Consider the following 72,089-nt stretch of genomic DNA (forward strand, 5'->3'; position numbering starts at 1 on the left):
CTTTCCTTGTTTGGCTTTGGCTCCTTTTCCAGGAGCCTGCTAGGATATAATGAGCCTGAGGGGGATCCCAGTTGGTCATCCTCGCCCCTAATCTTTGATTGATACCGGTTGTGGACATTCGCCCAAGTCACGGCGGGATATTTAACCAAGTTCTGCTTTAGCTGCTTCGAAGCTACCGAGCTTCGTTCATTCAAACCTTGGGTGAAGGCCTGTACCGCCTAGTCATCGGAGACTGGTGGTAACTCCATTCACTCCATTTGAAAGCAAGATACAAACTCCTGTAACATCTCGTTTTCTCTTTGTTTGATTTTGAAGACGCCGGACTTCCTTGTAGCAACCTTGATGGCACCGGTATGCGCCTTTATAAAAAAATCTACTAGCATGGCAAATGAGTCTACCGAATTCGGGGATAGGTTGTGATACCACATCATGGCCCCTTTTGAAAGTATTTCTTCGAATTTCTTCAACAGGATGGATTCAATTTCGTCGTCCTTCAGGTTGTTTCCCTTTATGGCACAAGTGTAAGTAGTGACGTGCTCGTTGGGATCCGAGGTTCCATTGTACTTCGGGATATCAGGCATTTTGAATTTCTTCGGGATGGGCTTCAGAGCCGCACTTGACAGGAATGGCTTTTGTACGAATTTCTTTGAATCAACACCCTTCAGGATCGGGGTGCAACCGGGATCTGATCGACTCTTGAATTGTAGGTCTCCACCTTTTTATCATTAGCTTCTATCTTCTTTTCACCCAATTTAATCCTCTTTGTGAGGTCCTCGAGCATCTTCATAATAGCGGGGTTGATTGCTGACCCGTTGTCGCTCGATCTTTTCGGTATCCGTTCGGCTTGAAAGGCCGTTTCCGGTGCTGCTACGCTTGGAGTTTTTTGGTGGCTTTGCAGTTGAGAAATCTCTAGTTGTTGTGCCTGTAGCATCTCAAAAATGACGTGAATGCTAACCTCTTGTTCCTCCCGAGCCGGGGTTTTCTAAGCTTCTTGTTGGTTTTCTTGGTGTATACTCTTGTTAGTGTGAGAGCTTATGTCGACATGTTGGGCATTGCATGAGACCACATCCACTCTAGTGCATCCTCAAGGTTTCGCAGCGGTACACCGACGCCTGGAACAGCTACACCATTCTCTCTATGGTCTTCATGACCGTTGTTTTCATATGCATTCACTGAATTAGACATTTTGACATGAAATCAAATATTCTTGGGCAAGAAAAGGTGTAAAATATAACTTGTGTTTTCAGTAAACCAGCACGAAAACAATCACTATTATTTTTAACCCCATGCGCCAAACTATTTACCTTGAAAATGGTAATTATAATTAGATTTGATTTTGTGGTTCTAAAAATATGTGATTTATTTTTATGCTAATTGCTAAGCAATACATGCTAAGTGTGAGTTAAGAAAGTAAAGTAAGAGTAAGAGGCAATGTGGTTATTCAAACCGAACAGCTGCAAGTCGGGGTCTTGGACCGGCCTAAGCAGGGCCTCGAGGTCGAGCTAGACGGGCGTGATTGAGGATGATCGATGGAGGAATAACAGTCCTAAGGGCCTTGATGATAGCTCGTTATGATCAATGATGAGTAATAAATGAAGAACAATCAATGAAACACAATAAATGTAAGCAATGTAATAAATATAAGCAATAAAATCAAGGGGGAATATGTTTAAGTTAGAGAGCAGAGAATGTTCTTGTTGCTGTATTGAATATCATGTGTGCAAAAAATGATAAGGATCCCCTTTATATAGGAGGGTGAATCCCAACATAGTACACATGCATTTATTACAAAGATACATAGCTGGTACACCTATTTAATGTCACGGTACAGACTTATACTATGTTTGCAGGCGTTGTCAGCTTTGAGCACGCACCTTGGGAACTTCACGCTTATCCAAGATAGTCATCGATTTACGTTGCCCCGAGGTTGGGCATTAGGAAACCTCGGGGTCGAACCTCGAGCTGTGCCTCGGGCCTTCTGAAGATGAGCCGTGAAATGTCATAACGATCATAAAATCGGACTCTCCGATTTTAGCCATATACAACCTAGAGACCCAAATGTTAATGTTGGAGCTTTTACTAGGGTGCCATAAAATCCCTTGCATGTAGATTTTCCAACCTTTCATTAAGGCCGCCCAAATAAACGAAGAGCTTGAGGAGGTTTTTTATGGGTGTATTTACTAGAAATTAGTTGAGCCCAGGGATTGTTGGAAAAATTGATAAGTCTCCAAGTCAGGCTAGTGAGCATTACCAGATTTTTTTTGAAAGTTGAACGAATTCCTAGACCTCTTTCAGATTTTTCATGAGTGACAGTCTTCCAATTTACTAAATGAATTTTCTTCCTAGTATTTGTGGTACCCCAAATAAAAAATCTTTGGATTTTGTCTATTTGACTCAAGATCTTTGAAGGGATCATGATATATTGCATTAGATGTGATGGTATGGAGTTAAGAGTGAAAGTTGTCAAGGTAGATCTACCGGCTATATTGAGAAAATTGGATTTCCAATGAGAAAGTTTGTTACGCATTTTGTCTATGATGAATTGGAAATCTTTAGGCTTTGGTTTAAGAGTTAAAATGGGGAAGCTAAGGCATTTACCAAAATCGAAACTTAATTCCATATTATATAAATTGGCAAAATAGGAAATAATGCTCTGAGGGCATTTTTTTGAGAAGACAAGCCTCGATTTTAAATAGTTTATAACTAGGCCGGATTCTACCATAAAAAGATTAAGACAACTCTTAATGCAATTACTCGTCTTTTGATTGGATTTTTCAATTAAAGTTAAATCATTCGCAAAAAAAAAAGATGGGAGAAACTAGGACCTCTAGGACTAATTTTAACGGGGTCCCATAACAAGGTGTCAACTTGATTATCTATAATATAAAAATATATGGAGACATTGGATCACCTTGGTGAATTCCTCTACTAGGGCTAACAAATTTTTTCTTGGTTCCATTTACAAGAATTCCGATTTGGCTCGTACTAATGCACTGCATTATGAGTTTAGAAATTTTTGGAGGAAAGTTGAAGAAAATGAGGGTTCTATGGATAAAATCCCATTCAAGTTTGTCAAAGGTCTTTTCAAGGTCTATTTTCAATAACATGTAATATTTTGAACTATATGAAGTACGCATATTGTTAATAAGCTCTTGAATAACAATAGCATAATCACTAGCTCTCATATTCTTAATAAAGCTGGTTTGAGTAGGACTAATAAGGATAGGGAGAAACTGTTTTAACCTGTTGGCAATGATTTTGGTGATTACTTTATAGGCAGTGTTACAAAGACCAATAGGTCTAAAGTTTTTAAGATGATTAACATTATTAATTTTAGGGATGAGGCAGAGGTAGGTGTCATTTATGCCCATGGGAAGAGATTGAGATTCAAAGACTTTATGACAATACTTAATAATTGAATCCCCAACTATGTTCACATACCTTTGGTAGAAAAAAAGGTGGATTCTGTCCGAACCAGGGGCCTTGAAGAGTTTAAATGAGAAAACTGCATTAGTGATCTCTTCTAAGGCTAGAGGTCTATCCATGCTATCTAAATTAATAGAAGGATGACTAGGGGCTTGATTCTTAAACATGGCTTTCTTACTAACCTCCTTAGAAGTTGTATAAGAATTTTCAAAGAAATTAAAGGTATGTTCAAGAATAGAATTTGCATCAATCATCCAGTCTCTTTTATCATCTTTGAAGTACATTATCGAGTTATGATGTTTTCTATTAGATGCCATAATATGGAAAAATCTTGTATTAGAGTCCCTTTAGTTACACCAAGATATTCGAGAACGAAGTTTTTAAAAATATACTTCCATTTTAAGAATAGCATTATAATCTCGTTGGAGGTTTAAATCACAGTTCATTAAGAACAAACTAGTATGATAGTTAGGAGAGTTTTGAATACCATGCAAACGAGCCAGAATTCTTTTTTACTTTTTAAATATATCTCCAAAAATATCATTTTTCCAGGGAATGACCTTTTCGTTAATACCTTATGAGCTTTGTTTAGATCATCAGTTTGCCAACTAGCACTAACTATATTAACGAAATCTGGGTACTTACACCAAATTGTTTCTAGTCTAAAAGGCTTTCCGTTATGACAAGAGTTTTTAGGGGACAATTAAAGTAACAAAGGGTTATGATCTGAGTGAGTCTTTGAACGGTGAATAACTACAGTCTTAGGAAAAATATTAATTCATTTATCATTAACAAATATCCTATCAAGCCTTTCCATGATTAGCTTATTGGATTTCATACGGTGATTGGACCAAGTATACTAGCATCCTTTAAAACCTAGGTCTAAGAGGTTGCACTTATTAATGCTATTCCATAAACGAAAACTACGTCTACGATTAATAGAATTACCTCCGAGCTTATCATTTGCACTAAAAGTATTGTTAAAATCTCCCCATAAAAGCCAAAGACCATGATAGGTATCATGAATACTTTCTATATTATTCCAAAGGGAATGCCTATTAGCAATATTTGTGCTAGCATATATTGAAGAGAAAAGCCAAGAAGTTTTAAACGGACGTACCTCAATGTTGGCATGAATTTCTTGATTCCTTCTAACAAAGTTATTCACATTGACTAAATTAGAGTTCCAAAGTATTACCATTCCTCCAGATTGTCTCTCTGTTGGGACTTCAATCATTTGTGATGAAGAGAAGTCACTTAGATAGGAAATGTGATTTTCCATTCTAGTTTCCAGTAGGGTCACCACACGGATTATGAGTGCCAATCATTTTCCTAAAGTTCCTCCTAAAAGCATCATTGTTCCCCCCATGCTCCAGATAATAAAATTTGTTGGGTGATACATCATATCAACTTGATTGTAGTTGAGATTGTTGCCATTTTCCCTCACTCTGAGATGGGGAGATTGGATTTGTCACGACCCAATTTCCCTTCCGTTGGGTATCGTGATGACACCTAGTCTTAGGGACTAGGTAAGCCTAACATTTACTGAATATCAATAAGATTAAAGAAACTCTAACAGTCTCGATATAGAAATCTTTGTAGAATTTACAATTTTCCAAAATTGGTAGTACAAGTCATAAGCTCTATAGAGTTTACTACAACTTCTAAATACAATTGTTTGGAAATAAGTAAAATAGTGTGAATACAAAAATAGGAAGGTAACTCCGAAGCCTATGAACGCAGCAACAGGTTTACCTTGAGTCTCCACAGCAATAATCCGCACAACTACTAACGAGCAAAATATCTGGATCTGTACAAAAATGTACAGAAGTGTAGTATAAGCATACCACAGCGGTGTCTAGTAAGCATCAAGACTAACCTCGGTGGAGTAGTGACGAGGAACAGTCAGGACACCTACTGGTATAATAAATTGAACAAGTATAAGTATAGGAACAACAATGCATGATTTCTACATGAAAACTACGCAATATGACTAACAATACAGTAATTACAATAAGAAAGGAAAACGACAAGTATCAGCAGAATACAGAAATAATGACATGTGAGTGGAAACACAACCTAAATCTGAAACCACAGATACAGCAAGGACAAATAATAACTCAGCAACTACGACAACTTTCACATTTGATTTTTAGTCAACAACCTTCACGAAGTACTGAACCTCGGATAAATTACAACTTACGGGTCTCAATACCCGAACCCTAACACTTGACATCCTATGACCGCATCTCAACTCATAACCGCACTGACAACTCGCGTGCCAAATAAAGCCATTGTCACATGGAAGGCAAGTAAACAAGGGTGTGCATCTATACTCAACAATATCAAGAAAACCTCTTATCCGATAAGGGTGCTCAGCTACGTGTATGCTTGTGCAAGTGTCCTAACATAGTTCATACCAGCTAGTAATCATAAGGAAAAGAACGAACAATACGTATAATGTTTGCAGAACAGGGGGATCTCCTAGAATACCGTTCCGTAGTCTCAAAATAAATATGCAGGGGGATCTCCCGAAATATCATTCCGTAGTCCCAAAGTAAATATGCAGAACAGGGGGATCTCCCGGAATACCGTTCCATAGTCCCAAAGTAAATATGCAAGGGGATCTCCCGGAATACCATTCCGTAGTCCCAAAGTAAATATGCAGAACAGGGAGATCTCCCGAAATACCGTTCCGTAGTCCCAAAGTAAATATGCAGGGGGGTCTTCCGAAATACCGTTTTGTAGTCCCAAAGTAAATATGCAACGCAACCAACAAAGATGACAGTTATAGCACGGCAAAAACCTCGTACATCACCACAACAAACACAATAGCAACAATGACAAAACACAAAGCACGACGAGTAAAAAAACTCAAGAACTTTAAATCACAAAGAAATGGTAGAACCCGTTCATGTGGAATAACCACAGTGAAGAATGCTAGGCGTAAAGAGAAATATCTTAACAAGGGAAAACAAAAATGTAGCAACGATCCCACAATAAAAATTCAACAACAAGGAAGCTAACACGAGTAAATAATTCCAAATAATGCTACGTTAACTGAAATATAGGATAACTAACTTCTTTTAAGGTTGAGCAATTACGAAGGTTATTCAACAATTCAATTAAGGATAAGTGGCGGTAAGATAATCGCAACATCAATTAAGACTGAACAATTATAGGATGAGATAATAATAATTTCAGATAAAGATAGACAACTATGAAAAGATAGCATGACAATAGTAGAGGTAAAAAACTCCAGATAAGTCAAATAAGAGTCAAATAGGCAATAAGAGTAAATCATAAAGCAATTAATTCCAATTAAGCATGTAGAGGTGAAACTAGTAAATAGAAAACTCAGTCGTATCGAGAAAAACTTCATACTCACTGAATATAAGGACTTAAGAACCCTAAAGGCCAGTTTTCCACAAATAAGTCTGAGCACGCACTCGTCACCTCGCGTACACGAACTACAATAACCATAGAAGACTCAAATCCTAAGGGAAAATCCCCCACACGAGGTTTGGCAAGATACTTACCTCAAAGAAGACAGACCGATACTCTAAAATGAACTTCTCAGGTGAAAAGACCTCCGGATGGCTCAAATCTAACCAAAATAACTTCAAAGCACAAATAAAACTCATAAGAAAATATTCCGGATCATAAAATCTCAATCTTTAACAAAATCTAAAAATCGTTCTAAAAGTCGACCCTCGGGCCCGCACCTCGGAACCCAACAAAATTTTCAAAACCCGATCACCCATTCCGATACGAGTTCAACCATATAAAAATTATCAATTCCGATACCATTTCGTCCCTCAAATCATGATTTTTCATTTTGAAAAGTTTCTTCAAAAACCACCATTTCCTCAACTCAAAACACAAATTAAATGATAAACAAAGATAAAATCATGGAATATATTAAATTCTAGGTGAAGAACACTTACCTAATCATTTTGCTTGAAAACCCCACAAAGAATCACTAAAAACCGAGCTCTACAAGTCAAGATATGATAAAAATGGTCTAACCCTCGATTTGGGAATATATTCTGCCTACCCAGGTCTTTGTACATCATGATCGCATAAGAAATGATGCGATCGCGTAGAAGGAAAATGGATATTGTCCAAAATGTGCTACGCGATCGCGGAAGGGCTTATGCGATCGCGTAGTGAAGGAATTATCTGCTGCCCAAAGCCACACTTCGCGATTGTGAAGCAGAAGATGCAATCACGTTTAAGGAATAATTTTTTGCCCAAATGAATGAATTATGCGAACGCGGAAAGAGAAGATGTGAACGCGAAGAAGGAGTAAACAGACTTTCGCGATCGCGAATGAGGTGATGCGAACACTATGAGCAATTAATACCTCCTCCCAAATTACTCTTCGCGAACGCGGAGGAGCAGACGCAAACGCGAAGAAGAAAACCAGATGACATGTAAAAGCAATTCAAAATAGGAGAAAAATGGCCCTAGCCCATCCGGAACACCCGAGGCCCTCGTGACACTATCTAAACACACAAACAAGTTCTATAACCTAATACGGACTCGCTCGGGGTCTGAAATCACATCAAATAATGCCGAAATTGCAAATCGTGCCAAGAATCAAACTATGAACTTCCAAATCTTCCAACTTAAACTCATGCCGAAACTAATCAAGCCAGCCCGGAATGATGCTAAATTTTGTAGACAAGTCCCAAATGACAAGACGGAGCTGTTCCAACTATAGGAATCACATTCTGACCCCGATATCACAAAAGTCAACTATGGGTCAAACTTCTTCATTTTCTAAACATCAACTTTTTCCAACTTTCGCCGAAATGCTCCGAAATACCCTACGGAATTCAAAATCCGAATCCGGACGCACGCCAAAGTCCAAAATCACCATATGAAGCTGCTAGTGTCATCCAAAACTCATTCCAGAGCCCTTTACACAAAAGTCAAATTCCCGTCAAATCCTCACCGCTTAAGCTTCCAAAACTAGATTCCTTTTTCCAATTCGACTCTAAATCATCCGATGACTGAATTCAACCATGCACGCAAGTCGATACACATAATATGAAGCTTTTCAAGACCTAATGCCACTAAACAGAACTTAAATTCTCAAAATGACCGGCCAGGTTGTTACATCCTCCCCCTCTTAAATAAACGTTCGTCCTCGAACTTGCCAAGATTCGCCTTGATGTCCTCAAATCACTGAATGCACACTTCTAACATACACCCGCGGGTGACCCACATCACCCCAATCTACGTAAGCCTGACGACACCATCTCAACTGTAATTTAGCCTTTCTACCAACATCGATAATCCTTATAGCCAAAACTCTCACCTACCATCAATTTCCAAAAGACCTGATTCGAAATCCATATTCGGTATCAGTCTCAACTGGCTGCAACATCTCATGCTTACACCAACAAGGCACAACCACACAACATAAAATGCTACATATAGGCCCATAATAACACTTCTGATCACAATAGTTGCTCGTAAACAAAACCAGCACCGACAATTAGCCTCATATCCGATAGAACTTTGTTTCAAACCTCCATAACACTAACAATGATGCAAGAAACACGAAGACCTCATAATTAGATACCCGAATCACCAAGCCAGAACTAACACCACCGGACACACACCCCACAAGCTAAAACTTAAGGAGCACAGAATGAAAATGACTTAATATGTAAAGAGAAACACATAAGGGAACTATCAAACAAGCCCGACAGGCACAACTGTCTATCAGTACTAATAGACAAAACAATATAACAAGGAAAGAATTAAAGCATATGAACAAATCACAAGGACCTCATCTTGATATAACTTCCACCGCGGTACACAACCCGATTCGAACATATCAAATCACATGAAATCACGAGGGTCCCACCCTCAACTCTGAATCACAAGTAGGATATACATCATACCAGCTGGAAACTTTTACTAGATCAATTTCGTCAACAAAATTACAACACGTACTGGCTCCCACAATAGTGGAGCATAAAAAATCACAGCTCGTAACCAAAAATACTTAGAAGTAACATCAAGCTTACCGTAATGGACAACAGGAATTTACTACTAGTTTCATAACTCTCAATAATGAATAGAAACAGACGATAGACACATGCTATCACACATAGAACCTCCTAGCAGGGCAACACATAAACAGAGTGCAAATCATGAAACGCACCCACAAGTGGAGCAACAAATAGCGGAACTCGCCATGATAAGCAAACTATAATGAAATACGGATGGTGCTCCTCTATAACAAACCGAAAGCATACCTGAATGACATCATCTGACATAGTGGCCTCAAGCCTACTATATGAAACACATCAAGGGGCCAGGCCTCACCCTCTTGGGCGCCCTCTACTCACCTAAATACCCCGCTGTGACACATCTGTCCGAAGTTTGGGACAATTTCTCACTATGCGGCTAGTATCTCCACACTCAAATTAACCCATTTGCTGATGTGGTTGTGGGAAATGTGTGGTATAGGTACTGTGAACTTTTGGAAGGCTATTTACCTATTTTGGAATAGTTTGAATTGGTTTGGGGGTCTATTGATAGATTTAATGAGAATGTGTATTGTACACTAGATTGGATTTGCTTACTCGGTGCAACAGTTACTATGGATGTGTCATCAGTTAGAATTGACCTTGTTTATTCCCTGATCTATTCCATGTCTTACTCTCTTAGGCATACTGAGTTGTCACACTACTTGATTATTCACGCACATGTTACAGCCTTGTTCAGGCCTTATGGTGATATATGAGCGATATGGCTCTTGAAATATTGATTTGGTTATTGCACCTTACTCCTGCTTACCCTTTTCAGTAGAACATTATGCTATCTGTCTTTCCATGGTTATGTTTATTCACTTTACATGCTTGTTGTTGATACACATGAGGTAGGTGATTATGATAATTTTGGCTCAATGGTACAATGTTGTATCGGGTTGCACACCGCAACGGTGTTATGTTTGAATACGATTCATGGTGCTTATTTTGTGTGCTTTATTTTCCCTTTATGGGATGGGTTCATAATGTTATACTTTTGTTGTTATATAAAGTAAACTTGTTGGATAGTTCTCTTATTTGGTTATATTTTTATTATTGGTTAATATTGAAGTTGTTGCTTATTTGGCAAATAGATCACATCGTAAGGTTCTATGTGGCATTTGGTGTGGTCTATCCCTCGAGCAGGCTGTACTGGATGAGACAAGGTTATTGGACCCGAAATTATTGCAATTAGATTTGGATATAGTATGTTTGGAAGAAGATTGCCATTAGTTAGCTCAGAATTTGGCAATGGTTCTCGTCGGGCAAAAGAAGTCCATGACTTATTATTTTGATGGGAGGTTATGAGTTTCTACACGTTCCTCTCATCAGTAGCAGTGTTGCAAACATCTCGAACGAGGTTTATTTGATATGAGGTATACTGTTTGTATTAGATTTGGTACTGAGAAGTTATTGCAAGCAGGATATATTGCTATGGGTGTCATGACACAAACCAATACCCGAAGCGTCACAATAGATAGCATCACCATCGATTCCTTCTGGGAGTTATAGAACCGGTGCTAAAGTTAATTTGTCCTTCAATGTTTGGAAACTCCACTATCAAGCATCAGTCCACTGAAACTTAGCTCCCTTTTGAGTCAACTTTGTCAGTGGTGCTGAAAGAGAAGAAAAACGTTCCACAAATCTTCTGTAATAACCTGTAAAACAGAGGAAGCTACAAACCTTCGTTAGTGTAATGGGTCTAGGCCAAGTGTTCACCGCCTCAATATTTTGGGTATCAACCCGGATACCCTCACCTAAAATAATATCCCAAGGAAAGCTATAGAATTCAACCAGAATTCATATTTAGAGAGTTTTGCATACAAATGATTTGCATGATCAACCTCTGAATGGGAATAAACCAATATATCATCGATAAATACAATCACGAACAGATCTAAAAAGGGTCGGAACACACGGTTCATCAAGTTCATGAATACTACTGGGGCATTAGTCAAACCAAACGACATAACATGAAACTCAAAGTGCTCGTATTTTGTCCTGAATGATGTCTTCGGAATGTCTTTCTCTTTAACCCTTACCTGATGGCACCCAGACCTCAAGTCTATCTTCGAGAAACACTTGGCACCCTACAACTAATCAAATAAATCATCAATCCTTGGGAGCGGGTACTTATTCTTGATCGTCGCCTTATTCAACTACTTGTAATCAATACACATCCACAAGGAAGCATCTTTCTTCCTCACAAATAATACAGGTGCTCCCCATGGTGATGTACTAGGTCTGATGAAGCCTTTTTCAAGCAAATCCCTTAGTTGTCTTTTCAACTCTCTCAGCTCTACAGGTCCCTTTTGTAAGGAGGAATAGATATCGGCTGAGTATCTGGTAATATGTCAATAGCAAACTCAATCTCTTGCTCTGGCGGAAGGCTCGGAAACTCATCAGGAAAAACATTGGGAAACTCATTAACCACAGGAATAGACTTAAGGGTTGGTGACTCTAGCTTCACATCCTGTACTCGAACTAAGTGATAAATATATCCCTTTCTGATCATCTTCCTTGCCTTGATATAGGAAATAAACCTACCTCTCGGCGATGTAGTATTACCTTTCTACTCTAGAACTGGCTCCCTTGGAAACTGGAACCGAACCATCTTTGATCTACAATCAATGTTATCATAACAAGAATCTAACCACTCCATACCTATTATAACATCAAATTATACCATATCCAACTCAATCAGGTCTGCTACAGTAGAACGACTATGAACTACTACTATACGGTCTCTATATACCCGTCTAGCTATCACTGGATCTCCAACAGGTATGGACACCTCAAAAGGTTTAATCAATCCAGGTTCTATCCCAAACTTACTAGCAACCAATGAAGTGGCATACAATAAGCTGGATCAATCAATATATATACATCGTATGAGGAGACTAATAATATACCTGTAACCACATCAGGAGACGAGTCCTGATCCTATCGACCTGCTAGTGCATAAATGTAGTTCTAAGGACTGCTCGAGCTAGATGCTCTATCTCTTCCTCTACAACGACCAATTAGTATATGTAAATCTCGCCCAGGGGCGCGTACTAATGATGATGAACCAACTATAGATCTCGTTGGCTGAACTATACCTGTACCACCTCTCGTTGGACAATCTCTCATAACATGGTCTGGATAACCACAAATATAACAAACACCCAACCCCACAAGGCACTGCCCGACATGCTTCTTACCACACTGAGCACATCGTGGCAAGGGCGGCCTCATATGACTCGACTCACCCCTATATTGAGAACTAGAGGCCCTGGAATTCTAACTAGGCCCTGAATATGTGGAACGATCAAATCTCCTACCGGCAAACTAAGTCGATCATTTCCAAGATCTAATTCCAATTTTTTCTTATGTAGTGGAAACGTCTTACAATTTGAAATTTTACGCTTAACACCAAACTGGCAATTTTCACTAAGAGTGAGTGTACCATAAGACCAATCATTTTGTTTGGTTCATTCTTATCTCAAGTACTGTTGTCTCTAACCACCTCGAAACTTACCAGAAGGTCCTGAAGATCTCGCTCTCTTACTCTAGCCTCTATCATGCTCACAATCGGCCCTCTGCTTCTGCTTATGCTCCTCTACACCATGAGCATATGCCTAGATACGAGAAATATCCATCCCTAGGAAATCGACATACAGTCATTAAGTAAGTGCGGCTCTAACCCCATCACGAACTAATGACCCCAACCTCTATCTTAGTTACAATAGTTGGAGCATACCTAGCCAAAGAATAAAACGGAAGGTTGTACTCCTGAACACTCATATTACCTTGCCGAAGGGTCAAATACCTATTAACTCTGGCCCGTCTAAGCTCTGGTAGCAAATAATGATGAAGAAAAGCCTCTATAAACTCTTGCCATACTATTGGAGGGGCATCCTCACCTCTAGATAACTCCCAAGACTCGTACCAATTAACTGCAACATCGCGAAGTCTATAGGAAGCTAGCTCAACTGACTCAGTCTCAGTGGTCTTCATTACCCTTAAAGTCCTCTACATCCTGTCAATAAATACCTGAGGGTCCTTGTTTGAATTTGCTCCAGTGAATACCGAAGGGTCTTGCCAAATTAATGAAATCACGAACCCTCGCACTGATGGACCTATCTGTATGACCAATACCTACCTCTTGGCGTCGAGTATGTGCGGCTACTAATCGAGTCAATAACTGAATAACATCTCTCATCTCCTGACCTAGTGCTCTGGTTGAGGAGTTGGGTGTATAGGGGAAGGCGTTGGAGCTTGTGCCCCTCGGAGCTTCTCTGAAGAGGGTGGGGTATATAAAGCCTGAGATGAAATCTCACTATAAGACTCTTTCCGAGCCCCGGTAACTTGTGGCACTCGACTAGCAGTCTCATCAGCCACATACTTGCCCTTTTGGTAGCTTTCTCAGGCATCGGTGAAAACATAACTTATCATTAGGAAAATAAATCCTTAAATCGCACGATCTAAGATAATAAGGGAGGATAACATCATATATGTCATGCAGCCTTTTGTTTATAAATGTGGTGCACAACACACTCATAAATAAGACTCTACTAGACACGGTCTATAGATAACCCTAGGACAGAATTACTCTGATACTATTTTTGTCACGATCCAAACCGATGGGCCATGACAAGTGCCTGAGCATACCTATCGATCACCCTTAAGCATACATCTAAAGTAAAACATGAAATAAGTGTTGGTCATGCATAATATCTGGCAATAGACTACCGAATCATGTGAATAACATACGCGAGAAAACATGCCAAAAAGACATAATATATATATATATATATATATATATATATATTTATATTTATATTTATACGAAATATGGTAGGGTGAGCCGACAAGGCCACATACTATCCAACTACACATGACTGTCTACAGACCTCTAATAGAGTGTACAACTATATAAAGGACGAGATTGGGCCCCGTCATACCCATATATGTATACAAAAATATCGTACCAAAACCCAAAAGTAGCTCTGGATCAAATGGAGCACACCAACTCTCACTGATCAAGGATCCTAAGAAGGGGGATCGTCAACTTGTCTACCTGCACCTGCGGTCATGAAAACGTAGGGCCCAGGAAATAGGGGCATCAGTACGAATAATGTACCGAATATGTAAAGCATGAAAATCAGTACATAAAAGATATAAAAGAAACTTGGGTCAAAGGATTCCACCTATAAGTCTAAATAGCTTTGTGAATCCTGAAACATTTATAATGTCATGTATGTGCAGATAAATGCATAGGTATATGCGTACATAACATCATCAAGCCTCTGAAAGCATCCCATCATATCATCTCGGCCTTTGTGAGCAAAATCATCAACATATACCAACTGATCAGGTGGTAGTGTGTATATAACGCCATAACCTTTTCCCACACCCTATATACATATAATATACACATATATAACGTCATCTGGTCATGAGTCAATGTACATGTATAAATGAATGCAATGCATAATGGAGTAAGTCAATAAGATCTCTCGGAACGTCATAAGATCATTATGCCTTCGATTAATATCATGAAATAAACTTTATCAACTTACGTATTTTCTGAGACGCATGAACATATGACATAATAATAGGATACATGGGGAATCAAGAACATAGGAACCTCTAGTACTTCTAAGAATAGTGTCATTTATGAAAGTTGTGCGTTTGCTCGTTTCATTTGTATCGTATGGATCATGCCAAAAAGAAAGAATGGATAGACTTAACATACCTTTGGTTCTTGGATAGCGATAGCTCACGAGATCCCGTACGCTCTAAGAATGATAATCTACATTGTATAAATGGTTTGGATCACAATTGAATCAATAAACTAAGAATTGGATTCACTACGACATTTTATCAAAAACTTAGGGTGCATAAGCTTCATATCATTCTACAATGGAAATTCAACACTACTAGCTCTTCTCTTCTACTCACAACAGAACCACCATCACAAACAATTATACTTCACAATTTCAGCTATAGGATAACTTAAGAAACCACTCAAAACTGTTCAACAACTACAACACTTCATCAATAACCAAACTATGATCCAAATGACCTCAAATACATGGAGAAGATATGATATTACCTTGAATAACAAGCATAACAACATAAATCCTCCTCAAATACACTACAAGAACCTTTATTTCAACATCAATAAGAATTTAAAGTGGATTTCTTCAAGTTGAAGATAAACTTATCTAGAAGGATTATTGAATTCTTACGTTAATTATTGGAAGAAAAGGGATAAGATGAACTGGAGATAAGCCTTCCCAATACTTTTACACACAAAACTTCCAAACCAAGAGGAAAATTGCAATACAATTGCCTTAGAGAGAGCTGTCTGTAAGGTGCAATTGTAAATGACTTCTAGTTGATTGAGATTGGGTTTATATGAATTATATAGTGTGCAGCAGATCCTAAATGACCTCATTCAATTTAAATATTGGATATGTATCAATTTGTTATGACTATGGGCCTTGGACGGTGGAAGAGGCAACATTTGTCTTTACTTGGCAATAAATATTTTACAAAGAATACATATATACACATAAGCACCTCAATGTTTCTCTGCTAAATATAGGACCTATATTCTGCTAATCATGTGTATTATGCATATTTACATGCTAGCATATGTTATTTTAACATCACAACCAATTCTCATTTTACTACGGGGTATAATATCGACGTAATATTACAGGGTATAACAATGGGTATATGAGTTATGGGATACATCATGTGATTACGTCCTGAAAGTACATTTATGGCTTGATTCAGCATGTGCGAATTGATGCATCGTTACAAGAATCAGATTTTAGAGGGAGTTCCGGATATTAAAATTTGATTCTAAGGCTTATAGGCTAAGTTTGAAGGAAAAATCTTTAGTTAGGGATGTGTTAATATATGTATATGAATTGAGGTGCTAGGGGAACACTCACGTGTGTGTGTATGAGAAGTTTGTATCGTTATTTGACGGCTTTGGAATGACCCTTGGCACGTTCGATGACGAACATATTTTATGTAGGGGTACCGATCTGACCGATTGTTTTGAGCTTTACCATTCCATTTGGTGGTTTGAGACCTTGAGTAGCTTCATATGATGCATTACGACTTGCGAGCATGGTTGATTTTGACTTCCGAGAGGTTCAGGATTGGTTTGGAAGATTAATTCTTATTATGGAAGCTTTCAATTTTAAGAGTTGACCAATATTTGACTTTTAAGTAAACGACATCAGAATCGAGATTGATGGTCTTAATAAGTTCGTATGGTGATTTTGAATTTGGGCGTGTGTTTGATTTTGGAATCAGAGGTTCCTAGAAAGTTTTGGATCTATTTGCTGAAAGTTGACAATTTGAAGAATTAGAGAGTTCATATATTTACCGGAAGTTGACCTCGGTATTATCGAACTTCGATTGTAGTTTTGAGACCATTTATAGTTCCTAATGGTCGATATGAACACTTGTGTGTAAAATTTAATTGTAATTCGGAATATCTCAGTGTGATACAGATACATTCGACAAAGTTAGAATGTTTGAAAGTTAAGAGATGGTTGATCTTTGATTCTTTGTTTTATTGTTATTGTTGGTATTTTGAGCCTTGAGACAAGTTTGTAGGAGATATATGGACTTTTTGGAATGATAGGACTGGGTCCCGGGTGGCTCGGATAAGTTTCCGGGTGGTTTTGGACCATTTCGGGTGAGCTTAGCACTGTTGGTTTGTTGGTGTATTATAGTGCTTTGTGATCGTGGAGGTGAACTCGCTATCACATGAAAATGATTCTTAGTTGGTGGGGTTTGTGCATCGCTTTCGCGTATTTGAGGTCGTGATCGTGTATCATGGTGGAGCTGGGCATCACAAATACAGCTGGAAGAACACGTTCGCGAAGAGTGTTGTGGAGCTGGGGGTTTTTGTATTTTGCGAACGCCGGAGGTGCACCGCATTCACGTAAGGTGCTGGGTGGTCTGGAAGTGGGCTCGCATTCGTGGGCAGTTGCACTGTTGGCTTTCATGATCGCGTGGGTACTATTGCGATCGCGTAGAAGGACTTGTTAGGCAGCATCATTTTGTTCTTCGAGATATCTTAAATGTTATAGCATTCAATTTTGGATGCTGCAACATCGCCCAAAAAATATTTCCCTATGAAAACAGTCATGAGCCCTACAACTTTCAATTTTCGATGCTGCAACATTAGCTAAATTTTCATCATGAAAAACAATCTTGAATGCTACAGCATTCAATTTTTGGGTGTTGTTGCATTACTTTAACATGTTTTATCTTCTCTCTTATGTGATCGCCTGCCTCAACAACTCATTTTCAAACAATGTTGTAAATTTCATATCATGTTCAAATATCCTCATATTGATTTGCAGTATTTCTTGACACGCAAAATAATATTTTTAAATATTATTAGAGCTCTTTAAAGTGTTAAACTTAATTTAATATTTTTCAAGGCGCTACAAGTCCTTGAGAATCTCGTGCAACTAAAATGTGAAAAAATTTCTATTTAATTTAGATGATCAACGAAATAATGTTTGAAAAGCTAAATTTGATTTTAAGATTGGTGAAATACTCCACAAACGAAAGACATAAAAAATATCATTTTTCCTCAAAGCTAGGATAGAGTAGTGTAGTTAACAAATACAAAGTTTTGTTTTTCTATTATTCCGGTTGGCAGAGGTGTGACTATGATTTAACTTTACACCCTAACTAACACAGATGTTCATGTGGCCAAAAATAATTACCCAAAAATGTTCATTTTTTTAAAAATAATTACTCTCTGTATGTATTTAGGAAAATATATTTACAAAATATAATAGGTATATACATTGTATACCTCTTCAAAGTATAAAATTCACATGTTATATACCTTAATTGTATATAAAAATATAAAAAAAATTAAATTGTATATTTTGAAGGTATACAACGGTAGTTAAATTTCGTTTTTAATCTTTTAAGTGGAATTTTTTTAAAATGAATTAGGGCGGATAAATATTTTGCTCCGACCAAATAATCTTGTAAGTCCCTTTTATATTTATACTTATGAAATATTTGAAATCATTTAAAGATTAATTAAATCTATCAACTATTCATTTTTTTAATTTTAATGTATTATTTTAGTTCTATTGATCTGACTTGTTTCACTACCTCACATGTAATACAAATTAATACAACAACAACATACCCATTATTATTGCACGACATGAGATCTGAGGAGAATAGTGTGTATGCAGACCTTAGAAGTTGTTTCTAATAGTACCTCGGTTCAGGAATATAATACAAATCAATAAATGTATTAAACTCCTCATCTACCTGATTTGTTTTTCTTCTTATTTTTTTTTTTCCCTTGACAAGGTTAAAAAATAGTTATGGAATTTGTAAAATTTACCCCAAAATTCTTGAAATGGGGGCCAAACTGGAATTGTAACAAAATGAAGGGAGGATTGTTTAGAACAGACATGTCGAACTAGAAGCAGAACAAAGACGATCTCAGAAAACCCTAGTAAAGCAAAACCTCCATTGCCAAGACAGCAAATTGCTTCTGATAGCAAAAATGGGGGAATCAGAGGTCAAAGCAGAGACAACACTGAAAGATCAGGGCAATGAATTCTTCAAAGCTGGGAACTATCTCAAAGCTGCAGCTTTGTACACTCAAGCCATCAAGAAAGACCCATCAAACGCCACTCTTTACAGGTTCATTTTCACTATTATTCAGTTGTATTTTTTCTGTTAAAGTTGTGGCCGTTCTTGTGGTTTTTTTACAGTTATGTGTTAAATTTGTCATTTTGCTTGTTGGTCTTGTATTGGCTACTCAAGTTCGTGGTGCTTCACTTACAAATGTGATGCTATCATACACTTGTGAGTTTAGTATAAAATTTGTAATCTTGCTTGTGGGTTGTGTTGGCTACTCCTTTAGTGGCGATTTATTTCATCAAGAAATAATCTGTGCATTGCAATCCTTGCATTAGTAATCTCTGCATATCTTTCGCTCTTTTTCTTGTTGTATTTGTTCTTTATATACTACTATGGCTTTCTTGATTGACTGTATTTCTGATATGGAATTGTTAATGGACCTCAAAGTTATATTGATATTGGAGCTAATTAACTCCATTAAGTTAAGGGGCTACCTACTGGTTATGCAGTTATTTAAAAATAGATGAAACTTAGAGAACTGTCAAAGTAACAAGTGCATTTGTCCCCAAAAACTAGTTTTACATGTAAATACGTGAATGGAATTTGTGGTTAGCTATGTTTTTCCTTTCCTTCAATCGAGAACCTGTAAACCACTAGCCTGTAGCAATGATTGTCTGAGTTTCTATATCAGTGAATTTTTTTTTGCTTTAAGATGTTGTCGTGCATGTAAGCTGCGAGACATCCGTCTTTATTTTCCCCTCCTTGGACTCTACTTCAGAAAGTTTTGAGGTTCAATGATGCCAAGAAAGTTTTGAGGTCATACTTCAATGATGTCAACTGTGAAATTCCTTAATATTCAATAAAATATATTGATTGCACCCAAGGTTGTGGCCTAGAGCTTAATGAGGCCTTCGACAGTCTAAAAAACACTAGGTCATTTTTTCCCATCTCCCTAAACCTTTGTGGCAGATTTACTGGTACTTGTGCAAGTGGGAAATATTAGATACCCAGTGAAATAGTCAAGGTGAGTTGATCTAGACGGCATAGTTAACTATATATTTAGGTTGATTTTATGTCATCTCCGATAGACTAGATTCTATGTTAGGAATTCCAATTGGGGAAATAGCACAAGAGTGTATGCTGCATTTTTGGCTAGTAAATGATATTAAAGTGAGTATATAGTATACTTTACATCGAAGCTCCGTTAACTACAAATCCTTATATAACTATTAATTGGATTCTGGAACAATAAAACAAGAGAGAAAATCATTTGGAGAAGGAACTCTAGTAAAATACAATCAATCAACTGCACCTCAATCTTATTGACCCGCTATCGGCTTTATAGATTGTTGGTAAACTTTCCCCTTTATTTGGGGCAATTTACTCGAGGGATGAGAGGGAGCGGGACATGGATACGCATCCGGATATAACTATTAATGGGGAAACTCGTAGAATAGCACCAACGAGAGAGAGAGAGAAGTTATTTGGAAAAGAACTCCGATAGATATCTTTCAAAGTTTCAATTAACTGTACCTCAATCTTACTAACTTGAGTCGGTTTTGGTTGTGTCCAAATTTTTCCTTTATTCAATCCGAATATTTCCTTTATTCGTGCCCATTTGATTGCAATATTAAATAATTTGTCTTTTAAGACAAATTAGGGGTTCTCTAAAGGAGAACTTCTCTAAATAAAAAAGTAGAGGTTCTCTAAATGTAACACTTTTTTTGATAAGGTAACGTATATTGACGGGAAAATCTGTAGAGTTGGTGAAGATTCTCCAGAAGAGGAAGATTAATATAGCTTGTGTCCAGGAGACTAAGTGGGTGGAAACTAAGGCACGAGACGTACACATGTTTAAACTGTGGTACTCAGGAGGCGTGATGAGCAAGAACATGGTAGGTATTTTGGTCAATAGGGAACTTAGGGGAGCTAGTGGTAGAGGTTCGGAGGGTGAACGACATGCTGTTGTCTATTAACTAGCTGTTGGAGGGCTTACTTTAATCGTTATTGGTGCATATGTACCTCAAGCGGGCTTGGACGAGGTGGTTAAGAGGTACTTTTGGGAGGGTTTGGACAAGGTGATGCATGCTATTTCGCACTGTGAGAAGCTATTCCTAGGATGAGATTTCAATGGCCACGTTGGAATGACTTCCTGGGCTTATGACAATGTGCATGGCGACTTCAGTTTTGGTGATAAAAACGACGAAGGAATTTCGCTGTTGGATTTCGCTTAAACTTTTGATTTGGTGATAGCTAACTTGAGTTTTCAGAAGAAAGATGAGCACTTGGTCACCTTCATGGCCAAGACCCAATTGATTACCTATTCTTTAGGAAGAGTGATACGGGTTTATGCACGGATTGCAAGGTTATCCGGATGAGAATCTCACAATCCAACATAGGCTCTTAGTAATGGACTTAGAGATTAGGAGGAAGAGTAAGAAGAGGGTTGTGTATGGTCAACCTAAGATCAAGTTGGGAGTTTTGACTAGCTCAGGAGTTGGGGGAGAAGCTGTTGGCAATGAGGGCTTGGAGGAGTAGTGGGGACACGAGTAGTATGGGGACCACGACATCAAATTGCATTAGGCAAGCAATTAGAGAGGTGTTAGGGGTCTCAAAAGGTTACTCTGGTGGACATAAAGGGGACTGGCAATGGAATAGAGAGGTCCAATGAAAAGTGAAAAGCAACATATTTGAAGCTGGTGGAGAGCAAAGACAATGAGGAGAAGATGATGAATAGGGAGTGGTATAAGAAGGCAAAGAAGGAAGCGAAGTTAGCAGTTACAACGGCAAAGACTGCAGCGTTTGAACGTTTATATGAAGAACTTGGGATAAAGGCGGGGACAAAAAGCTGTACAGACTAGCCAAGGTGAGAGAGAGGAAGGCATGTGTCATGGACCAAGTGAAATGCATCAAAGATGTGGAAGGCAAAGAATTGGAGGAAGAGGCCCATATTTGACGAAGATGGTAGACTTTCTTCCATAGACTCTTGAACAAGGAGGGGGACAAAAGCATTGTGTGGTGACTTAGAGCACTCTGAGAGCTATCGAGATTTTGGGTATTGTAGGCGTATTGAGGTTGAGGAAGTTGAGGGGGATATGCATAAGATGAGCAGGAGAAGGGCTATTGAGCCAAACGAAATCCCATTGGAATTTTGGAAGAACGCGAACATGGCAAGCTTGAAATGGGTTATTGGGTTGTTTAATGTTATTTTTAGGACGTCGAAGTTGCCTGAAGAATGGAGGTGAAGTACGATGATCCCATTGTACACGAACAAGGGTGATATTCAAAATTGCAACAACTATAGGGGTATCAAGCTGCTAAGCCACACTGTGATAGTTTGGGAGAGAGTCGTGGAGGTGAGGGCAAGGAGGAGTGTGTTTATTTTCGTGAACCAGTTCGGATTCATGACGGGGCAATCGACTACGGAAGCTATTCACCTTGTGATGGGATTGGTGGAGCAGTATAGGGAGAGGAAGAGGGATTTACATAGTGTTCATTGACCTAGAAAAAGTCTACAACAAAGTCCTAAGGGAGGTTCTAAGGATTTGTTTGGAGGTTAAAGGTGTGCTTGTAGCATACACTAGGGTGATTAAAGACATGTATGATGGAGCTAAAACCTGGGTAAGGACAGAGAGACGAGACTCGGAACACTTCTCAATCGTGATGGGGTTGCATCAGAGATCAACTCTTAGCCCATTGTTATTTGCCTTGGCAATAATGCCGTGTCACATTCAAGGGAGGTATGATGATGCATGTTATTTGTAGATGACATAGTACTGATAGATGAGACGCGAGGCGAAGTTAACCCGGGGTTGGAGGTTTGGAGACAAACCCTAGAATCAAAAGGTTTCAAGTTGAGCTGGACCAAAATAGAATACATGTAGTATTAGTTCAATGACATGACTCATGAAACAGATGTGGATGTGAGGCTTGATACACAAGTCATCCCTAAGAGAGGATGTTTCAAGTACCTGGAGTCAGTAATCCAAGGTAACGAGGAGAATGTCACTCATCATATTGGTGTGGGTTGGGTGAAATGGAGGCTCGCGAGTAATGTTTGTTGATAAGAATGTGCTACAAAGACTTAAAGGTAAGTTCTACAAAATGATGGTTAGACCGACTATGTTGTATGGAGCAGAGTGTTGGCCAGTCAAGAAATCCCATATCCAAAAAGTACAAGTAGCGGAAATGAGGATAACGAGATGGATGTGTGAGCATACCAGGAGAGATAAGATTAAAAGTGAAGTTATTAGGGACAAGGTTGGTGTGTCCTCCGTGGTGGATAAGATGCGGGAAGTTAGCTGAGATGGTACGGGCATGTGAAGAGGAGATGCACTGATGCTCCTGTGAGGAGGTGTGAGAGGGCCATGGTGCGCCTGAGGAGAGGTAGGGTAGGCCAAAAAAGTACTCCCTCCGTTCCAATTTATGTGAACTTGTTTGACTGGGTACGGAGTTTAAGGAAAAAAAAAGACTTTTTGAATTTGTGGTCTTAAACTAATCAGAACATTTGTATGGTTATAATTCTTTTGAAATTTTTGGTGGTAAACATGTCATAGTATTTGTGTCGTTATAAAAGCTTCTCATTAAGGGTAGAATTGAAAGTTTAAGCTAAATTGTTTCCAAATTTAGAAAGTGGCCATTCTTTTTGGAACGGACCAAAAAGGAAATAGGTTCACATAAACTTGAACGGAGGGAGTATTGGAGAAAGGTGATTAGGTAGGACATGGCGCGACTTCAGCTTATCGAGGACATGACCATTGATAGGAGGGCGTGGAGGTCGAGAATTAGGGTAGAAGGTTAGAGGTAGTCAAGCGTATCTCTTTCCTATAACAATAGTATTAGTATTATTTTCGTATTTTCTTGATTCTTAGATTTCTATTACTACGTGTTGTTTCTTTCGCTTTGGTTATTTTATCTTCTTATCTTGCTATTATTACTATTGCTTGTTGTTGCTGCTTCTTTTTCTTCCGTCCTTGAGTTAAAAGTCTACCAAAAATATCCTCTCTACCTTTACAAGGCAGGAGTAAGGCATGCATACATACTACCGCCCCACTTGTGAGATTGCACTTGATTGTTGTTGTTGAATGCATATTGAGATGAGCCAGCAAAATGCTGGAAAAGAAATACAAACAAAAGCTAAAAAACTTACGAAGAATGTAATGCAAAAATAAAATCAAGCATGGCTTTAGGCTCTTGCACATTTTCCATATCCATGTTGCACCAAAAACTAAGCAAGAATATACAATTCTTTTTGAGCTCAAGTATATTGTCATTCTCGTCTTCAAAAATCTAGCATTCCTTTCCTTCCAAATTACCCAGCTTATAGCTGCAGGAATAGTGTTCCACATGGAGAGGGAGGACTTAGCAATTCCTCCCTCTCTGCCAAGCCATCTTAAAATCCAGAAGAGAGCTGGGCATGCACCAGTTCAAGCCCATGATGAAAAAAGCTAGGATCCAATGTTGGCTAGAAGCTCTGCAATGTAATAACAAGTGGTTCGTGTTCTCCGCATCTTCGTTACAGAGAATGCATCTATTGTGTACTGAAGTGCTTCCATAAGCTTGAGACCAATAGGGGATGTTGGGATCTAGTTTCCCATGGATTAGTCATACCATATTTGGAACTGATAGCAATTTTCCAGAGAGCCCCTTCTTCAGCATTAGCCTCCATAACCATTTACACAACAAGATTCTATTGTGTGCCTTCAAATCTCTGACACCAAGCCCCCCCCCCCCCTGCTTTTTTGCTAAGGATGACGTGCTCCATTTGACCAGGTGAAAAGCCTTACTTTCTTTGTTCCCTTTTGTCCAGTTTCTTAGAGATAGAGACAGGCAGGGGACAAAGGGCCATAGTGTAAGTGGGCTGTGGGTAGAGCATCAAGAACACTGTAAATCAGAACGAGTCTACCACTTATTCCTACATTGACATACAAGTGTAACCAGTCTAAAAGAATTCCTAGCAAACACTATATGTAGTGTTAAGTGTAAAACAGCTAAGCCTTAATTTCGACTAGCTTATCTCACCAGTATGGTTTTTCTTTCTATTTTGTTACATTCTTAGCTAAGTTAATAGCTAACTTCTCAGGGCTTATGAAAGATTTTAGGTCCATTGAGGAACTTCCTTCCAGGTGAATTTTAGGATTACCTCTTCTTGTTTAGCTCCTTCATATATCATGATGAAGGTTCTCTAATAGATTATAAAAACCAAGTCCTAATTCCTTATGTAAAAAAGCTAAGTCCTAATTAGGGTGGAAGTTTATATAGAGAATGCTAGATTAGTCACCAGCAATTCTTAATCTTCTGCTAGGTTATTGTGTTTCAGATTCTTTTCCGTCTTCCCTCTACGTATTCTTACCTTACTAAGTAAGAATTTTGTATGAGCATAATATTTTCCCCATCAAACATTTATACCTCTACTAACATTTAATTAATAAAGTGCTAAAGGTGGAAGGGTTGTAATTGCTATCAAGGGATTGTTTGATTCACTTGCTAGTTGTGCGACGATTTTAATGCTCGGATCGTTATGAGGTGATTGATAATGAAGGGATTAGTTGTTTTATGATGAAGAATAATGACGGGATTGTCATACAAGAATTGTTTATGTTAATACATGTATGCTTATTTCACATTTTATCCCGCACAAAATATGACATAGATTATGGTATAACTTAATGCAAGTATTATAATTAATACCGTCAACCAAACACTACATAAAACTATGTAGATATTAGTTTTTCTTATACGACAAATCAAACACTGCATACATTATGCGAGGATTATTTTTTCTAATCCCCTGTAATCAAACATGGTATAATTTTATGTTGTAATTATTTTTCCAATGACTCCAACCAAACGAGCCCTAAGTGAAAATCATAATTCTATCTAAAACTTGTTCATTGGATGACTTCCTTTTAATGCGTCTTTGTGATTGTTTGTTGTGGTCAGAATTTGCTTTCTAATTCTTTCATTATGTCGACTTTGTGAAACTGACTTATGTTCCTGATATGTTTTTCACTTAATTCAACTATGTATAGCAATCGTGCTGCAGCATTTTTGCATCTGGTTAAACTTAGCAAAGCACTTGCTGATGCCGAAATGACGATCAGTCTGAAACCAGAGTGGGAAAAGGTATACTTCCAGAATTGGAAATCTTTCACGAACACCCTGTAATAAGAAAAAAAGATCATACACCACGAGCAGAAAAAAATGTGAACTTGTTATCTAGCGAAGTTTTTCTCGTAATAAAATGACTTGATTGCACTTGTAGGGTTATTTCAGGAAAGGATGTATACTAGAGGCTATGGAACGCTATGATGATGTATGTATAATATTTTTCCTCTTAATCGGAGAACTTTCATGTTCCAGTCTTTATGTTTATTATCATGATGCAGGCCTTAGCTGCTTTCCAGCTGGCATCAAAATACAATCCACAAAGTTTGGAAGTATCCAAGAAGATAAAGACACTTTCGCAGTTGGCAAAAGATATGAAGCGAGCTGAAGAACTGGAGAACATGAGATCCAATGTTGACATGGCAAAACATTTTGATACATTGAAATCTGAACTGGTTAGTGGTCTTCTGCATCTATTTCTAGAGACATATCTGTTTCAGAATGTCAATTGGAGCTCTGATGTGTTTTCCAGTCTCTTTGATTGCTGGTGCACTTTTATAAATATGGTTTTGGTCATATGGTATTTTTAGTTCATGCAAGCGTTGACATAAAATCTATTCTCCTCATGCAGGTAAGGAACTTGTTGCATCAGCAGCTGTGTGATACAACCCTAAATCGAATTTCTGGAAAATGTTTTTCTCACGAAGTTTCCGCATGAGATGTACTAAGTTTGATTCTCCTTTTGCAGTCTGAGAAATATAGAGCTGAAGACGGCAGCAAAGAGATTTTCTCTTTCCTTGTTGAAACAGTAGAGAATGCTGTTAAATCATGGCATGAAACTTCAAAAGTGGATCCTAGAGTTTATTTCCTTCTGAACAAGGAGAAGACTGACACGGAGAAGTATGCCCCAGCTGTTAATATAGACAAGGTACTTCATATTCTTACTGATTGAAAAGTTCTCCTCATGGATATTTTTCCAACAATTTCGGCCTTCCTCTGATATTTCTGAATTCAGTTTGTCAGTTGTAGGTTACATTGTCAGTTGCAGTTGGAATCGAGCTTATACTATCTAATTGTGTACTTTTATCTCATGTGCCAGGCTTTTGAGTCACCCCATATGCACAGCAGTTGTTTTCCATTTCTTCGACAGTATGCTGAAGATTCTTTCTCTCAAGCTTCATGTTTAGTGACACCGAAAAGTATCATATCTTACCCACAGGTAAATTTAATCACTGAATGCTCTCTTGAAAGAGGCAATTGCTTGTAAGAACATGGATAACCCTCTTAAAAATGGCTTTTTTCTTATGGATTCACACACTGAAAGGCATAAATTGGTTATAAGCTTATTCGAATTAACCAATATTTGATCTTTATTACAAGAAGCATCCTAGTTCTGCGTATAAGTTCTGTTAGAAGCCTTGTCAGGTAAAGAAATAATCTGTTAGTGACTGTAATTGTGTCAACTGCTTCGGGTTTGCTCTATGCTTTAATCTCAAAGATTATTGATGAATATTGGATGTTGGTTCTATGCTTCCATTCTACTACTAAAAACCTAGAGCAGAAAGCTTGAATTTCAAATACAAATGTACTGACCTTCGTAGCTTCGTCTTTAATGTGTGCTTTGTTCTATTAGCATCTTTAGTCTGGTTCAGACAAACACAGGCCAAAGGAATTTGAAAACAGAATGAAGTTGACTTGTATATCTTGGAGAGTGAGTTAAAGGTGATCCTGACAGATGATGATTTAGTTTCAAGTTAGTGTCTGATGCGAACCAGAGGCAACATTGAATTCATGTAGTATTGTTTTTATCAGCAGTTATTGCAATTGATCTCTTCTTTCATGAATCATGATTTCAATGTGTGATCTTACAGGTTTGGAAAGGTCAAGGTTCGAGGAAATGGAAGCATGGACAAAATGATGGATTTTTTGTCCAATTTGAATCACCTTTAGTACGGAAGTTGTGGTTTATCCCTAGCTCCACTGAGAAAGGAAAAATCTTATGCAGGTATGTTTCCCTTTCTCTTAGCCAAAGCTCAAGAATACATACATAAAAAGTGGATGTCTCAGTCACAAGCATGCATGCACCTCATTCTATCTTTAATAAAATACATCACAAACACGGTTATTCTTTTCATAGCATATGTAAGCACCAACTTATCAAGTGCTAAAAAGGGTAATAGCTTACAAGTCATACAGTCCTGTACATCAAGTATGTGCGAACCTCTTGAGATGTGATATTCATTGAGACAACAAAATAGCAATTCAACTGAATGTGCATTTCTGGAATTCCTTTGGCCTGTGAAGCCTGTGAACATTTCAGGATAACTCTTATCTTTCATGATTTGGGCAGCCATCCATCTGAACTTTTCCTAGTATCCTAGGAATAAGCAAAACTTGGAAAAATACGTAAAAGTTTAGCAACTTCTTTTAGTTAATGTATAAATTGATATCTATTGGAACAATGAGATCTTTTTGGATAATCATGCTAGTCAAGCAAATAGAGCTTCTTATCTATAGTTTTAAGTGTGTGCATATGTTTGTTATTCTACGGAATGTATTTTCAAGTTGAGGCATACAACCTTGAGTTAGCTCCTAAACTTGATCTTCAATCATCTTCAGGGATCCAGTGCCTTTGGATATTAGCGCACATGAACTTCTTCCTCGTATATTCAAGCAAATATAGTCGAGGCTATTGCAGTTCCATTTTTTGGGTCAGCTTTTTGGGAAATCTTACATGGGAGAAATGGGCTTATTATCGTTGAGGAGAAGCCATCACCTGATTTTAAGTTTCCTTGCAGTGGGGTCTATTCTCCTTTGACGGGGGCAATACGGGCAAGCTGTCAGAGTGCTCCGGAGTTCCAATTGGTGAGGGTTTTGTCAGCTGTCAAGATATCAATTATTTTTGAAGATTTCTTATAGTAGATTAGAATTTCCTAGTGTTGCATGCTTCGTTTATTCTGATTTCACTTTCACATTGTTTGGCTGTTTTGTGCAGCAGTGAGTTTTGGTTAATACTCTTAAAAGTAATTTTTTTCCAAACGTTTTCGAAATGAGACTCTTGTATATTTGCCTGGCTAGAAGTAATGTTGGTGTTGTTACCTTATCTTGGTTTCTCAGAATGTTCATTACTGTTATCCTGCCACTTCTGAACTTGCTCTTTCTTGGATGTATTTTCCAATGTCACAAGTTGGATATTTTGGTTCAGCTCTGTATATTTCCTTTTTCCTCTTTAACTGGAATTTTTTTAGGCTTATTATTGGTAACTATTTTTAATTCCTTTTACACAACCCTACACTATAGAATTGTATGTATAGTTCATTCTGCTTCTAGGTTCCTCTTCTGATAAATAACATTACATGGACAGTTCCAGATAGCATTTCTATGTCCTTCAGAAACTATGCATTTCTAGACTGGCAAGTTTCTCTGTCCTTCAGAAACTTATTTTTGTGGAGCTGCAAGAACTTGCGCAATTTTTCTGTTGGAGAAGAGAATAAAATAGTAGAGGTGTGAAACATTATAGCAATTTTCAATAACTTAGCACGGATATATGAATTTTACAAAATTGTAAAAGGGTAAGAAACTAGCTCTAAGATGTTTCACTTGGTGAAACTGTAAAGAGAAAAAGGAATACTAATACATTTTGATTATTTTAATTGGATCATTGATCTGATTTATGATCATACGTTATCGTCTGGGATTGTTGAAGATTCAATTCTCTTGGATTGAAACTTGCAAGTGTGAAGAATATAATTGCATGCATTAACAGCCTCCCCAACTGTTAAATAGATCCATTCCTTCCCAATTGTGTCAATGAAATTTGACTTATCCAGCTTCTTCATCACTTCCCCTCCAGGATTTGCCAATAAAAGCTACAAATTGAACAATTGAATAAAAAAAGAAAAGAAAAAGGAAAATCAACTGGGTAGTAGTGGACAAGATGTCACTGAATTCAAGCTCGTGATACTAAAGTTCGAGTTGTGGTTTATTAATCACTGAACTGTTCCCGTAGAGACAACTATAAATGGTAATATGATGTTTCACTACTAATAATTTGTCAGATATTTGTACCTTTAGACATCGCCTATCTGCATTTCTCTTCACTTCCTCAAGCATACTAATTCCACTTGTATCGATGTTTCCAACAGCTGCATTTAAGAGGATTGATGTCAGCAGTAAAACATTAACTATTAAAAAAGAAAAAAAAATCAAATTAACATTTGATATTCCCCGAAGTTTTTTTTATCTTGAATTAACACTTACCACTCATATCCAATATGACATATTGCAGCTCAATCTCAGATAAAGTCCTTTGCTTCTCTTCTTCTTCATCTATCCATCTTGAAATCCTAAGATATTTCAAGAACCCATCGATATAAAAGTGACTAACTATTGTGTTGAAGTCATCAATCACTAAATTGAGATGAAAATGTGGGTGTTGTAGTTACCTTTCCCTCAAATAACTTGCATTTGCAAAATAGATTGGGGCATCAATGTGTATGATGAGAATTCCAGGAACACTGCTTGCTGCTGAATATTGTTCAGTGTTTCTATAGGTCATGGAGTTTGGTATTTTACCTAAGACAAATGTCTTTGGCCTTGCTACAAAGAGAAGTATCCTAAGTAAAGACATTGCCACCTGAATCACACACGAAAACATAGTTATCATAAAAATTAAATAAAGCTGAGTGCGCAGAAAGATTTTTAAATCCTATTAAAAATGTATGCTACTTACCGCGACTATTAGGCCAACTTCAACGCTACCAAAGACAACTCCAATGAAGGAACTAATGCAAACGAGGAAATCGTATTTGTCAACTTTCCAAAGGTGGATAGCAGCATTATAGTCAATGATGCCTAGCATGGCTGAAATTATAATGGAGGAAAGCACAACAAGGGGTGTGTAATGGAACAATGGTGTTAGCAACAACAATGTTATCATCACTGCTGTTGCCATTACTATGTTGGACACTGCTGTCTTGCATCCTGCATTGAAATTCACTGCCGTACGTGAAAATGGTCCTGAAAAAGGAAAAAAAAAGATGTTAATATTAGAAGAAAAATTACGTAAACAGACAACTAAATTAAAGAATGTGTTCAGCACACCCCCTAGTTGTGAGCCTAATTCTTTTTTCGTGAAAATTCTCGTAATGTGTGGTGGTGAGACGAGAACTCATGATTATGTTGAATTATATGACCATCTCATTTACAAACTTAACCTACTAAAAAGCAAATTCTTATTTACTTAATTATGTTTTCAATTGTTCACTCCCATCTCTAGAAACTTGAAGGAAAAAAAATGGGATCTTTACACAAATAGCTGTTTAGTTTCAGTGTCACTTTTTCTAGCCGGTATAATTAGATTATACACTAATAACACATATATTAATATAAATTATACATATACTATACATTCGCCAACTAATTTTAATTTAAGTAATTGAGTGGACTGAGAAATGTTAGTTTTGAGTGAAAGAGTACCTGTGGTTAAGTAGCAAGAGGTGCAAGAACCAGCAATGTTCATCATCCCAAAGGCAATCATTTCTTTGTTTCCATCAATGTGATAGTTCTCCACTATGGCGAAACTCCTTCCAACTGCTATTCCTTCCTGTATTGTTTAATTTCATCGGTTAAAATAGGTAAGCAATAAATAATATACGCCAACTGTTATTCCTTCATGTGTGATATATATATATATATATATATATATATATATAACAAGCACAACTTCGCAGTCCTAAACAAGTTGGTGTGTCTGACATATACCACATTTATATAAAATTCAGAATCAAAAAAAGCACAAAGAGGAATTTAAAGAGTTTAACTTATGTACATCAATAATGTAAGAATAAATTTATGTATATAGTTAATTCTTTAACTAAAAGCTGCTAGTTGTAGTCTATGAGCTAGTCACCAATATATTGCCGTGTGTACGATAAAATGACAAAGAGACAAGAAGTATATCACTATTTTAATTAGTTTCTTCAAGCATAATTTATGAACATTTATTCCCGTCTATTTTTTTTCTTTTCTAACCTTTTTGACCCAAGTATCTTCCAGACTATAGAATGAGGTCATGAGAATCTTATATAAATCAGAAAGTCTAAGACCGAATCCGAATTAGTATGACAGATAAAAAGTAAATAAAAATAAATTAACAATTGGAGACATATTGTACTTACAGCCATGGCGATGACACCAGTGACGATTCCAGTCTTAATGGCAGTTGTAAGATACTGCGAGCTAAATGCCAGTTCAGAATACGATGGTGGATTTATCCCTTTTTTCAAGTGCCCAATCTGAGAAAATTAAATCCAACAAAAGTCCAAACATATTCACAGGTTAGCCGCATGTACGTACTGTCTTATAATTAATACAAACATCGCTAGAAAAAGTTAATCGATATCATACTAAGGGACCAACATGTGGACGTCACTGGTCACTCACCATAAATTATATTCACATCATGTATAGAAATAAAAAATAAAATTTGGCAGTGAAATATAAAGATATAAATTTAATTTCGACTGTGGAGAAATTAATTACCACTTGAACCCCATTTTTTTCAGCATGGGTGAAATAAACAAGAACACTTCCCAAGATCACAGATGTTAGAGGCGCCATACAACTTATCCAGAAGAAAGCTGGCTTCTTTTTGCTCTGGTATAGGAATTACACCACACAATAAATAAACAAGTCCATTAGTAAATTAATCTAGTGAACTTGAACTGAAGATAATGGTATGAAATAATTAATGAGGTTATTAGCAATTGAAATATGGTGAAAACAATTCTAGGAATCATTAGAAATATGTTATACACGAGTATGAGTTAATCTTAAGGTGAAGGAAGTCTACAATTGTATCACATGCTTAATGGATAGTATCATGATTAATTTACGGATATAACACAATAGTGACATATTTATTTATAAACTATAAATATGTAACAAATCTGCCGAAAGCGAGTATAAATTTAAAATTAATTAATTTACTTACAAAATATCTGGTCAACAAGAGGAAGAAGAGAAAACAACAACCTAGGACTCCACTTTCCCATCTCCACTGTAGCAAATAATTAACAAAAACGTATAAGAAAGAAAAAGAAAAGACCGTACGTAAAATATTGGAGGCTAAGTATAACTTATTATTTTGAGAAAAAAGATTTAAAAAATAAAATGAGATAGTGAAGGAACCTGGTGTAATTGGCTAAAGATGGAGCGCATGACACTGACAATATCAGTTTCATGGGTGAAATGAACAAGTCCAAGAATTCCTTTCAGCTGCTGTAAGCACACTACTGTGGCTGCTCCTCCCATGAACCCTAATATTGTTGCATGCGATAGAAAGTCCACTATGAATCCTAGCCTATATCACCATCAGATAAAATACAAATTAATTAGGTCTACTGCCGTTGCAATTTGACTCGACACTAAATCTAACGAAAAAAATGAAGACTTCTGACCTTAACAAGCCTAAGGAAGCTTGGAAAACTCCAGCAAAGAAAGTAGCAGTAAATACCAACTGAAGATAAAGCTTGGGATTATCGTGAGGATTAACGACTCGGCCAAGCATTGCAGAAATGAGAAGCGATGGAACTGCCACATTCCCTATTGCCAAATGCTTCGAACTTCCCAACATCGCATATACCATCGGTGGCACAAAGCTTGAATCTGCATTTCCAAAATATATTTATCAGATCAACCACAATGAAAACTTCTATTTAACTAAATCTGGACTAGTAACTTTATTGTGCCATGTACGTGCGCTCAGGCTATGGACTCGACGTACGTATCATTTGTAACTTACATATCAAGACACGTAATACCTTTATAATCACAATTATAGTTATGTATATTTTAAGTGTTTAACTTGTAAAATATACTGATACGATATAATTTTTTTTACCTAGACCTGCAGGAGTTATCTGCCTAATTTGCTTGACATTGCAGGTGCATAAAAGTCAAATTCATATAGTATATTTTAAAGACTAGAGTTAGTTGGAAAGAGGCTAGCCTTGTGTATGTACTAGTTCCATGTCCAAAGCTAGATGCATGATTTCGAGTATATTTCAAAGATATTTGATGGATTAATTCATGTATATATATATAAATAGTAACTTACAAAGTCCAATAACTGGAGGCAAGTTAGCCAAACCAGCATAGCTTATCCCTTGAGGAACAGCAAGACTAGCAATTGTGATTCCAGCAATAAAATCAGCTTTGAAAAGTTGAAACGTATAGCGAGGAGCCCAATCGAGGATGGGGACAAAATACTGCAAACCCAAAGCAAGTTTCTTGGTAAGTGACTGGTTCTTGAATTTCCTAAAGGGGTCATCAGGAAATAGTGCTTCTTTCACACAAGATTTGAGTGTCTTCAAGAATGGCTTTGGTGCTGGGATTTCTACCTTTTGATGTGAATATTGATCATCAAAGTGAGCATTACCCATAATTTTATTTTGTGCTAATGGAAATGAGTCTATTTATAATGTGGAGATTCTTTTAGAAAGATCGAGGTGATGATGCAATGAGAAAGTGGTTTTGGTTTCTTATGAATTGGGTCTTTGGGGATGCATGCCTATCTATATATAGAGGGCCAAGAGGAGGTGGAGTACTGCCTGTTTTCTTTTTCCAAATTTTTTTAAGTTTTATTTCTTATTTCCTTTTGCGATGGGTCCCATTGATAATCCTCACGAGTTTGGGGATCGTACTGACAATCTCAGAACACAAGACGAAGGTAGAGAGATTGATGGGACACAGAGAAATATCATGCGTTAAATTGATGTATGCGTCATCCATAATTAAAGAGCTTCGAAAATAAAAAAGCTCTTGACAAATTGTATTTTCTCTTTAAGTGACACTCCGTGACACAGATTAGAATTAGTCAAACCAGTGATAATTTTGAATATTTAGTTAAGTAAAAAAAGTTAAGTTGTTTGCTTTGATCAAACTATGGAGTACTATTAGGGTTGTACATGGACCGAGTTGGTTCGATTTTTATTAAAATTAAATCAAACCAAATATATCGATTTGGATTGGTCCGGTTTTGTCGGATTTTTCGGGGTTTTTTTGCTATGTAATATTATTTCAATCTTACTTTGATAAATTTTTTATAAGTAAATACTGTTTATTAAAAATTTTAAAAATAAAAAATATATGATCTATTAAAACATTCTTATGAGAGAATTTTCTTAGTAACACATGATAGTTATTTTTTAGCCATCTAACAATAATTTACGCTGATGTACACTTTCAAGGTTAACCGAATTTAATAATTAAACATAAAAATAAATATGAACCGATATAATGATATGTTCTATTTAATTTTAAATTATCGAAATACCATTTCAAACTCGAAAAAGATATAAGAATTTAATATATCTTGACATATAAATATGGAAGAACAAAGAGATTGACGCATTTCACTAACACTTGATAAGAAAGTGATCATACAACTCATTATTTAAAGTTAATAAATATGAAGTACTTCATATTTAACTAAATATTACTTCCCATAAGAGAATTGCAAATATTTCTAGACTTTTTTTAGAGAAAATTCTATAAAAAGTGTTAAAAATATATATAAAAATTATATATTTATATGTCGGTTTGGTTCGGGTTTTTTTTTACTTAATATCAAACCAAACCTAATTGGTTTTTTTAATCGGTTTGGTGCGATTTTCCGGTTCGGTTTGTACACCCCTAAGTACTATGTTGTGAATTTTAGGTACACCGATATTCTACCTTTTATAATTTTGAGTTAAGAAGATCGTCAATACAGACGAGAGACATCGTTGTACCACCTTCAAATAGTTTAACTTTCAATTCAATCAACGAATACTTATAGTGAGTTAGTGACTAGGGGAAGGGAAGGAAGAAATGCGAGAATCTTGGACGAGATTTCCCGTTATTTATGAAATTATTGAAACCACTAGAATGTGATTAATTTTCGCCCCTGGTATCTTATTTTTCTATTTTTTCCCTCTTCTTCCTTCTTGTGGAAGGGGTGTAGGAAGTGGCACAAAGGTAATAGCGGATGTAGAATATAAGTACTGAATATATATTTAAAAAAAGTACTTGATTTACCTGAACCTAGTGATTGCAAAAAGCTAGTGATTTGCATTTTGCCATTTTAGATTTTGAACCCCAAATTTAAAGTGTAATGAGCTTAAATATAAAAACCTAAAAATTGACCCATCAAATTAAAATTACGATCGAATCCACTCCGGCATAAACACGTGGCAACCAGTCAACAGCTTAACTACTCACACCCTTATGGTATTCCAGCTAAGCGTAAGGTCACCCTGTCTCTTTACGTGAGGCAGTTAGAGCTCAAGGTTTTGTTGCCTACCTTCCATTTAAATATGTACGTGGATAAATCTAATTGGTCAGTAGAGATCCACTGCATGTAGTGGACTAAGGTGGAAGAGACTCAGGCATAAGTGACAACCGTGGAGGAAAATTTGGAATTATATCAACTTTTTGTCGAATATTCGGTATTCTCTTGTGCAAGTATCTGATTAAACTTAGTTTATTAAGATAATTTGAACTTTTAACCGGCAAAAATGTCATTACCTTTTAATAATGAATTATCGGTGTTTGATTATTATTTATACCAACTAGCACCTAACATGCATACTGATATTTTGGTCAAATTATTGAGTTATTACATGATTCACTTCTTATTTGATTTGATTTTTCACTACCGTTAATAGAAAAATTCTTTACAAATAACTCAAGCTGCAATGTTTAGAGATGGACATTATTAATTTTGGACCATCTTAGTTAGTATATATTATATTATTAAAGAGAGATCTCTAGCATCTTATTTCGAGCTAGAAACTTGTTTTGATACGACTTAAAATCTTACCATACATATTGGATTATACTAATTACTTTTTCCTTCAAAACATCCTCTGCTCGGAACCACTTGTCCAGCTAATTGTGATCCGATTTTTCTAAGTGTCATCTTATTTTTTATGACAATGTACTCAATAAGGAATACTCTACGATCAGAGTATAGAAACGAAAATTCTGGGCAGAAGATATGGATAGAATTGACTGAATGGTTGAGTGAAGGTAATTCCCCTTATTTGCTCACATAAAAAAGATGATCTTCAATTATTTATACATAAAATCAAAATCTCATTGGCAATAAATTTGACGGGGATCACTTTTACTTAATAAATCAGGGATCTCAAACATATCTAATCCTCAAATCTTGTAAAAATCCGAGTCCTTTCTTGAATTGATCATGTTACAAATAGAAGCAAGTTTTAATTAATTATTTAATCAGAGTCGATATTCTGTAAAGATTCGGTCGTATGAAAAGAAAAAAATATACTAGAATTGTACTCCTATGATTTATAAATGAAGCATGTATATATAGAAAAACCTGAATGCAATCTCAGCTGCTCGAGAAAGCATCAGCTACCAATGTGTCTTTCATGTGCCAAACCAACTGATAAAGATGAAGAATCAAGTAGTAGCAACAAGTTGATCATGATGTATTATATATACTAACAATGTTTTGCTTTCAGTACTTTCAGAAAATAAATAAATAAATAAATTAAGGAGTAGGTAATTAAGAGTAAGTTTCACTCAAATTTTCCTCTTTTGCGTCTTTTCTTACTGGTTAATGCTTAATAATACATACTAAATAAAATTAAAGACGGTGATAATCAAGGTTATCCCTAAAATCAAATCTTGAAGAAATATAACGATGCACTCGAGTCATTTTCGATTGGGTATTATGTCTAAGTGCAGCAACTAGTTCAGGACTACTCAACCATTGGTTTCTTCCAGGAATTAGGTTAAAAGTATTCTTAGATAAATTCCTACTTGTATGATGCCTTCAAGGATATGAAACTATCTGTAATTTGCGATCTGGGACTATTTATTAATTTTTTAGTATATAGATTTTTTAATACAATCAAAGTTAAATTTACCTAGAACAACATGTAACTCTTCACAGTAAACCCGCTGTCAATATGCTATAGCCGATTAAACTGAACTAATAGCGAAAAAATTTCTTTAACACCATTAATGTATATAACTTAAATTCTTTAGTTTTATGATTTACACCTACTTTTTCTTTTTCTTTTCTATTTTTTGCTTTTCCTGTTTTCTCTTCATTATTATATTATCTTTGCCAAACTTGTTGGAAAAATTTGCGCAGAATCAAAATATATGTTCAAATAGTTGTAGATTTTCAATTTATTTTGCATAAAGTTTCGGCTGAATTTTTTTTAAAAAAAAAAATCTAGAAAACTTAACCGAACAAGTTTTTATATATAATATTTTTTAGTATTAAAAGACAACTTTACACAACAATCTGGTAGTAAATTAAAAAAAGATAAAAGAATATGAAAAGAGAAACCTCAAGAGCTTATCGACGTAATAATTTGATTTTTACCATTTCTTTGTAGAACGTTTTAAAAATATAAAATGACAAGTTGGCTCGTGATATTTAAGGTTGTTACTATATTTTGTGTTAACCAACTAAGATTATGTTATCCCCAGATAAATGGACTTGACATAGATAAGAATCAAAATAACTATTAAATATTTTGAACAGTTTCAGTACATTTTTATTGAATAAATTATTGTTAGTGGAATGTATTGATGATTTAGGCTGTAGAGCAATATGGATGTCTGGCACCCCAGCTACAGAATAAGTCCTTACTATATATATCCAAACAAAAACTTCATCCTTTGCTACAATATAAGTGTAAGAGCTGATATAGATCTGTTTACCTCTGAAAAATGTGTGACAATTAAATATGATTTGTGATTTATTCCAATACTAGTGAATATACAAGTAATATTAGGTTTAGGTAAGAAAAATTGATGAACCAAACCAATGTTGCTAGAGCAATAAGGAGCTCGAGCTCAATTTTCTTGAGGGCCTCGAGGTGAGCTAAGAGCAATGAAGTATGAATAATGAAGTAAAAACAAGCTGAAGAATAACTGTTGAGCACGGTAAAAAAGAAAAGTAGAGTAGAATATTCTATTGCAGTGAATAATGTGTCTTTTACAAATGATTGGGGTCCCCTTTATATAGGAGGAGAAAACCCCGATATAGTACATTCCTAATTGTGGTAAAGAATTCTATTGGTACAGGTGTATAACAACCCAGTACGGACCTGTACCATTTCATACAAATTTTATCCTTTAATTTATGCCCTGATCCACGTGTCTTTGAGAAATTCCTGCTCTTTCTTGAGTGTCTTCGAGATTGTACTGCCCTCGATGTAGGTCGTGCCAGGCCTTCGATCTGCTCCCTCGAGGTATGTGTCCTTCAGCGGGGTCCGACCCCCACTTCGAGTTACCCAGACTCGGACTCATAGCCCAATTTAAGACTTCGAAATCGGGCTCCTTGATTTTGACCATATACAGATAGTCCCGCGTTTCTTAGAGTGAAATGATATGAAACGATTTGGATTCCCGAAGTCCTTTGTGATGACGTCATGCCCGTGATGTAGGTGCTTGAAGTGATCGAAAATGTCATGTCAGCATGCTTCCCCAAACCATCAAATACGTTTCAGCTTTTGTCGGCCACTTGCACCGCCTGTCCCGTCGTCGGCTTCCTATAAATAAGAGGCTACTTTGCTGAACAAAAACTACACTTATTCCTTCTTCATCTACTTTTAGTCCTTTCCCTTCTTTAGATCTTCCTCTAATCACTTATTTCTATGGTTCAAACCTGTGACCACAAGGTCATATGGCAGCAACTTTACCAATTACGCCAAGACTTCCTTTTTCAAAGCTTTTGCTCGAGACAACGAGAGAAGGGCGCCGAATCCTTCCCGTATTAGAAGATATGCGAACTTTACACTGCTTATCATCTCTATTAACTTCAACCTGGCGTGACGCTTCATTCCTTTTGCTTTTCATGGAATCAGATGGCACTATCATCTACTAATTTTTGCATCCCACACCGGAACAAAGTTCCGAGGATGAACACTCTTGGATTGTTGCTCGTGCATCTTGCAACCCCTTTTGGGTTTTTCCCTTTGCTTGTTCTTTCTTAATGTATTGTGGCCCAAAACTTCAACGGAATGCTCAATCTAGGCTACTGGAGGTATAATTACATTTATCGAGGGCCTTCTGCCCTATAAAAATGTTTCCAAGGATCAGAAAAGGTGCCCCAGAGAAGAGGATTTTCGAAGACGATGCTCTCGAGGACGTGGTCTTAAAAGTGGATTAGGTTATTTAGGTTTTGTTTTTTGCTTCTTTGTTCCTGTGTAAGTATCCTCCGTGGGTGCCATAGTTATACGTTGTAATCATTTCTCGGAAGTATAAATGGATCCTTTTGTATCTCTTTCGGCCCATGTTGAATTTTATTTTATCTTTATTCGTAAAAGACTCGATTTTATGATTTCAATGACTGGCCCAAATACCGAGCTTAGGACATAACAAACCCTTAGGTTTTTAATTGATCAATATAATATCCCTCGAGGTTCTAGTTAATCCTCAAGCTGAGCTTAAATGTGAACTCGGAACATCGTGATTCCCGAGCCCGAGTTTGGTGAGAGCAAGATCTCGAAATGAAGTTAATCCTTAGATCTTTTTACAGTCCCCGAGTGAAAAATTTCTCCAACTCGGGTAGCCCTTGGGCTTTGCAGTCGAGCGGGCATTTGCTCAAACTTGTAATAAGGATAGCCCTTAGGTCGTTTCACAGTTCTGGAGTGAGAAATTCCTCAAACTCGGATAGCCCTTGGGCTTAGTAATCGAGTGAATACTTTGCTCGAACTCAACTTATAAGCCGCCCTTTATGATTTTTGACGAATTAATCCTTGATGCCTTGGTTCTGATGCTAATATCGTAACATCAGCAGTTGAAACGACTGAAAGGTTGATTTTTGTACGATTCCCAAGATCATTAATTTGAGGCGGCTGACGGTCGGCCTTCTGGCTTCCCAACCACGCTAAAATGACCTCTATAAATAGACAATTTTCACAACCTTACAAACTTTATTCTCATATTGTTCTCAAAATCTCATCAATCTTTTTCAATTTCCTTGGACTCTCCCTTCTCTTCACTATCAATATTCTTCATTTTCTTGGATCTTCCGTATTGCAATGACTAAAACCTCTAAACCGGTTTCCCAAAAAGAAAAATCTTCTTCATCTTCTCGATCGACCAAGAGTAAACCGGTAGTGCCCTCTCGTATTAAGGAGTGCATCCCCCGCTATGTGAAATAACATCCGATTTCAAAATCGAGAAACCTGTATTGACACCAGGCCGATGCGAGTCCATGTCTCGATATGTTTGTTTGGTGAACAAGGCCGAGCTCAGGAAAGTAAAGGAGGATTGCAAGTGGGACTATAAAGAAATAGTGATTCCTTCCTCCGATGAGGACATCACTACATATAAAGCAGGGTACTTGAGCGTATATACCGATCAATTTACGTTGGGTCCTGCAATTCCAGCTCAGGGTCCCATAGATCTAGTTATTCTTGACTTTTTCCAACAATACCGAGTGACACTTGTCCAGATTTACCCCTCCTTCTGGCGAATCGTTTACTTAATCAGGTTCTTTTCGAGCCAAGTTGATGGGATGTCTTTCACCCTCAATCATCTGATCAGACTGTACAGTCCCTGAATTTATCGTGGGGGTTTGATAAAATTACAACGCCAATCCTTAAAATCTCTCTTCTCTAGTATCGATGAGGACAAAGATCATGGGTGGATGAGCAGTTTCGTCCGAGTCAAGACCTCCGATCTGATTCCTGCTGATTGGGTACCGTTCCCCGAGGAGTGGAATATGAAACGTGAGTACGTAGAAGGTTTATACCTTGCTTTCTTTTCTTTTCTCCCCGCTTTATATTTTTCATTGGCCTAACCCCTTTACAATGGTACAACCGCTGCTTGGTTTCCTGGTGGGGTCCTAGACCTCGAGGGATGGGTCCGAAAGATGGCCTCTGCCTCCTCTTATTCGAAGCGTTACTGGCAAGATCTGGCCAAGGGTCGATGGGAGGCCAAAAACAATGGTGAGTTCTCTTGTTTGTTTTCTTGCGCTTTTGTCATGGGATACTTACCTCGGTTTCATGTAGGTCTTGGAGACGTCGTTGATTTGCGGCTGGCCTCGACTGATGAAGTAGAGGTTCCGAAGTCTTCTAAAGAAAGAAAAAGAAGAAGAGAGTCATCTGAAAATCCCCCGAAGCCAAAGAAGAGCGTGGCTCGAAGGCTTAAGGCCGATACAACGGCCTTATCTTCGGAAACGACCCAACGCCTTATCTTCGAAAATGGCTCAACGCCTTATCTTCGGAAATGGCCCAACGCCTTCAGGATCAAGAGGAAGAAGAAGACAATGACTGCCTGCTGGTAACTCGTGAAAGAAAAAATACCAGCACTTTGAAGCCCACCGAGCCGGTGACGGTTGGTATGGCTCATTCTAGAGCCGAAGAAATCTCCGAAAGGAGTTCGAACAAAGTCCCCAAGACATCATGCAGAAAAAAGGCACCTCGCCTAGGAGGCCATTTGGAGGGCGAGGCCAAACGACCTGATCCCGAGCCTCTTCTAATAAAAGAGAACGCCCCGAGTGGATTACTTGGGGTAATCAACGTGGATGATTCACCTCCTGGACCCGAGTTCTCCGAGGGACAAATCTGAGATGCTTAGAATATGAGGTCATCTGAAGTGGAAGCAAGCCGTGAAGGGCATGACATCTTTCGAGAATGTCTCGTAGGGCTTGAAGATGGCCCCGACCCTGATGCTTCTTTCATTTTTGATGAGGCTCATAGACTTTTTAAACATGTGAGTTTTTCTGTTCTTTATGCCTGTGCCCTTGTTTTAGCTATTCTGAATCTATCTTTTCTCATTTTTTTATGAAGGCTATGGTGCTTCATAAAAGGGCATTTTCCAATTCCCGAGCTGATCTTGCTCGATGCGAGGCTGAGCTTAAGAAGATTTCAGAGGAGAGGGACATCGTGAAAACCCTCTATGCTAAGAAAGAGATGGAGATCTACGATATATGATTTGAGTTGACGCAGGCTTGCCAAGAACGGGCCGAGTTTGTTGAGAAGGTAATATAGCTCCTGAGGGACTGCTACACATTTGTTTGTTTTGGCGACTGAAACTTTTAATTGCGCAGTTTCATCAGAAAGCCGACTTGGAGGCACAGCTTCTGGAGGAGCTTGAGATGAAAGAAGCCGAGACCCTAGGGTGGAGGCAAGGTATGGACAATCTCGCCTCTAAGAAGGAAACTCTAAGAGAGCAGTTAGCTTCGCTCGAATGCCAACTTTGAGATATGAAGGAAGAGAGCCTAGCTCGGGGCCTCAAAATTGAGGAGCTTAAAACCAGATCCGCTGCTGAGTTGACCAAGGCCAAATCTGATGCTGAGGCAATTATGACTTTGTATCGAGCTGATACCGAAACAGCTAATGTTCGGGCTAAGGAAATATCTTTTGCGGCGGAGGCCAAGTTATCAAGTACACTTGATCATGCTAGGCGGCAATCCCGGAGGATAACCCTCGAGGAGGTACATGCTCGCGACTTTGATTTTTCAGCTGATATTGAAGCGACAAAGATTTTTGAAGAAGAGGCTGCCGCTCTGCTCCCCGATGAGGATGATTCAGCTAGTGGCTTTGAGAGTAGAGGTGACAGAGATGAAGTCCCCGAGGATTAGGCTCTCAAAGATGCGACTCCCGAATATGCAGCTGCCAAGGACGTGACCCCGAAGTAGTTTTAGGTTACTTTATTTTGTTTCTTTGTAAGCCTCCTTTTGTGTAAATATCTCCTGTAATTATCTTTTGGAAATATGAGGGGAACTTTTTATCTCATATTTGGTTTGTGTTGGATTTGACATTGCCTTTACTTATGGAAGACTTCATTTGAATGATTAGTCTGAAGATTGGTTTGGGGTTTGGGTTATTAAAACCCCTTAGATCTTTATCGATATGTATAATAATCTTCGAGCTAAGTTTAAACCGATCCGATGTGAGCTCGGGATATTGTGAACCTTGAGTCCGGATTGAAGTTAGAGCGGAGTCTCAAACTATAAGTTTTTGGCCCTTAAGCCTTTCGAAGTTGGCCCTTGGGCTTTTATATATCGGCCCTTAGGCTCTTTTAAGATTGTCCCTTAGGCTCTTATATATAAGCCCTTAGGCTATTTTAAGATTGGCCCTTAGGCTCTTATATATCGGCCCTTAGGCTCTTTTAAGATTGGCCCTTAGGCTCTTTAAGTTGGGCCGTTTTGACCTTTAAAATGGCTATGTAATTTTCCCACATTTTGGCTAAAAGACTTAGTGAAAATTTAGTTATGCCATAGCATATGTTTTTGTACCTGTTGGGGGGTTTTTCAAAGGTTTAGACGTATCAGAACCTTGTTGGTTATTTGTTTGCGTAAACACAATTGAATACCTTTTGAGGTATTTCCTAAGGCTGATTTTATTGAAGCCCTACGATTTATTGAGGGATGGATTTATCGAGGCCCTCAGATTTTTTTGGGGTTGAATTTATCGAAACCCTTCATATTTTGCTTTTGCCGAGGGTAGATTGTTTTAACTGTTTTTTCAATAGTTGAAGGACTTTAATTTATAGCGGAAGTCGGATGTCTCTGAACCGTGTTATTTTAGCCGTAGCCTTTATATGACCGTAATCTTTAGTGTGGCCGTAGCCTTCGGGTATGTCACTTGGATTTGTTTCCCGATAACTTTTCTGAACCTATTTGAAAAGTGAGTCCCCAAGTATATTGGCCTTGGCCTTTGTTTCGAGGGGGTGCCTCTTTGAGGTCTTACGTATCCGAGTTTTCGATGACTCAGATGTATTGACTGTTAGTGATAGTTCCCGGGTATTTCGGGGGTGCCTTGGCCCTTGGGCTGCTTCTCGTAGGATTGTAGGTGTAGAGATCGTGTGATAGAAAACTTCTTTGAGATACAAAGTATTTTTGATATATCCAGAACGCTTCTTTAAATAGTTGACACATGCGTACATGTTTTGCCGTCGGGGCTCGAGTATTCTATATGGACACGGTTCATTTGACCGTTTGGCCCATTACAAAGTTCTCCTATCGAGGCCCTCTTAGGCGTGAAGTATTTTTCAATAATATAGCCTCCAAGAGTGATGCCCCCCAGTATTCGAGGTTAATTGAAAAGAAGCCTTGGATACTATTGAGTTTTCCTTAGGTAAAACCTAATTGTTGCCTCGTTAAAAACCTTGCCGGTAAAACCCATTTGGGACAAAATCCGGTCTAACAAAAGAGCACAATACATGGTTTAAAACCTAGGGCCTCCGAGTAGAAAATAATGCCTCCAAGATTGTATACCGTCGATCGAAAATCCGTAATGAGTTAGCTCTAACTCAAATGGACAAAAGGATAAAATCGTACCTTAGCTGTGGTATCGAAGATGATTTTTCTTAGAATTAAGTCCCCGACTTTGAAATGTCGGAGGTCGATCTTTTGCTTTTGTGTGACCATTTGAACAAGTATTGTTTCTCGTCCTTCATTTTCCATCGAGGTATAAAGCAAAGGCAGACTCTGCGGATATCGCTATAATTCTTCTAACATCCCGGGGTCCATGCGAAACCCTTTTCCTTTTTGAGCAAAGAGAAAGAACTGGTGACTTCGATATGACGACCTTTAAAAGAATTGACCCAAGGTAGCCATTTGCCTTGTTAGCCTTTGCACGGACTCCACGCTATCCTCGATTGTTATACCCCTGATAGCCTTGATTTTGGTACCTCTATTTTATGCCGTGACGTTGAGGGACTCACCTGTGCCAATCCCGAAGGCACATTCCTCCGGGTTAAGCTTCATGCTGTATTTCCTCAAGATTGCAAATGTTTCCTGTAAATGAATTAAATTGTCCTCTGCGCACAGGGACTTAATCAATACATCATCATTTCAAACCTCCATTGTTTTGCCTATTCATTTTTCAAACATTTTGCTAACTAGGCATAACTTCCTGCATTTTTTCAGTCCGAAGGGCGTTACGCTACAACTATAGGTTGTAATGCCCTGAAAAATAAACAACTATGGAATTGATCATACGATCGATGCCCGACAAGGGGAAAGGATGTTCTGTTTAAGTCCTTATAATCTATGCATATTCTAAGTTTGTTTTCCCTTTTTAGAACCATGTTGGCTAACCTCTCATAGTGTTTTACTTCCCAAATAGGCTCTATTTTAAGAAGTTTGATTACCTGCCGTGGCTATTTAGCCGCCTGCTTACCTTTGTTGCTCGAGGTCAAGGGCTCAGGTACCGGCACCACTTCCTCGGTAGCAAACATCTCCTTTGCAGCATGTTGCTCTCCGTAGACTGTTTTCACTCCTTCCTCCACCGGGAACTTTAGCATTTCATGATGAATTGAGGGCATCACCCTCATGTTGTGTATCCACGGTCTCCCCAGGAGTGCGTTGTACCTCATGTCACCTTTGATCACATGGAATTTCGTGTCTTGAATGGTTCCAGCTACGTTATTGGCAAGATGATTTCTCTCTTTGTTGTTTCGCTTTCCATGTTGAAGCCATTAAGGACTCGGGACGCAGGTTCGATTCGACCTTGCAGGCCGAGTTGTTCCATGACCCTCGATCTGATTATGTTTGCTGAACTACCTGGATCTACTAAATTTGAATTTTATTAAAAAGGATAGAGATTACCAGTGCATCGTTGTGACGCTGAGATAAGGCCTCAAAGTCTTCCTCGCTGAATGTGAGGGTGTCCTCAGGCACGTAGTCCCGAGTCTGTTTCTCCCTTGTGATGGAAACTTTGGTACGTTTGAATATAGGTCCCTGTGGGATGTCGACTCCACCGATGATCATGTGGATGACATGTTGAGGTTTTTCTGGTTCATTCTTCCTTTGCATCTCTTTCTCGGAGGTAGTTCTAAGCTCGATCACTTAGGAATTCTCAAAGGTGGCCATCATTGAACAAACGAGCCACTTCTTCCCTCAGCTATCTGCAATGTTCTGTTCGATAACCATGCGTGCCATGGTATTTGCACATCAAATTTGGGTTCCTTTGAGAAGGATCGGTTTGAATTGGCTTGGGCCACTTAGTTTCTTTGATTTTTCTGATAGCCGAGACAATCCATGATGCGTCTACGCTGAAATTGTATTCTGATAATCGGGGAGCCTCTACGGAGTCGGTGTGTTTATTGAACCCGCTCTTACTCATGAGTCCCCGAGAACTTCGACCTCTATCATTTCTCTGATCGTTCCGAGAGGGGTTATGACTCGGGCCGTTGTTCTTTCGATTAGCATATGGTTGATACTATTCTTTGTTGAATGTTGATCCCTGGTCTGTGTCCCTCGGGGGCTTGGCTGCGAATTTATTAGGATGAACTGAGCCCAAGGGGGATCCCAACTGGTCATCCTCGACCCTAATTTTTGATTGATAACGATTGTGCACATCCAACCATGTCACAGCTGGATATTCGATCAAGTTCTGCTTTAGCTGTCGAGATGCAGTCGAGCTTCTTTCATTCAAACCTTGCATAAAGGCCTGAACTACCCAATCATCGGAGACCGGTGGTAATTCCATTCTTTCCATCTGAAACCGGGATACAAACTCCCTTAGCATCTCGTCACCCCTTTATTTTATTTTAAAGACGTCCGATTTTCTTATGGACACCTTTATGGCCCCGACATGTGCTTTCACGAAGGCGTCTGCCAACATAGCAAACGAATCAATGGAGTTAGGAGCTAAGTTGTGATACCAGATCATAGATCCCTTTGATAGTGTTTCCCCAAACTTTTTCAATAATACTGACTCGATTTCATCGTCATTCAAGTTATTTCCTTTGATTCCACAAGTGTATGAAGTAATATGTTCTTTAAAGTCAGTTGTTCCATTATATTTCGGTATATCGGGCATGTAAAACTTCTTGGGAATGGGCATTGGAGCCGCACTCAGGAGGAAAGGTTTTTGTATGAATTTTTTCGAGTCCAGTCCTTTCAAAATCGGAGGTGCTCCTGGTATTTGATCGACCCTTAAGTCATATGTCTCCACCTTTTTGTCATTTTCTTCAATCTTCTTTTCTTCGGTCTCAATCCTTTTGGCGAGCTCTTCGAGCTTTTACATAATTGTGGAGTCAGTCCCCGAGCCACTTTCATCGGGCCTCTCTAGCGCTAGTTCAACACACCACATGTTCACTGGCTCGGCTGTGTTTGGAGTTCTATTCTGACTCTGAAGTTGAGCGATGGCGATTTGCTGGGCTTGCAACATTTCAAATATCACCTGGAAGCTGAACCCTCCTTCTTCCATTCCTCGTGTTCTTTGGCCGTCAGGCCAGGCTTCCTTGTGTGCATTCCTTACGAGGACTGTGCCTACGTCCGTGTTTAGAGTGTTATGTGAACTGACATCAACTGGCTCCATATTTGTCGCTCCCTCAGGGTTTATGGGTGGTACACCGACCCATATACCGCTGTTTTCTCCTAGTCCCTCACTGTCATGAGCAGGTGCGTTTTGTGTGCTAGACATATCTTATCCTGAAATCAAAGAATCTTTGACAAGAAAAAGTGTGAAGAATAACGTATGTTATTAGAAAACTAACACTAAAATAATCACTATTATCTTTAGCCCCACGGTGGGCGCCAAACTGTTTACCTTGAAAAATGTGAGTGACAATTAAATATGATTTGTGGTTTTAAAGATATGTGATTTATTCCAATACTAGTGAATATACAAGTAATATTAGGTTTAAGTAAGAAGAATTGATGAACCAAACCAATGTTTCTAGAACAATAAGGACCTCGAGCTCAATTTTCTTGAGGGCCTCGAGGTGAGCTAAGAACAATGAAGTATGAATAATGAAGTAAAAACAATAAAGCTGAAGAACAACTGTTGAGCACGGTAAAAAAGAAAAGTAGAGTAGAATATTCTATTGCAGTGAATAATGTGTCTTTTACAAATGATTGGGGTCCCCTTTATATAGGAGGAGAAAACTCCAATATAGTACATTCCTAATTGTGGTAATGAAATCTATTGGTACAGGTGTATAACAACCTAGTACTGACCTGTACCATTTAGTACAAATCTTATCCTTTAATTTATGCCTTGATCCACGTGTCTTTGAGAAATTCCTGCTCTTTCTTGAGTGTCTTCGAGATTGTACTGCCCTCGATGTAGGTCGTGCCAGGCCTTCGATCTGCTCCCTCGAGGTATGTGTCCTTCAACCAGATCTGACCCCCACTTCGAGTTGCCCAGACTCAAACTCATAACTCAATTTAAGACCTCGAAATCGGGCTCCTTGATTTTGACTGTATACAAGATCAAGCCTTGCACTCGTTGTCTTTTGAAAGTTTAAATTAGATATTAATTGCAATAATTAGCTCTTCTTCTCTCCCTTTGGGGGAGAAAAAGGGCAAAAAAGATAATTTGGGAATAATTTCAGAAAATTTCCCAAAAACAAATAGCGATAAAAAAATAAAATTATATATGCACTATAAATTGTTTTTCTCATGAAAAGAGTCAAACTTTTGATCTTACCTTTGCTTCCATAAAATGTAAGATCTCCTCGTTTATTACAGTAACATACAAAAAAGAAAATTAAAGGTGTATGTTTGCTTTTATGTTTAAAATACAGGAAATATCCAAAGAAAGCCACAACTGTGTGTTAGGAACATGCCTAGAAATTAATCGGAAGGTTCGTTATCTCTTTCGTAGCTTAGTTGATCAATATTCAAGCACTGAATATGACTTAAATGTGGTTAAACTTCAAATTATTGTAAGTTTTTCATTATTATAAGAAGCGCTTTTTTACTTTTTCGCAAGCTTTATCGAAGAAATTAGTTTATCATATGGGTAATTATTGCCTTTATATTACTTATCACTTGGAAAAGGTAAATCTCCTATAGCCTTAATAACTTGAATTAGTTGACTTGAACAAAACTTGATGAATTTGCATCAAGCAATTGATTAGAAGAAAGTAGCATGTACGACTATGATATCACCTCAAGACGATATGAGAACCACCTTATTAGCATGGCTGTATGCTACTTTCCGGCCAAAACAATTTTTTTAATCCCAAATATACTCCTATATTGTATAAAATTTTGTGACTTTACCCCTCGTCCTACTTTCGGTCATTCGTGTGTTTGTTGTTAGCAAATCCTCTCGTAGTTGTTCTTGTCTTTAAACGAGATCCAGGATGGATTAAGTTGATTTCACATGTCAGAATTTTGAATTTTTCACATCATAAGTGTATAAGAATTACCTTTAATTAAATTTTAAGTATCCGTTCAAATCTTTGTATAACAGTTATATTCTTTCACTATTTAACGACTTTGTCTTGCTAGTTGCTACCATGGGTTGGTGAACTCTTCTCCATTTTGAGGATGGAATTTGTGACTTATTATTTTCCCGATACGATCCTTAATCCCCCGCTTCCCACCTCCCCCACAAAGTAATGTTTACCTAAAGAAAGAAAACGCGAGAGCATTAATCGAATGGGTAGGGATCCCACTATGATCAATAATAGAGATGTAATGATAAAGTAATTGAAAATAAGATGCAAGAGCACAATAATATAATTATTTAGAAGACCAACCATGTGAAAGATGCTAATCCAAAATTTCAGACAATGGGAAAGTACTGTTCTAGCTTGTGCAACCTTGCACAAGTAGCTGTTGTAACATTATGGAAGAAAAAGATGATTCAGAAAAAGACCTATTTACATTTTATAGGAGGTATTGATCGAGCTTCTCAAAATGATGCCCTTGCCCTGTTTGTTGATGATATAAAAGTAGGAACAATTTGATTGAATTTGGTAGAAGAATGACCACGTCTCGTTTCAAACCAGACATTCTAAAATGGTAGGGAAAAAAGTGAAGTCAGAAGAGACAACTATGGCGTCAGCAACACAAGGGGTGCATACAGCATTTTGATAGACGTTCTTTTCTTAAATTCATCCATGTTACAAGTGAATTTAAAATTTATATTAGACGGGTTTAACTTTAGTCTCTTACCATGAACTTATTACACTTTTGAAATTAGAGGTCCAAAATTATACTCTTTTTATATGTGGCTACAAAATTATGTAAGAAGTTTAAAGTAATTAAACTATTTTTAAATATAAAATTATGTTATGTTTTGAGACAAATTAAAAAGGAAAGAATATTAAATAAAATTGAGCACAGGGAATGCATGTATGTGTTTGTTAAAAGAAAACATACATTAATATTAAATCGGTATCTACTGTCACAGAAGGGTAACAAGTGCAGTGGTATTTTGCATCTAGAGAACATTCTTGATCAATATTCAGAATATTCTCTTTAATTTAAGTCATGCTTTTCTCTGGACAGAAAAACAGGATTATGATGTTTGGTTTTAAGCCATGTGGGACTGAATAGTATATGGTTCATGAATTTTTTTATTTTGTGTCTCATACAACTGACACTAGTTGTATGAGATAGTTTTTTTGTCTCACAGTTTTGTGAATCCAAATTTCTGTGGACCCAAAAGTATAAAATTTGAGGTCCACAAATTTATGAGACAAAAAAAAGCCTCATACAACTAGTATAAGTTGTACGAGACACAAAATAAAACTTCTCATTGGTTCATGCCCTCAAAGTAGTCAATTTTGTTTGGTGGTAGTCGATCATGTATTTTCTAGTGTTGGAACTTTCCTTTTGCTTTTTCCAGTGTTGGTCCAAAGGCGAAAGCTTTCGAGGGTTGTTGAATCATTCGGTGCTTTGGTTCTTCTTTAGTTGAATCAATTTTGGCCCAAACGCGGAACATAAAGTTTAGTTGAAGATTAGGTAATTAATTTGTTTGATCTTCAATAAGGTTTTTGTTTACCCTCATAATCGGATAACAATTGATTTATACGTGATTTTAAGGATACGTGATATACCTTAATACAAATTAAGAAAACAAATTAATATTGAAATTGATGATTAGAGAATAAATGCAAACCACACAAATTGAACATCCTTGATCTTTGAGTTTTATCAACCTCGAACCAAGAAATGCATCAACTGACGTAAGAACAGAATAACAAGATGATAAGAGTTGGAAATAACAGTGTATTACTTTTTGCTGCGTATTACAATGTGTTTTACAAATGATCAAACCTCCCTTTATATAGGAGAGGAGTCCTATTCTTGATACAATTCTATAAAAGGTAACCAATCTCACGATTTGCTAATTAATCGGCCTCTCCTTGATACGTGCTGAGATTTCTGCCGTGATCTCCAACCGATCCCGGATATTTTTGCCCTTGTTATTTGGCTCGACAAAGTCCCCTCGATCTTGTTCGATCCTGGAGTTACGAGCTCAATGATTTAACTTCGTGCCTTGGTTTGATATAACCCGGGCTCGAGCTCTGACCTATCACCTTTTAGCCTCGACTAGTCATACAATGGACGAATCTGGTTTTGACAGTATACAGATAGTCCCCTCGCTTTTCGGAGAGAAGATGATGAGAAACGATATGAACTTCCGAACCCCGCTTCAATAGATCATGACATAAGCGACAAAAGGTTACTGAAATGTCCCGTCGGTCCAGTCTCTATGGCATTAAATGCGTGTCAGTTGTTGGTCGTCCACTACGAGTTTTGAAACATCATTATCAATCTATAAATATCCCAACTTTCATTCATTCAAACTTTATGTTCAAAGCTTCTTCTACTCTTATTCTTCAAAAATCTCTTAGCTCTCCAACTTTTGTACCCAGATTTCATGAACCTTTTGCAAACCACTAAGTATAACTTCTTAATTTCCTCTTCTTCATCTCTGCTTTAAAATGGCGAAAACTTCTAAGACTGTTCTTCAAAAGGAGACGGCCTCTTTATCACGACCTACCTGTGACGAGACTAAGGCGGAACCATACCCTGAAAACTTCATTCCTGGAGGGTGCTTGACCGGTGCCGATTTCAAGGTCGAAAAAACTTCCTCGGTACCGGGTCGATGCGAGCCGGCCTCGAGATATATATGTTCGATCACCGATGATCTCCTCTCCAAGGTTAAAGAGGATTGAAACTAGACCGATAAGCACGTGGTGGTGCTTTCACCTGAGAAAACAATTATTTACCCACGTGGAGAATTTCTTTAACTGTTTACACTTACCCCTTCACATTAGGCCCCTTAGACCCCGTCATTATCGCCTTCTGTAAGAGGTACGAGGTTACCCTCATTCAAATCCACCACTCCTTCTAGAGGATAGTGATTCTTCTCCGTTTTTTTTTTGTAAACAAAATCGAGGGGTGTCCCTTCACCTTCGATCATCTTCTGCACCTGTACAGTCCCCAACTCTATCGAGGGGGATTAATCAAACTTGTTTGCCGGGATAGTAGGGCCCTGTTCTCGAGTATATATGAGGATCAAGACCGAGGATGGATGGGCTGATTCATTTGAGTGAAGACCTAAGACTTGATCCCTGCCGAGGACATGCCATTTTCCAAGAAATGGAACATGAAGCATAATTATAACTTCGCCTTAAAGATTTTATTTATTGTTTCTCCCCTTCCCTCCCTTCTTATCGCTATTTTAATGGTGCAGCTATGGCTCGGATGCCGGATGTAGTTCCTCGACTCAAGGAGTAGGTCGAGGACCTTATGTCACAGAGACCATATTACGACCGCGCATGGCGCAAACTACCAAAGAGTCGGTGGGAGGCCCGTAACCTTGGTAAATTTTCTTTTATGATTTAATAATGTTTCATTTTCTCCTTGCGTTGTCGAATCCTTATCGGTTCTGTATTCTTTTGTAGGTCTCCCCAAAGATGTTACTATAAGGCGTCCATCCGGTGATGAGGATATGCCTCTCGAGTCCCTTGCTTTGAGGCATGGTGATGAGAAGAAAAGAAAAAAGGCCCCGAGTTCTCCGAACTCGGAAAAGAAAAAACCAAAGAGGAGGCCAGCGCATAAACTTCAAGGGAAGCACCGACGCTCTATCCTCGACTCAGTCCACCAACTAAGGGATGAGTCTGAAGAAGAAGAGAAATCCAAGCTGGTGGCCCACGTGCAGGCATGTGTCTTGATACGAGAGGCCTCCGAACCGCCAGGTGTTGAAATTGAACAATCTCGACTTGAGGAGGTCGATGGGAGAACTTTAGCAGAAGCTCCCGAACCAGAAGTGGGTGAGGCCACTACACCTCAAGCTAGAGGGGTCAAGAGGGAAACCTGGGCTAATACTTCTCGAGCATAAGAAGATACCCCGAAAGATGTGCTTGAGGTGATTGACCTTACCAGGTCTCTTCTGTTCTCCGATTTCATGATCAACGAGGCCAGTATGCTAAAAGAGCATCCACACGAGGGGCCTCAGGGGGCAGCGTATATCAATCATTTCTTCGAAGGTTTAGAATCTACCGCTTTGGAGGACGTAACCGGGTTTGGTGACTTACTGGTGCCAAAGAAAGCACCATCTTTTGATGCCTGCGGATCTTCTTTGAGTCTGAAGTTAGTGGATCGGTCCCGGCTCCGATTGTTGATCCTGACCAAAAGCGGTCAATAATTATCTCTATCCCGGAAGATGCCCGGGTTCTTTCCGCCCCCATGGGGTTGCTAACTATATTTGGTGCTTGATGACTGAAGAGGACAGGCCGAGATGGACGCAGTGGAAGAACCCTGCCTGTTCAATGAAGCTCAATAGGTGTTGAATCGGGTAACTTTGAGTGTCTCTTAACTATGTACTATGGATTTTAAGTTGCAAACAATCGTAACACTCTTTGTTATGCTTGTAGGACTGGATACTTCATAATGAAACTTTCCTCCGATATTGGGAGGAGCTAACCCAACACGAGGTTGAGGTTCAGGAGCTTACTGAGAAGAGGGATACCTCCAAGCTTCTCAGTGCGAAACTTCAGGCCGAGTTGGAAGCGGCTCGGAAGGAGCACGCCGAATGGATCGAGTAGGTGAATCCAGTACTTGAAGATAGTGATGACAATTCAGACACAGTGACAACCAACCCGAACTTGCAGGTCCAAAAGAGGCTTGAACATATCGGGCAGCTGCAGGCATAGGTGGACACGATAAAAGCTGAGGCTGGGGAGTGGAAGAAAAGTATGGACCTTTTAGCCTCGGAAAAGGAAGCCGTCCAAGCACAATATCAACCAAGGCCCAGCTCCGAGCTATGGAGGAAAAGATATCGACCAGGCCAAAATAATCAAATAGATATGGTCTCAGCTGAGCTCGGCGGTCTCGAGCCAAGAAAACCTAGCCAGGTTAGAGATTGTTGAGGTCAAGGCCGAAGCTGATGAGAAGGTCGCCTAGTATAAGGTCGATGCCGAGGCAGCTCAGGATCAAGTGAAATATTTGGTGGAGCACATGAAGTGGCAATCCCGAAGCGAGGCCCTTGAAGAGTTCAAGCTCAAGGCTTCGACCTACTGGTTGAGATCGAAAATGCCAAGATATCTGAGGCCAAGGCCAGGAAACTGGCTTATCCCGAGGAGGGGGATTCCGAGGGGTCTGAAGACTCAGACGAGGTCGATGGTAATGGAGGCCTCGAGGATGAAGATACTGCCCCTGATGTGGACCAGGCCCCTTAGACCTTTAGATGTTTTTGTTTCTTATTTTTTGAAATTTTGTTGAGGCCGTTCGACCCTTGTAAAGTTTTATCGGGCTGTTTGGCCCTTGTAAAATGAATTTCATCATGAAAATATAAGGCTTTCTTTCCCTTTTTTAGCTTTCGAGTTTTTCTCTTTGCTTCCTCATTTATATTCACAAAGGCCGGAATGCCTTATCATAAAATAACTTAGGTTATGTTCGAAAGTTCAAACAAACCTCGCCTTTACATTACTCTATTTTAAGACATCTTGAGGGTTTGGTGTTATCGGAAACTTTCTCCCAAAGTAAGTAATTTAGATTATAGTTTGCCGAGGGTAGCCTTTAGAACCGGTTATGAAAAATTTTCTTTTTTGAAAGCCTATCTTTTATTATGGATCTCGGACGTCTCTGAGCCTTGTTAGTATGGCCGTAGCCTTTTAGTTCGGGAGTCGCATAGTGGACTTGTTTTCCCGAGTTATCCGGGCTTGCCCAAGATAATAGTCTTCGAGTAGATATGGCCGTGACCTTTAAAATTCGGGAATTTCCTGATAGGTCTTATGACCCTAAGATCTAGTGGCTCGGGCTGCCCGAGTTAATTTTTGGACGACGGTCCCCGAGTGAGGGAGTGATCATTCGAACTCCGCTTATAAGCGGTCCTTGAGCTCGTTACCTTCAAGAGATCGGAAGTATGAAATTCCTCAAGGGATGTAAAGAAGAAAGTTTTAAAACATAAGATGATTGCAAGGAAGAAACTTCTCTTTATTCTTGTGTAAGATAGTAACACATGTATACATGCTTTGTGTTAGGGTTCGATCAATGCGGGCACGGTTCGTTTGACCATTTGTCCCTTACAATACATCCTATCGATCGATACCCTTCAGCTACTATTTCCTTGCTAACATCGGCATCCGAGGGTGATGCCCCCTAGTATTCGAGGTTGATTGTAGAGAAAACTCGGATACTATTAATGCCAGCTTTGACACCGATTCGTGATTGGTCCTTGATTCTAAGTTAGCAAGATCCACTGTTGCCTCGTTAAAATCCTTCCAAAAAAACCATTTGGGACAAAATCGGCTCGATGGAAAAAGAGTGCAATGCGTGCTTTCAGACCTAAAGACTTCGTGCCACTCCTTGTCGATCACCTGCAAGTGTTAGCCCAAAAAATAAAAGAAAATGAAGGGGTTCGTACCTTAGCACTAATATCGTTTTAGGTGAGTTACATTTCAATTGCTTGATTGTTGTTCCCCGTTAATCGTTCCGAGCTTATAGGATCCTTTCCCGGTGACCTCGAGAATTTGGTATGGTCCTTCCCAGTTTGGACCCAACTTTCCGTCGTTCAAGTTTCGGGTGTTTAATGTGACCTTCCTTAGTACTAAGTCCCCAATATTGAAATATCGAAGGTTGTCTCTTTGATTATAATACCTCTCGATCCGTTGCTTTTGAGCAGCCAATCGAACAAGGGCTGTTTCACGCCTTTAATCCAATATCTCCAGGCTCATATTCATGGCCTCTTTCATGCGTTCTTGTGATAGGAGATCAAAAGCAATTAAAGAGAATACTTTGTGTTCATTCAATGAAGCTGCTAAATTCAACGTCGACTTCATCGAATTTGATGTTCAGGTGAGATGATAACCCTCTAAATCATGCGTTTTTCAGACCATTTTTCACTCTTCTGTTTCCATTTTTTTAAAAAATTTAAATGTTGCTTTCGGTGGTTCAGAATTTTAAGCAAGAATTTTTTTACGTGTCAACACAACTTTGAGTAATTTAGCTTATTATTACAATGGCAGAGGCGTTGAGAATTATTTTTGATCCTTTTTGGAAAACTGCTGGAAACGACACGAGCCACCGCGTATACGTGGCAGGTGGTGTCCAATTTTGTCACAAAAACCTCTCGATTTACTTGGTCAAATAAGTAGTTTTCATATACAATTATTTACCGAATCTTTTAATTTTTGTAGATATTTTAGTCATCATAAAATTATAACGTATAATACTATTTATACTGTGACTAACATCCAAAACTCTATTTTTTTTTTGAAGAATTGATCGGGTCACACCACAATTTAGATGTTTTGATCTTTGTACTCCAATCTCATCATTTCATTTTTGTATCCGGAGTATTTATTTATTTATTTATCTATTTGAAGAGAAAGGCAAAAGCATAGATAGAACTTCAATCCTAAGATTCCTGGTTTCTTTGCTCGTGTTGATTTGTGTCCTTTACTAGATTTTCGATACCTAGGAAAATACAATTTTTATTTCTTTCTTATTACGCAGTGAATTACCTTTAACAAAAAGAAGAAAAAATCGTGGTCGTTTGTGTGTTCTTTTTGGGAATTGGAGATAACTTGTTTGGTATTGAATTGTCTGAGCTAAATATTTTCTTTCATTTTGTGTCTGGTTGTCTATTTTTCCTATGCATATTTGAATTCAATGAGGCACTGATTTTTTTCTTTCTCTTTTCAATTTGTTTTCCTCCTTTGGAAATCGGCCCTGGTTCTTGGTAGGTTTGCTTGCAAAATATAACGGGGCAAGCAAAGAACCATAGATGAAACTGTGTATCAAAATCTTTTTGTAGGTAACAAGAGATGGCCATCCAGTTATTTTCCATGATATCTTCATTCTTACACAAGAAGAGGTTGGTTACAGAAAATCCACTATAACCAATGCTTAAATATAATAACTTGAGGATGTCCTGACTCTTAATATGGACATTACAATTACTTTTCAGGGAAAGTTGATTGAGAAAAGAGTAACAGCTGGGTATTCTATCAGATTCTACTTCAATTGTTGCGAAGCCACTGGGATTCGAACATTGAGTCCTTGGGTGAAAGCTTGAACAACCCAATCATCAACGACCGGGTCCATCCGTTTCATTTGGAATCGAGACACAAATTCTCTGGGCATTTCATTATCCTTCTTACGTTAAAAAGGTCCGAGTTTCTGGTTTCAACTTGGATGGCCCCGGCGTGTGCCTTTACGAAAGAATCTGCAAGCATAGCAAATAAGTCAATAGAATTATGTGGTAAATTGTAGTACCATATCATAGCTCCCTTTGATAAAGTCTCTTCGAATTTCTTTAGAAAGACAAATTTGATCTCGTCATCCTCTAGATCATTCCCTTTGATAGCACATGTATAAGAGGTGACATGCTCGTTCGGATAGGTCGTTCCATTATATTTAGGAATCTTGGGCATGCAGAACTTCTTGGGGATCGGCTTGGGATTCGTGCTCGGGGGGAAAGGTTTTTGCACAAACTTTTTGGAGTCCAGACCCTTCAATATCGGTGGTGCCCTCGGAATTTGATCGACCCTGAAGTTGTAAGTTTCTATCTTCTTGTCATTTGACTCAATCTTCTTTTCCCCTGACTCAATTCATTTTGTCACTTCTTCTAGCATCTTCATGATTCTTTCGAGTATTTGGTCTCCGAGCATCTTCGAGTATTTGGTCTCCAATTCTTTCTCCTTTGATTTCCTTGAAATCGATTCGTCCCTACGAACAACTTCCTGGGATGGCTCGGGCTCGATTATGCTCAGTGAGTGATTCTGGTTTTAGAGCTGGGCTATCGCTGCCTGTTGAGCCTGCAACATTTTGAAGATCACCCGCAGGCTGATCCCGCCATTCGCCGCCATGTGTGCTTTGAGCGATCCCAACAGACACTGCCCTTGGGATCGATGACCAAATTTGCATTGATGGTTACATGTGAGCTGACGTCAATTAGATCTACAACCGGATCGAGGTTGTAGGGGTGCTAACTGAGAGTTCGACATTTTGGTCCTAGACACAAAGGTACTCTAAAGAACAAGTGTAAAATATTGTGTGTTATGAAAGTTTGTACCAGGTAATCACTATTATCCTTAGCCTCACGACGAGTGCCAGACTGTTTACCCTCAAAATCTGATAACAATTGAATTTATGTGCAGTTTTAAGAAAACGTAATATAACTTGATACAAATTAAGAAAAGAGAATAATATTGAAATTGATGATAAGAGAATAAATGCAAACTACACAAATTGAATAGCCTTGGCCTTTGAGTTTTATCACCCTCGACCAAGAAATGCCTCAACTGACGTAAGAACAGAATAACAAGATGATAAGAGTTAGAAATAACAATGTATTGCTTTTTGTTGCGTATTACAATATGTTTTACAAATGATCAAACCTCCCTTTATATAATAGGGGAGTCCCATTTTTGATAAAATTCTATAAAAAGTAACCAATCTCACGATTTGCTAATTAATCGGCCTCTCCTTGATACGTGCCGAGATTTTCACTGTGATCTCCAATTGATCCTAGATATTTCGGCCCTCCGTTATTTGGCTCAACAAAGTCCCCTGGATATTGTTCGGTCCTGGAGTCACGAGCTCAACGATTTAACTTCATGCCTTGGTTTGATATAACCCAGGTTCGAGCTCTGACCTGTTACATTTCAGCCTCGGCCTGTCATACAATGGACGAATCCGATTTCAATCGTGTACAGTTATACTACAGCTCTCTCTAGAGTGGTGAGATTTATGTAGGGCAACGTTATATATATATCTTCTTCTTTACTTACGTGAGCACTAGTAGTCGTATTCTAATGGTTTAGATAATAAATGATTTCCAATTTGATTTGTCCCAATTATACATAAATTTATACTCCATCGTTCTGCCCCAAGAAAAGGGAAAAAGGAACTAAAAAAAGAAAAGCTTTAACAATATGTTCATTCAAGGAGTGAACTTACAGCGAGCTTAAACCAAATATAATATCGCGCATGCTCTGTTTTTATAGCAAATTTTGTTTAATAAGGCAGCATCTAAAATTCGAGTGGACTTTATTTTTCGTATTGAGAGAATTCTTGTATCAATTTCCTTAAAATGTTTTCTATTACACTGGAGGATTAGGAAAGAGAAAGAGAAAATAAAAACAATAAAAACTGAACTCACACTTATTTTTTGTGCAATTTCCATCAATACTGCTAAATAAACTGTACATCTTGTGCGGAACTTCTCTCGGTTGACCTTTGAAAAGAAGGTTCAACTAACCTAATTGACAAAATCAGCAAGCTTGGAAAAAGTTAGAGAATCATGTCGAAATCAAGAAGTTGAACTTATGACGACAAAGCTTCTATGTTTTGAGGACAACACTAGATTGGCGTTGACCTAAGTACGGCACTGACAACCAACAATAATTAAACTATAGACTATTACATTTGCCAAAAACTCATTGACCTTTTGTCACGTATGTTTCCAAACTCGTACGAAATTCTAGTGCTCCATAGTCCATCATCGTACCAGATTCCACTGTTACACAACTTTTTCTATGTTTTATTTCCACAAAATCATAGAATTTCCAGGGCTATTACTTATAGTGCTCTAATTATTTTCACATACAGGTGCCGATTGTTCGAACAATTGTTTGGAAGAACTTCTTGGAATAAAGTTTCTAGAGAAATTACTATCACGACCCGATTTTTAACTGAGTCATAATCAGTATTCGGTATCTCAACTCGATCGAATAGACCTTATAATATATTATTCAACTAAGTCGAGAAAGTATTTAAATCCAAAAGATATATCTTTCTTAAATTTTGAAATATAATCTGTGTTAATTTGAGTTCCCTCCTAAATTACTAAAGACCTTGATTCTTTACTCTACTACTTGTGCTTAAACATAATCTATAGAAAAGTAAAGAACAAGCAATTTATCTGTAACGATCCGACCGGTTATTTCAGGAGTCACAATTCTGTTTTCCCCGTTTCTGTTCTCTTTTGTGTTCTTCAGCTGTGTTTTATCGTATCATGTTGGTTGATTCGGGTCCGGAGTGGTTTTGGAGTGGAATGAGACACTTAGTCTCCTATTTAGAAGCTTAAGTTGGGAAAAGTCAATCGGATGCTGACTAATGTGTAAACGATCTCGGAATGGAATTCTGAGAGCTGGAGTAACTTCGTAGTGTTATTTGTGACTTGTGGGCAAATTTTGAGGTTATTCGGACGCGATTTGATAAGTTTCGACATCGTTGTGGAATTTGGAGACTTAGAAGTCCTTAGGCTTGAATCCAAGTATGATTTGGTGTTTTGACGTTGTTTTGAGTAATTCGAGGGTTCCACAAAGTTTGAATGATGTTATGGGATGTGTTAGTATGTTCGGTTGAGGTCCCGAGGGCCTCGAGTGAGTTCTGAGTGGTTATCGGATCACTATTTGGCTTTGGGAGTTAGAAATACCTGATATGATATCTGGTATTTTGAAAGTTGCAGGTCTCGGAACATTAGGAAGTGCGACCGTGGTAGGAAATTCGCGGACCGCGGTGGAAGAATGCAGCCGCGGTAGATGTTCATGGACTACGATGAGGAGAGGAGGTCAGGTTGGCGGCCGCAATTAATTTCACGCGAACCGCAGCAGGTGAGGGTTGAGGTTTGCGGCCGCGATGGAAATTCTGGTAACCGCGGTAGTGGTTGCGCGGCCGTGGTGAGGAATGTGTGGACCGCGAAATGGAGGTTCACAGGGCACTATATAAGCGAGATTTAGGGTTTTATTTCACATTTTGGACTTTGGGAGCTCGGCTTGAGGCGAACTTTTGGGAGTTTTCAAGGAAATCATTGGGGTAAGCAATTCTAATATGGGTTTGGCTAATAATCATGAATATATCATTGATATCATCTTTTGATTAGTAATTTGGGAAAAAATTGTGAAACTTCATAAAAAGAACTTTTGGGATTTGAAAGTCGATTCGAAGTCGCAATTGAGTGAAACTAATATGGGTAGTCTCATAATTGAATGAGTTGTCGGATTTTATAACTTTTGTCGGATTTTGAGATGTGGGCCCGGGGCTTGACTATTGCGTTGACTTTTGGCCTTGTAATTAGCATTTTCTTATGAGATTGATTCCTTTAGCTCGTGTTGATTGTCGAATTATTTATGGCTAGATTCGGAGCGTCCGGAGGTCGATTTGAGGGGCAAAAGCATCGCGGATTAGGATTTTGGCTTGGTTGAGGTAAGTCAAAACCCCGAGCTATGTGCTATATGATTGTATTGAGGTGACGCACATGCCAAGTGACAGGCGCGTGGGCGTGCACCGTGAGGATTGTGGTCTGGTTCATTCCATGGCACTGCGTAGTGGCTCTTTCTTGCCAATATCCGTGTTTTATTATGTGACTAAGTTGATGAGCTGTAAATTACGCTAATAATCATGTTATGGCTTTACGCCGATACTGTTGAGACCCGAGTGGTCATTTCTTGCTGTCATCTCATTAGTTTTATTGATATTTTGTACTCAATCTTGTTCCTGCATATCATATCATGTCTCAATCTCAGTTGTTATTATGTTGGAACATCATATCATTATTTCGGGCTAGTTTTCATGGCATTGTGATCCCGTGGGTGAGACTGGAGAGTGATGACTAAGAGAGGTCGAGAGCCTGATTATGAGTGACAGTTACGGGTCAAGCTGCACGCCATAGCAGATTGTTGATTATGCCTTCATTGGCTTGTTATAGCGCTTGGGACGTAGGATCCCCTCTGGAGTTTGCACACCCACAGTGGGCGCGGATGATATTATTGAGGGATGAATTTCCTTGGACATGGATTTGTCCAAAGTATTCATATCTGGAGATAGATTTCTCCATAGGGTTGGGTTACCCTTTTTCCTCGGTACTGAGTGACGTCTAGTCATTGTTGAGTATGTTCCGGGATGGATTTCCCTGGGCTGAATGGCCATATGCGGTACCGAGTGGTTGAGTGTGTATACATATATACCTAGAGATAGATTTCTACTCAGGGTTGGATTACCCTTGTTTCCTCGGTACTGGATGACTTGTAGTCAGCACTGTATTTGTTCTGGGATGGATTTCCTTGGGCCGGATGACCATATGCAGTACCGAGTGGTTGAGCACTTGAGAGTGGGAGCACATGGTGCATTTCATACATTTTGTGTATTGGCATGTAGAGATAGCTGAGCTTTATATCTTATATTGTTCAGATCTGTATTTATTTCACTGTTGAGTTGTATTCCTCAAAATAATAGCATGCTTACTTTACTGCATAGCTTATTTCTATTTTTTGTTGAGTTTACGTTTGTCACTACCTATTAGTCCATAGGTTGGACTTGTTACATTCTGAGTTGGTGTACTCACGTTACCCTCTGCACCTTGTGTGCAGACCCAGGTACTTTCGGTCCCAGTGGAAGTCATTGATCGAGGTTGTAGGCTTGGGAGATTGTTGAGGTATCTGCATGGCGTTCGCAGAATCTTGACCCTCCTTCTCTATTCTAGTTGTGTTTCAGTTGTATTCAATAAACATTGTAGTAGACTATGTTATTTCTCTAAATGCTCATGTACTCCGTGACACCCTTGTTTTGGGCTGGTTGAATTGTGTTATGGATTTTGCTTATGTTATGAACAATTTATTTTCTTAAATGATAAAAGTACTCTTCCGCAAATGTTCTAATTAGTATTGTGGTTAGTTTTTCATTGAGTTGAGGCTGGCCTAGTTCCACGATAGGCGGCATCACGAGGGTTGAGTTTGGTTCGTGACAAGTTGGTATCAGAGCCTAGGTTACATAGGTCTCACGAGTCATGAGCGGGTTTAGTAGAGTCTTGCAGATCGGTACAGAGACATCTGTACTTATCTTCGAGAGACTGCAGAACCTTTAAGAAAAGTTCACATTCTTGAATTCTTTTTGTGCGAATTTGTTGATTCTGGAACTAAACTTCTATTATTATATTCTCTCACAAATGGTGAGGACACGTACTACCGGTCAGGACGGACATCCACCAGTACCACCAGTTGGGGCCGCAAGAGGCCGAGGTCGTGGTAGAGGCCGTGGCAGAGGTAGAGGTGCAGCTTGCACCACAGCTAGGGCAATACCAACGGATCCACCAGCTACCCCAGTTCAAGATTAGGTTTCAGGTGTGGATGCCCTAGCGGGACCAGCTTAGGCACCAGCTGTGCCTATGGCTATTCTAGGTCTTCAGGAGACCTTGGCTCAGATTCTGACAGTGTGCACCAGTATTGCTCAGGCTGTCGTTGTTTCTACTACAGCAGCTACTTCCTAGGCCGGCGGGCCGCCCATACAACCAAGCAGGTTGTTCAGTGACTTCAGACACCGGGGGCACCACCAGCCTAGCAGGTTGCACCTTCTTAGGACTATGTGTTCCCAGTCATGCTTGAAGACGAGAAACGGAGATTTGAGAGGTTTGGTAGACTTCAGCCTCCGACTTTCAGTGGTAGAGAGGGCGAGGTGCCCAGGGTTTCTTGGACAAGTGTTAGAGGATTCTTTGTACATTTGGTATTCTAGATACCAGTAAGGTCTCGTTCACTACCTTTCAGTTCTCTAGAGTTGCCTTTACTTGGTGAGAGGCTTATGAGAGGCGTAGGCCTATTGGTGCAGCTCCCCTTACGTGGCATCAGTTCTCCATTCTCTTCCTAGAGAAGTATGTACCGCAGTCCCACAGAGAGGAGTTGCGCAGGTAGTTTGAGCAGTTGCGTCAGGAGGATATGACTGTGATGCAGTATGAGATGAGATTCTTCGAGTTGGCCCGTCATGCTACCTGGCTGGTTCCCACAGATAAGGAGAGGATCAGGAGGTTTGTTGATGGCCTCGCTTATCAATTGCGGATTTTTCTGACGATAGAGAGAGAGTGTCTGTCGTTTCTTTCGAGGAGGTGGTTGACATTTTTAAAGAGATAGAGTCAGTTCGCCGCTATGAGCGAGTTGAGAGGGAGGCTAAGAGGTCTCGAGGACCTAGTAGTTTTGGTGGTGTTCCTTTTGGAGGTCAGTTCTAGCACGACAAAGGCCGTCTATTCAGACATGCTCAGTCAGCTCGTTCAGGTCACTGTGGTGGATCATCTTGCCAGGGTCCTCACAGTTCACATCAGTGCCACTCATCTCTCAGTGCTCTTCCAGCTCAAAGTTCGACTCATGCACCATTAGTTTAGGGCTCATCTATGCTTGTTTTTTCTAGTGGATATCCCGGTGCTCGGGGCTCCCTTCAATCCCTATTGCCAATGGTTGGTAGAGGTTGCTTTGAGTGTGGAGACTTGGGTCATATCAATAGGTTCTGTCCCCGCCTTATGGGAGGTTCATCCCAGTAGAGGAGTCAGCCTTCGGCTTCAACACCAGTTACTTCCCCACCCTCCCAGTCAGCTCGGGATGGAGGTCAGTCAGCTAGGGGTCACCCTAGAGTGGGAGGCCGATCAGGTAGCGGTCAGGCCCATTTCTATGCATTCCATGCCAAACCCGGTGCTATTGCTTCAGTTGTTATGATCACAGGTATTATCTTAGTTTGCCATAGGGATGCCTTTGTATTATTTGATCCCAGTTCTACTTTTTCATACGTTTCATCATATTTTGCTCATTATCTGGATACGCCCCGTAAGTCTCTTGATTCATCTGTTCGTGTATCCACTCCTATAGATGATACTATTGTAGTGGACCGCGTATATCGGTTTTGTGTGGTAACTATTTGGAGACCTGAGTAGACCTTTTGTTTCTTAGTATGGTAGATTTTTATATAATATTGGGTATGGATTGGTTGTCTCCGTGTCATGCTATTTTGGACTGTCACGCTAAGACGGTGACGTTGGCTATGCCGGGGGTGCCATAGATTGAGTGGCAAGGTTCGACGGATTATGTTCCCAGCAAGGTGATTTCATTCTTGAAGGCCTAGCGGATGGTTGAGAAGGGTTGTCTTTCTTATTTGGCCTTAGTGAGGGATGTTAGTGCAGAGACCCCTAGTATTGATTCGGTTCTGGTAGTAAGAGATTTTCCGGATGTATTTCATGCAGACCTACCGGGTATGCCACCGGCCAGGGATATTGACTTCGGTATTGATTTGGTGTAGGGCACGCAACCCATTTCTATTCCACAATATTGAATGGCACCGACAGAGTTAATTGAATTGAAGGAGCAGCTTCAGGATACTCCTTGACAAGGGGTTTATTCGGCTTAGTGTGTCGCCTTGGGGTGCGCCTGTTCTATTTGTGAAAAAGAAGGATGGCACGATGGGGATGTGCATTGATTACAGGTAGTTGAATAAAGTTACAATCAAGAACAAGTATCCTTTGCCTCGTATTGATGATTTATTTGACCAGCTTCAGGGAGCGAGAATGTTCTCCAAGATTGACCTCCGGTCAGGGAATCACCGGTTGAAGATCAGGGACTTAGATATTCTTAAGACGACTTTCAGGACCCGATATTGTCATTATGAGTTCCTTGTGATGTCTTTATGTTGACCAATGCCCCAGCAACATTCATACATTTGATGATCAGCGTGTTTCAGCCTTATCTCGACTCGTTTGTGATTGTTTTCATTGATGATATTCTGGTGTACTCGTGTAGTCAGGAGGAACACACAGAGCATTTGTGAGTTGTATTGCAACAGTTAAGGGAGGAGAAGCTTTATTCTAAGTTCTCCAATGTGAGTTTTGGCTTAGTTCAGTGGCTTTCTTGGGGCACATGGTGTCCAGTGAGAGTATTCAGGTTCATCCAAAAAAGATATAGGCGATTCAGAGTTGGGCCAGACCATCCTCAGCCACAATAATTCGTAGCTTTCTTGGTTTGGTGGGTTATTACCGTCAGTTTGTTTAGGGATTTTCATCTATTGCATCACCCTTGACCAAATTGACTCAAAAGGGTGCTCCATTTAGGTGGTCAAATGAGTATGAGTCGAACTTTCAGAAGCTCAAGACTGCCTTGACCACAACTCCAGTGTTAGTTTTGCCATCAGCTTCAGGTTCATATACAGTATATTATGATGCTTCTAGAGTTAGTATTGGGTGTGTGTTAATGCAGGTGGGTAGAGTGATTGCTTATGCTTCTCGTCAGTTGAAGCCCTATGAGAAGAACTACCCTGTTCATGATTTGGAATTGGCTGCCATTGTTCATGCGTTGAAGATTTGGAGGCGTTATCTCTATGGTGTGTCTTATTAGGTGTTTACTGATCATCGTAACCTCCAACACTTGTTCAAGCAGAAAGATCTCAATTTGAGGTAGCATAGATGGTTGAAGCTACTAAAAGACTATGATATCACTATATTGTACCATTCGGGGAAGGCCAATGTAGTAGTCGATGCATTGAGTAGGAAGGCAGTAAGTATGGAAAGTCTTGCACTCATTCTTGTTAGTATGAGACCTCTTGTGGTTGATGTTTAGGCTTTGGCCAATCGGTGGGTGAGGTTGGATATTTCGGAGCCCAGTCGGATCCTAGCTTGTGTGGTTTCTTGGTCTTCATTGTTAGATTGCATCAGAGAACGCCAGTATGATGATCCTCATTTGTTCGTCCTCATGGAAAAGGTTCTGCATGATGATGCCAGAGATGTGACTATTGGTGATGATGGGCTATTGAGGATGCATGGCCGGATATGTGTGCCTATTATAGATGGACTTTAGGAGTTGATTCTAGTGGAGGCCCATAGCTCAGGGTATTCAATCCATCTGGATGCCGCAAAGATGTATCAGGATTTAAGGCAGCACTATTGGTGGAGGGGAATGAAGAAAGATATAGTAGGGTTTGTAGCTTGGTGTCTCAATTGTCAGCAGGTGAAATATGAGAATCAGAGACTGGGTGACTTATTTCAACACATATAGATTCCAGAGTGGAAGTGAGAGCAGATCACCATGAATTTCGTAGTTGGACTCCCACAGACCTTGAGGAAGTTCGATGCTATTTGGGCGATTGTGGATCGGTTGACCAAGTTTGCGCACTTCATTCCTGTGTGTATTACCTATTCTTCAGATCGATTGGCTGAGATTTATATTCGAGAGATTGTTCGCCTGCATGGTATTCCAGTGTCCATCATTTTAGATAGAGGTACTCAATTTACATTGTATTTTTGGAGGGCCGTGCAACAAGAGTTGGGTACTCAGGTTGAGTTGAGCACAACTTTTCACTCTCTGACGGACGGACAATCTGAGCTCACCATTTAGATTTTGGAGGACATGTTACATGCTTGTGTCATTGATTTTAGAGGTTTATAGGACCAGTTTCTGACGCTCGTAGAGTTTGCTTACAACAACAGTTATCAGTCGAGTATTCGGATGGCTCCGTATGAGGCTTTGTATGAGAGGCGGTGTAGATCCCCAATGGTGTGGTTTGAGCCGGGAAAGGCTAGGCTTTTGGGTATAGACTTAGTGCAGGATGCTTTGGACAAGGTGAAAGTGATTCAGGAGCGACTTCGTACAGCGCAGTCAAGGCAAAAGAGTTACACTGACAGAAAGGTTTGTGATGTATCTTATATGGTTGGGGAGAAGGCTCTATTGAAGGTTTCACTCATGATGGGTGTTATGAGATTTGGGAAGAGGGTCAAGTTGAGTCCTTGATTCACTGAACCTTTTGAGGTACTTTGTAGGATTGGGGATGTGGCTTATGAGCTTGCTTTGCCACATAACTTGTCGGGGGTGCATCCGATATTTCATGTTTCTATGATCCGGAATTATATCGGCGATCTGTCTCATGCTTTGGATTTCAACACGGTTCAGTTAGATGGTGATTTGACTTATGATGTGGAACCAATGGCTATTTTGGAGCGGCAGGTTCGCAAGTTAAGATCAAAGATATAGCTTTAGTGAAAGTGTAGTGAAGAGGTCAGCCCGTGGAGGAGGCTACTTGGGAGATCGAGCGGGAGATGCAGAGCAGATATCCACACCTATTTGAGGCTTCAGGTATATTTCTAGACTCGTTCGAGGACGAACGTTTGTTTAAGAGGGAGAGGATGTAATGACCCGGCCGGTCGTTTCAGGAGTCACAGCTCTGTTTTCTCCTTTTCTATTATCTTCTGTGTTCTTCAGCTGTGTTTTATCGTATCATGTTGATTTATTTGGGTCCGGAGTGGTTTTGGAGTGGAATGAGGCGCTCAGCCTCCTAATTAGAAGCTTAAGTTGGGAAAAGTCAATCAAATATTGACTTATGTGTAAACGATCTCGGAATGGAATTTTGAGAGTTGGAGTAGCTTTATAGTGTTATTTGTGACTTGTGGGAAACATTTGAGGTTATTCGTACGCAGTTTGATAAGTTTCGACATCATTGTGCAATTTGGAGACTTAGAAGTCCTTAGGCTTGAATCCGAGTGTGATTTGGTGTTTTGTCGTTGTTTTGAGTGATTAAAGGGTTCGACTAAGTTTGAATGATGTTATGAGATGTGTTGGTATGTTCGGTTGAGATCCAGAGGGCCTCGGGTGAGTTTCGGGTGGTTATCGGATCACTATTTTGCTTTGGGAGTTAGAAATACCTGATATGATATCTAGTGTTTTGAAAGTTGCAGGTCTCGGAACATTAGGAAGTGCGGTCGTGGTGGATGAATGCGGTCGCGGTAGATGTTCACAGACAACAGTGAGGAGAGAGGGTCAGGTTGGCGGCCATGGTTGATTTTATGCGAACCGTGGCAGGTGAGGCTTGAGGTTCGCGACCGCGACAAAAATTCTGCGGACCGCGGTAGTGATTGCGCGGCCGTAGTGAGGAATGTGCGGACCGCAAAATGGAGGTTCAGAGGGCACTACATAAGTGAAGTTTAGGGTTTTATTTCATATTTTGGACTTTGGAAGCTCGCTTGAGGCGAATTTTTGGGAGTTTTTCAAGGAAATCATTGGGGTAAGTGATTCTAACACGATTTTTGCTAATAATCATGAATATACCATTGATTTCATCTTTTGATTAGTAATTAGGGATAGAATTTGGGAAAAATGTGTGGAACTTTATAAAATCAATTTTTGGGATTTGAAAGTCGATTCGAAGTCGAAATTGAGTGAAACTAGTATGGTAGTCTAGTAATTGAATGTGTTGTCGGATTTTGTAACTTTGGTCGGATTTTGAGACGTGGGCCTCGGGCCTGACTATTGCGTTGACTTTTGACTTTTGGCCTTGTACTTAGCATTTTCTTATGGGATTGATTCCTTTATCTCGTGTTTATTGTATTGAATTGTTTATGGCTAGATTCGGAGCGCCCAGAGGTCCATTTGAGGGGCAAAGGTATCGCAGAGTAGGATTTTGGCTTGGTTGAGGTAAGTAACACTTCCAAACTTGGTTATGAGGGTTCGAAACCCCAAACTATGTGCTTTATGATTGTATTGAGGTGACGCACATGCAAAGTGACGAACGTGTGGGCGTGCACCACGAGGATTGTGGTCTGATTAATTCCATGGCATTGCGTAGTGGTTCTTTATTGCCGATATCCGTGTTTTATTATGTGACTAAGTTGATGATCTGTAAATTATGCTTATTATCATGTTAGGGCGTCACACCGATACTGTTGAGACCCGAGTGGTTGTTTCATGCTGTCATCTCATTAGTTTCATTGTTATTCTATACTCAGTCTTGTTCCTGCATATCATATCATGTCTCAGTCTCAGTTGTTATTATGTTGGCACATCATATTATTGTTTCGGGCTAGTTTTCATGGCATTGTGAGCCCGTGGGTGACAGTGGAGAGTGATGACTGAGAGAGGTCGAGAGCCTGATTATGAATGATAGTTACGGGTCGGGCTGCACACCGCAGTAGATTGTTGATTTTGCCTACATTGGCTTGTTATAGCGCTTGGGACGTAGGATCCCCTCTGTAGTCTACACACCCACAGTGTTAATATGTTGATATTATTGAGGGATGGATTTTCCTGGACATGGATTTGTCCGAAGTATTAATATGTGGAGATGGATTTCTCCACAGGGTTGGATCAACCTTTTTTCCTCGGTACCGAGTGACATCTAGTCATTGTTGAGTATGTTCCGGGATGGATTTTCATAGGCCGAATGACCATATGCAGTACCAAGTGGTTGAGTATATGTATATACATACTTGGGGATGGATTTCTCCTCAAGGTTGGATTACCCTTGTTTCCTCGGTACTGGATGACTTGCAGTCAGCGTTGTATATGTTCCGGGATGGATTTCCCTGGGCCGGATGGCCATATGCAGTACCGAGTGGTTGAGTACTTGAGAGTGGGAGAACATGGTGCATTTCATACATTCTGTGCATTGGCTTGAGAGTGGGAGCACATGGTGCATTTCATACATGGTGCACTTGAGTTTGCAAGTTAGAGTAACATGTAGTTAGCTGAGCTTTATATCTTACATTGTTTAGATCTGTATTTTTTTCACTGTTGAGCTGTATTCCTGAAAGAATAGCATGCCTACTTTACTGCACAACTTATTTCTATTTTCTGTTGAGGTTACATTCGTCACTACCTATCAGTCCATATGTTGGACTTGTTACTTACTGAGTTGGTGTACTCACGTTACCCCCTGCACCTTGTGTGCAGATCTGGGTACTTTCGGTCCTAGTGGTAGTCATTGATCGAGGTTGCAGGTTGGGAGATTGTTGAGGTATTTGCATGGCATTCGCAGAATCTTGACCCTCCTTCTCTATTCTAGTTATTTTTCAGTTGTATTCAGTAAACATTGTAGTAGACTATGTTATTTATCTAGACATTCATGTACTCCGTGAAACCCTGGTTTTGGGCTGGTTG

At 39.0% G+C, this 72,089-nt stretch overlaps 2 protein-coding genes and 1 long non-coding RNA gene across 3 annotated transcripts; 2 read left to right on the top strand and 1 right to left on the bottom strand.

Moving 5' to 3' along the window:
- Positions 1 to 18,918: 18,918 nt before the first annotated feature.
- LOC104223986 (uncharacterized) lies at positions 18,919 to 29,328 on the top strand. Its single transcript, XM_009775528.2, has 8 exons — positions 18,919 to 19,178; positions 26,150 to 26,243; positions 26,383 to 26,433; positions 26,507 to 26,680; positions 26,974 to 27,153; positions 27,325 to 27,444; positions 28,097 to 28,230; positions 28,845 to 29,328. Exons 1-8 carry the CDS (start codon positions 19,039 to 19,041, stop codon positions 28,906 to 28,908), a joined length of 957 nt encoding a protein of 318 aa, XP_009773830.1. The 5' UTR covers positions 18,919 to 19,038; the 3' UTR covers positions 28,909 to 29,328.
- Positions 29,329 to 29,724: 396 nt separating this feature from the next.
- Positions 29,725 to 34,777, bottom strand: LOC104223987 (sulfate transporter 3.1-like). The gene is made up of 12 exons (XM_009775531.2): positions 34,345 to 34,777; positions 33,686 to 33,893; positions 33,417 to 33,588; positions 33,220 to 33,285; positions 32,769 to 32,882; positions 32,405 to 32,521; positions 31,704 to 31,830; positions 30,958 to 31,244; positions 30,671 to 30,861; positions 30,486 to 30,571; positions 30,294 to 30,370; positions 29,725 to 30,094 (listed from the first exon to the last, which is right to left on the bottom strand). Exons 1-12 carry the CDS (start codon positions 34,667 to 34,669, stop codon positions 29,903 to 29,905), a joined length of 1,962 nt encoding a protein of 653 aa, XP_009773833.1. The 5' UTR covers positions 34,670 to 34,777; the 3' UTR covers positions 29,725 to 29,902.
- A 22,406-nt stretch (positions 34,778 to 57,183) lies between these two features.
- LOC138879888 (uncharacterized) lies at positions 57,184 to 59,447 on the top strand. The gene is made up of 3 exons (XR_011402720.1): positions 57,184 to 57,270; positions 58,161 to 58,291; positions 58,385 to 59,447. It is a non-coding gene; the product is annotated as an uncharacterized lncRNA (long non-coding RNA).
- The last annotated feature ends 12,642 nt before the right edge of the window (positions 59,448 to 72,089 follow it).

Source organism: Nicotiana sylvestris, chromosome 1 (assembly GCF_000393655.2).
Source record: "Nicotiana sylvestris chromosome 1, ASM39365v2, whole genome shotgun sequence".
Taxonomy (NCBI): Eukaryota; Viridiplantae; Streptophyta; class Magnoliopsida; order Solanales; family Solanaceae; genus Nicotiana; species Nicotiana sylvestris.

Bases quoted from the DNA above. Each gene is read 5' to 3' on its own strand.
- LOC104223986 (XM_009775528.2), top strand. From the start codon at position 19,039: ATGGGGGAATCAGAGGTCAAAGCAGAGACAACACTGAAAGATCAGGGC. The intron at 27,154-27,324 runs GTACTTCATATT...CTCATGTGCCAG, and splicing joins CAGCTGTTAATATAGACAAG to GCTTTTGAGTCACCCCATAT. The intron at 27,445-28,096 runs GTAAATTTAATC...GTGATCTTACAG, and splicing joins GTATCATATCTTACCCACAG to GTTTGGAAAGGTCAAGGTTC.
- LOC104223987 (XM_009775531.2), bottom strand. From the start codon at position 34,669: ATGGGTAATGCTCACTTTGATGATCAATATTCACATCAAAAGGTAGAA. The intron at 31,831-32,404 runs GTAAGTACAATA...TAAACAATACAG, and splicing joins CTGGTGTCATCGCCATGGCT to GAAGGAATAGCAGTTGGAAG. The intron at 30,371-30,485 runs GTAAGTGTTAAT...TCTTAAATGCAG, and splicing joins TGTCATATTGGATATGAGTG to CTGTTGGAAACATCGATACA.